At 35.6% G+C, this 72,089-nt stretch overlaps 4 protein-coding genes and 2 non-coding genes across 7 annotated transcripts; 5 read left to right on the forward strand and 1 right to left on the reverse strand.

The window, feature by feature from the left end:
* The first annotated feature begins 5,626 nt into the window (after positions 1 to 5,626).
* LOC122317121 (receptor-like protein 35) lies at positions 5,627 to 7,272 on the forward strand. The gene has a single exon (XM_043134051.1). The coding sequence runs from the start codon at positions 5,926 to 5,928 to the stop codon at positions 7,195 to 7,197; it is 1,272 nt and encodes a 423-aa protein (XP_042989985.1). The 5' UTR covers positions 5,627 to 5,925; the 3' UTR covers positions 7,198 to 7,272.
* A 20,956-nt stretch (positions 7,273 to 28,228) lies between these two features.
* LOC122315361 (protein FAR1-RELATED SEQUENCE 5-like) lies at positions 28,229 to 31,274 on the forward strand. Its single transcript, XM_043131229.1, has 3 exons — positions 28,229 to 30,799; positions 30,891 to 30,952; positions 31,056 to 31,274. The coding sequence occupies exon 1, from the start codon at positions 28,476 to 28,478 to the stop codon at positions 30,060 to 30,062; it is 1,587 nt and encodes a 528-aa protein (XP_042987163.1). The 5' UTR covers positions 28,229 to 28,475; the 3' UTR covers positions 30,063 to 30,799; positions 30,891 to 30,952; positions 31,056 to 31,274.
* A 4,238-nt stretch (positions 31,275 to 35,512) lies between these two features.
* On the forward strand, positions 35,513 to 37,746 carry LOC122316477 (probable leucine-rich repeat receptor-like protein kinase At1g35710). Its single transcript, XM_043133020.1, has one exon. It carries the CDS (start codon positions 35,639 to 35,641, stop codon positions 37,565 to 37,567), a length of 1,929 nt encoding a protein of 642 aa, XP_042988954.1. The 5' UTR covers positions 35,513 to 35,638; the 3' UTR covers positions 37,568 to 37,746.
* Positions 37,747 to 39,075: 1,329 nt separating this feature from the next.
* Positions 39,076 to 39,146, forward strand: TRNAG-GCC. The gene has a single exon. It is a non-coding gene; the product is annotated as a tRNA-Gly (tRNA).
* Positions 39,147 to 39,209: 63 nt separating this feature from the next.
* Positions 39,210 to 39,281, reverse strand: TRNAP-CGG. Its single transcript has one exon. It is a non-coding gene; the product is annotated as a tRNA-Pro (tRNA).
* An 11,212-nt stretch (positions 39,282 to 50,493) lies between these two features.
* Positions 50,494 to 52,327, forward strand: LOC122316479 (GATA transcription factor 5). Of its 2 annotated transcripts, none has more exons than XM_043133021.1 (3): positions 50,494 to 50,804; positions 50,928 to 51,260; positions 51,365 to 52,327. In XM_043133021.1, the coding sequence occupies exons 1-3, from the start codon at positions 50,679 to 50,681 to the stop codon at positions 52,046 to 52,048; spliced, it is 1,143 nt and encodes a 380-aa protein (XP_042988955.1). In that variant the 5' UTR covers positions 50,494 to 50,678; the 3' UTR covers positions 52,049 to 52,327. The 2 variants fall into 2 exon arrangements, with proteins under 2 accessions (XP_042988955.1, XP_042988956.1); XM_043133022.1 differs by having other exon boundaries at positions 50,662 to 50,804; positions 50,932 to 51,260.
* Positions 52,328 to 72,089: the final 19,762 nt, after the last annotated feature.

Below are 72,089 nucleotides of genomic sequence, written 5' to 3' on the forward strand. Positions count from 1 at the left end.
TTTAATCTAGATTTCTATTTTCCTACATATAGACGTTGGTGTTCAATTTCTGTTGTTCATGGATTTGCTAACATTTTTTAGAAAGCTAGGGTTTTTTTCAATGTCGTGTTTTAATTTCGTGGATGTAGATGTCGGTCTTGCATCTGTGTTCTTGGATTCGCAAAAAATCTTCACAAAGCTAGGGTTTCCCCCCCCCCCCCCCCCCCCCCCCTCTCATTGAAGGAACACCATGGCTGTTGGTTAATTCTTCTTCTTCTTTTTTTCTTTTTTTTTTTCACTTTTGTTTGTTGGATTCTTCTCCATTTTTTCTTTGTTGGATGTAAATGTGGTGTTCGATTTGTATTTGTCCAAATGGAGTTTCTTTTTTTGGGTTTTTGAATGTGAAGATGTAGGAGTTTTATTTTCTCCAAACGGGTTTTCTTTTTTGGGTTTCTCGGTTGCATGTCTAAATTGTTGTTCTTCTGAGTGTGTGTGTGTGTGTTTTTTTTTTATGTTCATTATCTTTGTTTTCTGTCGATAGGGTCTAAATGTGAAGAGGAGCCTGTGCAAATTTTGAAAGCATTTTTATCAATTATATGTTGTTTACTGCAATCCATGAGTTGGGCTTGGACTTGGCAACAATATGATGTCTTTTTTTAAAAAATTGGCAGTGTGTTAAATGCAGTTCCATTACATAGGTTTTGTTTTTGTGCTTGAAAAATATATAGTATTGCCTAGATGACTAATATAAGAGGGGGGTGAATTGTGTTGTATTTAAAAATTAATATTTATAAATCAAATACACAATATAAAATATAAACAAAGTACGAAGCAACAATAAATATAAAAAGTAAGGGTAAAAGAAAATCAAACTCAGTATGTTAACGAGATTCGGCTTCATTGCCTACGTCCTCGCCTTAAGTTATTCCTTGAGAATTTCCAAATTCACTATTCAACCTCCTTCAGGTAAAGATAGAAACCTATTAAATCTTTGAACAATACTGTTACAAAGGATCCGTATAGAACACCCTCTATACTTGCAATCACCTTACACATGATGATTCAACTATTCATTGTATAGAATATTTTCTACACGCACAAGGGTTATATACACATTTTTACTGATACAAGAGTTGATAATGAATAGGTTATTAGAGAACCCTCATCAATAAGTGAAATAATAACATTACAACGCAAATTGTATCTTTTTCAAAATGAATAAGGATTAAGGCTCAATGTTTAATGAAGAGAAAATGAAAGTTTTGAATGAATGTTGTATGTTCTTAGTGTTGTGAATATGAAGCTCTCAAATGATCTATTTATAGGCATATGAGATTTCATATTCAAATTTAAAAAGATTCACATGTCAAAAACAACATTATTACATTATTCACTTTTTCAAAATATTGAAATAAAAGTTTATTCTTTTTCATTTGTCAAAGATAATATCATTCACTTTTCAAAAATTTCAAACCTAGTTTTTTTACTTTTCGCATATGATAAAAGGAGTACTATTTATTTTTCGAAAATTTTAAACAAAATCATTTGCTTTTTGCACAAATCAAAAAGAGCATAAATCACTTTTGAAAATTTAGATAAAGCATGCGCATGTGAAAGATGACAATCAATCATTTTTAATATTTTTAAATTTTCAAACAAAATCATATACTTTTTGCATAAGTCAAGAAGAGCATCAATCACTTTTGAAAGTATTCAAATAAAGCATGCATATATGAAATATATATTTTAATGTTTTATGATAAAATATTAATTTTGAGCCTTAATCATAATTTTGAATTTTTTCAAGAGATGTACAAAATTACTCAATGAGTTTTAATGTGAACTTGTTCTATTCTTACTAATGTTTGGTTCCTTGATGTGCTTGACTCCATTGTGTAGGCAACTTGAGCTTGAAATTTCTTTATTTTTTGAATTCATTTATTATCATTAAAATCCATGTGTAGATATATAATTACACGAAACTTAAAATCTTGAGTTCAACATATAGATTTCTAGTTGATAAGCTATAAATGTTGCAATGGTTTTTTGCACATCCTATTGTTCGCTGCTGATCGATGCAAATCCAGATGATCCTCTAGTGCAATCGTTTACTTGAAGAGGAAAATTATGAAGACCACCGATAATTTCTCTACTCTCTCGTCATCGATGACCCATTCCCTGATTTTGATTTTCAAATTATTTTCCTATGCAAAGTTGGGGATGGTCCAAAGTTGCCTTCTGGTATGGCGTGCTCAGGTCTCCTTTAAGTGTTTTGCTGTGTTTGCCATCTAATGCCTAGCCGTGCATAGAGGCTCTGCATTTGTTTTCTTGGTTTGACAACCCAGAGCAAGACTCCGTCTCTTGTGAATTTGGTGTGCATCGTGGTTGGCTGTGGGGCTTCTATGGAGGTGCTATAAAGGTGGTGCAATCAACACTGAAATGAGAGGAAGGAGAGGCACAAACTGAGAGCATAGGAGCAGAGGAAGACGATAGAATTTGAGAGAGCAGATGATGATAGTTATAGAGTAGACATGTGATTTGGACAAAATACGAAGACGGTGGAATTGATAAATCTCCAGAAAGTGAGTGAGGCAGTGAAGCAAAGAGGATTTACACAAAATATAAGGTGGTGGTAGTGTTTTATTAGAAGACATTGAGAAGCAGTGGAAGTATTTGGTCTTCAAGAAAGTGGTAAATGAAAGAGGATTTAGACGAATGACGAAAGTGGTAGAAGTAGGACGTGGAAGCGGTGAAAAAGAAAATGTGAATAAATGAGCAAAAGCGTAAATACACAATAAAAATACAAGATTAACAAGGGAAGCGGCGGACACCTGCCTCCTTATTGCCGCTTATTAGTATATAGATAGGAAAATTCTATGTGCAGTTATTTTTGCGGACTCTTTTGTGCACTTCAGTGATATGATTGGTTGTGTATTAAAAAAAATTAATCTAACCAATCATATCAGTGGAGTGCGCAGGGAGTGCGCAAAAATGTCTGTACGTAGCATTACTCATATAGATATATTCCTAACTGCAACAAACCCTTCGGTATATGCAACTAATTTATTTGAAAGGACATCAAAGGCAACACTAAAGACTTGAAATGCAGAGAAGCCCTCTCCAATTTCACAGAATTCCCTAATTGCTGCAACAATGAGCAAACACTTGCCGCATATGCGACTAAGAAAAGAGGAGCAAAACCAGCAAAAGAGTTTTCCTTACATTGTCATTAGAGTGGTGGTCGTTCGTTAAGTGCTTCTCATTTGGAAAAAGTGAAAGGTCGAGATTTTTGTTGTTGCATGATGCATGTGTGGCCGAAAGGAAGAATAGATTCACTGTGTTGGTAAGGACAGGAGCATGGAATGCGTCAGCCATCAATCTGGTAAAGGCATCTAATTTAGGTCCATGAAAAAGCCGTAATTGGAGTTACTCCTCAGATTCCCCCACAGGAGTCGAAAGGGGGAAAAAAAGTACTAAAAAGAAAAAAAAAAAATCTTTTCCCGAACATCCTTGTATTGAACTCAGTAGAAAATATTCATCTCCTCAGAAGTGAGACCGCACATAGACATGCTTTTGAATGGATTTCATTTTTAATTCAACACTAATGCGAGTTATTTATATTTTACTCTGCAAAAATAATAGCTGGCAGTGGCCATCCATGTGAAAGAGGATAAATGGGCATGCAACCTTGATTTACTCCAACTGTAGCTTTACCATTGAGCCATGCGAAGCTCTGTCAGTGCCATCGGACGATACAACAAAAGAAACAAACAATAACAAAGAAGACAGACAGACGATGAAATTACCTTATTAACGAGATTGAACTTGAAAGGTCATGGCCCATTGCAATTTGATTCATTGTCCTATTATCTGCTTTAGGCCGTATACAATAATTGCAGCATGCTTCTTCTGTTACCCTATCTTGATTTTGATTGGGGGGTCATCCTCCACTTTACCCTCCACCGGAAAATTCTTTACCCTTTGACAGTTTTTATTCATTTATTTATACATTTCTAGCCTTTTTATGTGAGTCTTGTGAAAAATTCATTGATTGCAAGTCTATCTAAAACACTAAATTTTAAAATTCATTGAACATAAATAAATAAAATTCAAGCTAAACTAGGAAAAAAAAAAAAAAAAACAAAAACAAAAACAAAAGGAGATTTCATATCGTAACTCAAGGATGTAAAGGTCAAAACCATTTTGTAACCCAAAAAATATGAGTCGAAATTACAATTAAAACTCTCCTATATCACTTACAGAAACTAATTGAGCCTATTTTAACAAGTAAAAATCTAATTGTAAGTACAATTACGTATTAATATGTGCATCAATCTAATGTGATTGATTAAAAAGTAGATTTTATTAAAAATATTGTTAATTTAAATTTTAAATATGAAGAAATTAATATTAGTACGCATATTAATATGTAACTTTGATTATACGTAACAAAACTCTTTTAACAATCAGAACAATTATACTTTTTGCTAAACTTGTGGGTGATTGTAGAGAGATTATTATAATTTTTTTAAATTTTTATGTAAAATATAATAAATAAATTCATATTTTTTCAAATTTTAAATATTAAAAAATTATATTCTAACAATATTTTATTTAACTTCCAATTTTTATCTTATCTCATTGGAGATCTTACTTTTTATATTTTTTCCCCTACATTTTCTGATGTCAAGATATTGTGAAGACGTAATTTGTTTTAGAAATGCCTTTTTTAATCAAATCATTGTTGGTTATGGTAGTTGGTTGGCTTCAAAGGCTTCAAAATTCAAAGTTCGTTAGCACTAACTAACAGATGTGCATATAGCAACCAACAAACTCTTTTACTTTAGAATGGATATCCATAGTAACCAATGCATCATAGTGCTAATTGAAAAGAAGAATAGTGCTATTCCATTTTAAATAATTTTATATATTGATTATTTAAATAATATTTATACCACTTAAAAATAATACTATTTATTCATCTTAGAGGTATAAACAAGTTGAGTCAAATTCTAAAAGCGTGATACATTGAGTAGAAACTAAAATATCTAAACAATAATCGGAGAAAATCAAAATTATAGTATACTCTAAAGCAATGAATTGACCTAAAAACTCATCATGTATCAGTTCTATGTATCAATAAACTTTTCAAGTGATATAAACTAGAAGATTATTGTTACATATAGTTGTGAAGTGTGTAAATATTATACAGTCGTTTTGAAAAAAAAATGATGTTTACTATTAAAAAATTAATTTTTTTCATATAATTCCTATATTTATTTAATTTTTTAAAATAATTATAAGATATTTACACACTCACAATTCTAAATATAAACAGTTCAACATGCTAGGTGAGATGCATTTTATCAATTCTAATATCCCCTTAAATGATTGATAGATGAGTGAAAAAGAAGGTATAATTTTTTAATGATTAAATATTATATTAAAGAACAACAAATAATACCTTTTAAATAGTAAATAACATTTGTAGGTTAACAATTTAGATCAATAGTTAAAAAAAAAAAAAATTAGATCAATAGTTGCTTTTATTTATTTATTTTAAAGATCAATAGTTAGTTAACATATGTACATACACACCAATTCAGCACACGTCACCATAGATCAAGTAAAGGTGTCGCTACGGAAACAAAGACACTCAGAAACTGGAACACCCCCTCTACCCTCAACACTAACGTCCAAACCCAATTGCCATATAAAAATGCTTAAGACAAAGGGCTCTGACATGTGAGTGCGCCCCTTAAACCACTCACAAACCCAGAACAAATAAAGCAAACATCTTTCATTCCGACCTCCATAACCAACGGCCATGATTAACTGGGTGTCTTCCCTCTCTCCTCTCTCTCTCTGTAATCTCTAGCCCACATCAGATAATCTAAATTCCCACAAATTCCTCCCAGAAGAGTAAAAAACAGTGAAGATTTGCAAATGGGTTTTCCCAAATTCTCTGTTTCTTCCGTGTTTCTGATGGTTGTGGTTATGGGTCTGTCTTCTGGTGCAGAATCAAAGACGTTTTGGGAGGACATTGAGGTTTTGAAGGAGCTGAAGAACGGGCTTGAGCCCCGCTCAGTGAGTCCAGGCTCATGCGTCAGCTCTTGGGACTTCACCGTTGATCCCTGCGATAACCTCTTCAGCGACCGCTTCACCTGCGGCTTCAGGTGCGACCTCGTCGTCTCGGGAACGAGCCGAGTCACGGAGATCGGTCTTGACCAGGCGGGTTACAACGGTTCTCTCTCGTCTACTTCTTGGAATCTCCAGTACTTGGAATCCCTTGACCTCTCCGGAAACTTCTTCTCCGGTCCGATTTCTAGCTCGCTCGCTAACCTGACTAGGCTGCGCCGCTTGGGTCTGTCGAGAAACTCTCTCTCCGGCGAGATACCTACCTCGATTGGCTCACTCTCTGAGCTCGAGGAGCTTTATCTCGATAACAACAATCTCCAGGGAACAATCCCGGCGAGTATGAACAACTTGGTGAACTTGAAACGGCTCGAGCTTCAATCAAACAAGCTCGCTGGAGTGTTTCCCGAGTTGGGTTCTTTGAAAAACCTTTACTTCTTGGACGCCAGCGACAATGCCATCTCCGGCAAAATCGCGGGGGCGTTTCCGGCTTCCTTGATTCAAATATTGATGAGAGACAACGTCTTAGAAGGAACAATGGCCCCTGCCAGTTTCAGAAACTTGGACTATCTGCAAGTACTCGATCTGAGTCACAACCGTCTCAGTGGCTCCGTTCCAGCGCTTCTTTTCGACGCCCTTCCATCTCTGCAGCAACTCGCGCTCTCATTCAACCACTTCTCCTCCATACAAGTCCCAGCGTCCATGGCCACCCAAAGCGAGCTCATAGCCATTGATCTCAGCAACAATGAGCTCCACGGCTTTCTACCCTTGTTCATGTCCTTGATGCCAAGGCTCTCCGCTTTGTCGCTCGAGAACAACAAGCTCACGGGCATGATACCAACTCAGTACGCCTTCAAAGCCGTCATGCCCGGACCCGGAATCTCACCTTTCGAGAGGCTCTTGCTCGGTGGGAACTACTTGTTCGGAGCCATACCGGACCCTCTAATGGGTCTCAAACCGGGTTCTATAAACATGAGGCTGGTGGACAACTGTTTGATAAGGTGTCCGGCCATTTTCTTTTTCTGTCTGGGTGGCCAGAAATCTTTGGCCGAGTGTAAGAGCTTCAGCCCTTTAATTCCTTGAACAGTGTGACTATATGTCTGTGACTCTGTATAATTGATGGTGTTATTAATTTGATCTGTATCTCTTATCTGGTTATGATTGCTTTCCACTTTCGGAACATTCATTTGATCTTGTGATTTACAGCATCCACGTTAGTTTTTTTAAATTATTTTTTATTTTTAAATTTAACTCATTTTATAAAAAATTGGCCCATATTAAATTAATCAATTTTTTTTCATCCCAAATATAAATTATAATAATTTTATCTTTTTCTTTAAAAATGAAAAGTCCTATTATAAGTTTTTATTAATTATTTATTAATTTAATCTTTATCTCTTATGTTATTTTCTTATATTTTAAGATTATTATATTATAAATGTGACATAGATTGTATATATGAAATTTTTATTTATGTATATATGAGATTATTATGTTATATATTGTTAGATTGTAAAAATAAAAATAAATATGATTGTTGGAAATTATTGAAGATTAAGAAAAGAAAATAAAAAAATAATAAAAAAATATAAATTTATTAAAAAATATAAATAATAATATTTAATTATTTTTAAGAATGTGATAGCTAATATAATGTAAATGTTAAGTGTTGAGTGGTTAACTAAAAATTGATATATATTTTTCAAATTTTAAAGTTTAGAATAGTCAATTCAATGCCAATGGCTATAAATATCCTGCCAAGCTTTCTAAAACTAGGAATAGTTACACAATACTAAAAATTTTATTTTATTTTATCTTAATTTATTATTATAAATTTTTTTAAATTTTTATATAAAATATAATAAATAATTTAATTTTTTTAAATTTTAATATAAAATTAATATTAAAAAATTATATTATAATAATATTTTATTTTTTATTATTTAAAACATCTCACTTATAACCAAATAGAGCTTAACATGCATTGCAGCAATGCCTTAAGAAAAATAAATACATGTATACGTTAAAGAGAAATTCTACACATTATCTTACACCACATATTTTATATATTAAAATATTATTTTTTATTTTTTTATTTTTTATTTTATTTTATTCTTATTAAATTAATTAAATTATTCTATTTATTATTTACATACTATATATTTATTATAAAAAAATAAAAAAAATTAAAATAAATATAATATATGAAATGTGAAGATGATAAGAAGATTCTCTTTACGTTAAAATATATCTATAGATGCTGATTGAGTACGTAAAGTAGTGAGTAGTAATCGTGAAGAGGATGGCGACGGATGGCGAAGGTGTGGATAGAAGAAGGCTGGATTTTGGTTGTGTTTCCTCGATCGATCTGACAGATGAACGTTGTAGCCACGTGATTGTTTTTGTTTTTGTATTACAATTTAGAGAGAGTGGTACGCCCCACGAGGTCCCTTGAGTTTTATAATTTTATTTATCCTTTAATTGTACTTTTCAATTTGCAGAGTCTCCCGTGAAATATCATTGTACTATAATGTAATGATGTTCAGTACTGAGAATATCTTCAAGGAGCTCGTAAATAGAAGACAAGACATAGATAAATTATTGTGGTAAAAAAGTTATTGCCATGTCGTAACATGTCACGTCATCCCTGCCACGTGCGCTCGTAAATTGATAAGAAGATGATATTATTCATGTTATATTGATTAAATCATTCCTTATTTCTTTTCTCTGTTTTTTAATGTTTAAATTAATGATAACATAATAATTTTGTTGCGATGGGGGGTTTAAGCTTTAAACCATGACCTTTTAAAGGCTCACGATGAAGGGGAAGAGAAGAAAAAAGCCACTCTCGTAGCGCTGGCCAATGCCGGGGCGGGGGCGGGGTGCCCCCATCACAGCCCTCAACATCCGACAAAGCTCATTTTTGCTGAAGTTATTGCCTCATATAACGTACTTTTAGGCATATGATACAATTCAACACAATGAACATTTGAATGACACTAATATACTTTGTTTTATTGTACGAAATGGAACAATACTAATATACGCATTAATTCTTTAACAAAAAATGAAAACGGCAACCTCGTACTATTTTTTTCCCATACATAATTATTTGTAATGTGTTGCTCTTTTACTTCTAGGCTTGAGTGGCGTTAAATAGGATATTAAAAAAATAAAAAATTAATGTCAGAACTTTATAATTTGATAAGATGAATTTTACATTCGGTGAATTTTCTTACTAAGTAGTAGTATTATATGTAGTTATAATTTTATGCACAATATTATTATACATATTGAGTAAAATTCATTTTATCAGTTTCTTCTTTTTTAATTTAAATTTTAAATTTTATAATTTTTAACATATCAATAATCAATAGATCATGACGTATTCTTATGTGAGTAAAACTTGTAAGTGTAAATAGTATTTTTCTTGCTTATAATTAGGACTCCTTGGTCCCACCTCTGCATGGGCAAGGCCCCAGCCTTGTCATCCATGGACGAGTGCCCCCGTCAAAATGTCAGGGGTGGATTAGTCATCCGTTAAGCTCGACAGCCAAAGTTACAAATTAGAAAAGAAAAACCAACAAAAAAATTATCAAACAAAATTCAATAAAAAAATCACTTATTATATAATATAAAAAATTTGAGCATTTTAAATTACAAAACCATAAATGTATAGACCCATGATCGGTCAGCGGTCATACAGATCTTTAGAGATATGTGGGTAGATCTGTATGGCTCCTGGTCACGACCGTGGGTCATTAAATTCGAAGATCCATCATGACATCACGATGTCATCCACAGTTGTATCCGCTAGCCATTACCCACAACGACGAAGAGAAGTTCTATGCCGGCTCAGAGGTGAAGGAGAAGAATGGAAGAGGGAGAAGAAGAAAAAGGAAATACAAGTCGAGGATGGTAGGCCGTGGCCACTAGCACTGAGACATGAAAGCCTGATTGTTGAAACCAAGATTTTAAATTTTGTATAATTATATATCTACACATGAATTTTGATGATAATAAATGAATTCAAAGAATAAAGGAATTTTAAAGTCAAGTTGTCTACACAATGGAGTCAAGTAGATCAAGAAAACAAGCATGAGCAAGAAGGGAACAAGTTCATATTAAAGTCATAGAGTAATGTTGTAAATCTATTTAAAATTCGAAATTAGGATTAAGACTCAAAATTAATATTTTATCATAAAGCATCAAAATACATTTTCCACATGTGCATGAATATTTTGAAAATTTTGAAAGATGATTGATTATCATCTTTTACATGTGCATGCCTTGATTAAAAGTTTGAACTTTAAAAATATTAAAGATAATTGATTTTCATCTTTCACATGTGCATGTTTTATTTGAATATTTTTAAAAGTGATTGATACTTTTTTTGACTTATGCAAAAGGTAGATGTTTTTGTTTGAAAATTTTGAAAAGTAAAGTGTGCTCCTTTTGTTATATGTAAAAAGTAAAAAGATTATATTTGAATTTTTTGAAAAGTAAAGTGTGCTCCTTTTGCCATATGCAAAAAGTAAAAGATTATGTTTAATTTTTTTGAAAAGTAAAGTGTGCTCGTTTTGTCATATGCCAAAAGTAAAAGATTAGATTTGAAGTATTTGAAAAATGAATGATGTTGTCTCTTGACAATTGAAAAAGAAGAACATTTTATTTAAATTTTTTGAAAAAGTAAATGATATTGTCTTTGACATGTGAATCTTTTTAAATTTGAATATGAAGTCTTATATGCTTATAAATAGATCATTTGAGAGTTTCACATTTATAACATTTAGAGCATACAACTTTCATTCAAAACTTTCATTCTCTCCTCTCTAGGTATTGAATCTTAATCTTTGTTCATTTTGATAGAGATATAGTTTGCACTGTATTGTTCTTATTTCATTCATTGAGGAGTGTTTTCTAATATCCTACCCATTATCAGCTCTTGTATCAGTAAAAGAGTGTGTATAACCCTTGTGCGTGTAGAAAGTATTCTACATAGGGAATAGTTGAATCACCACGTATAAGGTGATTGTAAGTGTTGAGAGTGTTCTACACGGATACTTTGTAGCGGTTTTGTTCAAATGTGTAATAGGTTTCTATCTCCACCTGAAGGAGGTTGAATAGTGAATTTGGGATCCTCAAGGGGTAGCTTGAGGCGAGGACGTAGGCAGTGGGGCCGAACCTCGTTAACATACTGAGTTTGCTTCTCTCTTACTCTTACTCTTTATATTTATTGTTGTTTCGTATTTTATTTATATTTTATATTGTATATTTGATTTATAATTGTTATTTTTTTTCAATACAACTCAATTTATCCCCTCTTGTGTTAGTCATCTGGATAACACTGATGAACTGGGGAGAAAAGAATATGGGAGCAGAGATGAGAAGAGAAGATGATGGGGGTAAAGGAGAATCGTAGCATGAGAGAAATGAGATGAGAGAAAGAAAATGTGACAGTTATAAGTACGAACTTGGGATTTTGTAATCATGTAATAAAACGAAGCCGCTTTGGAGATACCTAAAACGATGTCATTTCATTATCAACCTATTTATGTATATGTGTGTGTGGAGGTTGGACGGGGGATGCGTACGGATGGGTAGTGGGGCCTCGCCACCCACACCTACTTATAATGGGAATAACAATGAGACTATACTCATATTTGAAGAGAATAAAGGTTGATATTGAAAATTCATTCTCAAGGGTTGTTTCGATAACAGATTCTTTTGCAAAAGCCATGTAACAAGACATCTGGATGAATTTATCATGTCGATTGGACTCTAGCTATTTAAAGGTGATAGAATTGCTGTAGTAAATCTCAACTTAATTAAGTTGCTTGTGCGACTTGAAGACTTGTCATTGAACTTCGCCTCAATTTAAGTAATAGCGGACTTTTTCGCCACAATAGTTCTCTCAATTAAAAGATTAAAAAAAAAAAAGCAACTTTATCTTTTACCCAGTTAAAATTTCACTGGATAAATCCTCTTTAAATAATTAATTTACGAGACGGCTTTAAGTAAAAAAATAAGTTGATTTTTTTTATCAATCTTTTAATCTTGTCAATTCACTTTTCATATAGGATGTATCCAGTAAATTTTTAACAGAATGTAAACCACACTCAAAAAGTTCATCTAGTTTTTAAGGTGGTTCTTATTGATTCACATGGAATTACTTGTGAATCATGTTTTTAGGTCCCCTCTCTAGGTAGGTGGGGTTTTCTCTCTATGTATCCTGGTGGTTCATAGGGGCTAGTCTCTTGGATCTTTGATCTAAAGAGTGTCCTGTCTTCTGTTCTTTGCAAGTATGGAGGAAGAGTTGGCAAATCTATGTGAGGGACTTAAACTAACAAAGGATGAACAACAAGAGCTAAACATTTCAGAAGAGGATGCAATCCTTTCTAGGGAGGTCAGCAAGTTTAGTTTGGCTGCCCTGGTGGTCGCTGATAAAGAAGTGAATAAAGGAGCTTTTACAGCTATTATGGAAAAGGTTTGGAAAACAGGAGGTAGTCTGACTTTCAAGATGGTGGGCATGAATAAATTTCTAATTGATTTCCAGTTAACAACAGAGAAGAGTAGAGTGTTGAAGGGTCGACCATGGAACTTCAATAATAACCTGGTGAGCTTATAGGAGTGTGAAGGTAACATAGCTTTAAAAGACATTGACTTCTCTAGTAAGCTGTTCTGGATTCAGTGCCATGACATCCGCTTTGCTGGTCTAAACAAAGAAATGGGAAAGAAGTTGGGCAACTCCATAGGTGAGACAATGCTTGTGGATGTGGATCTAAAGGGAGAGCAAGAGACAGTTTTCTTAGAGTATAGGTGTAACAGCCCGCTAAAAATTTAATTGTGAAATTTCTATTAGCTTTAGGAACCTCGTGAAGACCCCATAAGTTTTCACGAATCGACTAATCGCATAGGTTTTAGCCTGTCAACATAGTTAGTGTTATCACTCACTTTGGTGCCAGAAATGCGATTTTAATTATTTGAGATAGTTAGAAGTGTCAGAATACATTATAGTCTACACCACTAGGCTTAATTGAATATTTAGAATTTTTCAGTACTAAGTTTATTACGTTTATTTTTGGAGTGAATAGTAACCTCGGTAAACGTACTAAGCACAGTGTTTTCAAAATCACAGTGTGTAATGTCCAAATTAGGTTAGCGAAATTTTATTTGGACACTTGGCAAGATCTTAACCACACATAATTAATAGTATTAGATACTTGGCATAAAAAGAAACCATTAGATGAAATTGTGAAGGAAATCAAGGTATGAGATCATGACACCTAAGCAAAATCTTTTTCATCTGATCAACCAAATTGAGGCCCACGAATTTGGCCACCTTGGCAAGGCTTCTTGGAGAAGTTTCCTCCCCCACTTGGCAGATCATTCATTGCTACAAGCTGCACTCAATAGTATGGAGGAACCCACCCCATCAAACACCATGCCCCATAGCTTTTGTCCTTTTCCCCCCACTATCCTTCACTTCATGTCACACCTCCACTCAATGATCATTAAGGTCCAAATAATCCCCCTACAGAAGTCTTGAGTCGTGCAAGACACTTTTACTTCACTTTAATAATTTCTTCATCCCGTTCTTAGAGAGAAACGCAAAAGAGTTCTCGGATACATTTATGGGTCTTTTTGCGTGGAGATTTTCAACCATTTGTAAGTATTTTCACACGATGACTCCTTCATAAAAGTTGTTCCTCTTTGAGTCTAGTTTCTGTAGATATATTTTTTGTATCATTCCATAGTCATTTGGTGAGTCAAAAGTATTTTTAACCATGGAAAGGTCATTCTAGGCGTGAATCTGGAGAGTATGTTATGTTTTGGAGTTTTTGACCAATCTAATGGACATATCTTGGTCCGAAAATTTTATGGAGTGTTCTTAGCATGTGTTTAAGAGTTTTTATTGAGGTTTTTTTACATGACTAAAGCTTTTGATGATAGATTTTCTTAGATCTAGAAACTTGAAAACTGGAAGTGGCAAGACAGTTTTTATTTGGAGAAAGTTTGAATATTTCGAGGTTTGATCTTACTCTAAAGGCTTTGATATTTTTATATGATGATTCTAAGTCTTTTATTTTCATGTTAGAATGTTATTGTGGAGATATTTAGTATTAGTTTCAAATATATGATTTTTCTATGCAAGAGGATTTCGGTTAGGCCTAAGATTTGATGTTTTTGGATTAGATCCATGTTTATTTTTTTTCTAGCTATGTGATTTTAAGTTTGATGGTTGGATCCTATTTATGACACATCATTAAACCATGTGATGCTTTATTTCGAAGATTTCACCTTCTTAAGCCATTGATCAAGAGATTTATCAAAACTAGTTGAGGAAAACGTTTCTGTTTTTAGACTAAGTGTAAAACCAAAAACTTCAAATGTTATTTTGTGATTTTGGTGACTTTAGTTTGATGATTTAAAGCATGGTTGATGTTAAGATGATATTGTGAATATGTTAGAAGTAAGATTTGATTTTTGAAATTCTTGGAGATGTTTTGATTTAAGGTCAAAACTTGTGATTCAAGTGCATGGATTTTTTTACAAAAAAAGTTTGGTGTTCATTATTAGCTTTTTCTAAATGGATGTTTTAAGTATGGTTTTGAACTTAGGATTGGAAGATGTTTGTTGCAAAACTTTGGTTTAAGCATGAGTTTTGAAATTGGAAGGAATTGTAACAAAAATCAAGAGAAATGGCCTATGGATGTTTCGGCCATAGTGTATCTTCCATAGTTGTGATTAGTTTTAAATTTTTCTAAATTGATATATGAATTGAGGATAAAATTTACATGAGGCATGTAAATTTTGGTGACTTTTGGAGTTAGTATGCAAAATCTTTAAGTTATGGGTAAAACGGTCATTTTCCTACATGCAGAGAGTAAAATAGAAATTTTACTCTTTAAGTTAGTATTTTTCATATTTCAATTTATTAGTGATTTAGTGCTAACTTTTAGAATCACTAATTACAGTTTCTCGTGATAGCGCTTAAGGTTTTATAAGAAATGCGGAGATCGAGGTAAGTTAGCTTTTAACTTACTAGCAGTCTACTGTGTATGTGTGCTAAGTAACGGAACTACAGTGTATGTATGTGAGTTATAATATATGTCATGCCATATCAAGTCATCACGTAATTATTTGTTATACAGAATTTATTCTGTCATCAGTTTTTATCTGTTACATAATATATTCTGTCATGTATTGCTGTACATTACAAGTACATCATGCTAAGTATGTCATCTATTACATGTATGTCAAGTCATGTAATATTCACTGTTGCAAGTATGTCATGTTAAATATATTGTCTATTATATGTTATGTCATGTTACGATATATTTATATCTCAAGTTGGTCATGTATTTCAAGTTATGTTCAAGTCACGTTATGTTACGTCAGGGCTTCAGTCCTTTCGTATTCCAGTCATATTTCATCTTGATTACTTATGTATAGGGTCACAGCAATTGTGATGCATACACTACGTGAGACATAGCAATTGTGACACGTAGAATACATGGGGCCACAACAACTGTAGAGTGTGTATTTAAGCAGTTAAAAAATAAGCTTCCGTAGAATACATGGGGCCATAACAACTGTGGAGTATGTATTTACACGTAGAATACATGGGGCCACAACAATTGTGGAGTATGTATTTTTCATGTTAAGTCAAGTTTGTGTAAAATACATGGGGCCACAACAACTGTGGAGTATGTATTTACACGTAGAATACATGGGGCCACAACAATTGTGGAGTATGTATTTTTCATGTTAAGTCAAATTTGTATAGAATATATGGAGCCACAACAACTGTGGAGTATGTATTTACACGTAGAATACATGGGGCCACAACAACTGTGGAGTATGTATTTTTCATGTTAAGTCAAGTTTCAGAACAAGTTCATGATAAATCAAGTTTCATATCACGTTCATGTTAAGTCAAGTTTCAAAACAAGTTCATGATAAGTTAAGTTTCATATCATGTTCATGTTAATTCAAGTTTCAGAGCAAGTTCATGCTAAGTCAAGTTTCAAATCAAGTTCATGTCAAGTCAAGTTCAGTTCATGTTTCAATTTAAGTTATGTCAATTATGCTATGTTGTACGCTAAGTTATGCTTTAATTACTTATGAATTTGATTATGCATTTATGCTTTTACTATCATCCATGCATCATTAGCTTGTGTGGAAGTTTTTTGTTAATTTACTGAGATTTGTAATCAAATCTCACTTTGGTAGTCCCAACTACCATTCCCCCCGAATGGTAGATCTTGTTATAGGACCTGAAGGAGAATCAGGAGCTGATCAACTAGACACAGTTGACTAAGCGACGGTGCGACATCAATGTTAATATAGTAATTAACGTAAATTACTACTTGTACGATTGAGTTGCATTTCTAGTACTTTTTGGATCATAACCATTTTGGACTAGTGTTGTGATCTTAGTTGTTCAATGGGTTTTTATGTATGAAGTATGTTTTAAGCATTTGAGATATTTTCAATTTGGTGCATAGTATTGCTAAAGAAAAAAATTTATCCGCTGCGAACATTGCATCTTATATGTCATGAACGGGGGCAGGTAACCTTGTGTTGTATGTCTCGACGCTTCAAATGTTCGTCTAATCCCAAACGGAATTTGAGGGCGTCACAATAGGTCCAAGTAGACATCTCAAAGCCTCTGGCAATGGGCATAGTTCTTAATGTGGGGAGTATGCGGCATTGGATCTCATTCAAATATGAGCACCTGCCCAACCTCTGCTTCCATTGTGGTGCAATCCTGCATGGAAAGGCTTTTTGTCCCAAGTCTAATTCCGATGGCAGAACCAGAGGGGAGCACCAACTCCAATATGGCCCATGGCTTAGAGCTGGCCCTCCATCCAAAAGTGGAGCATGGACACATCCAACCTAGAACTAGAGTTGGGGTGACGGAGGTGAAAGGGGTTTGGCACGGCAACTCAGGTGACATGAGTCCGGGGAAGGGAGGGAAGCATACCTTTCAAAAAGCAAACCAAGGGTCGAGCTCTACACCTACTGACTTTCCAAACAAAGTAGGTAATCATGGTTTCGACACTAAAGATGATGGCTTTCACCATGCAGGCAACTCAAAAGATTGCTTTATGTCAAATGAGGAATTCTCAATGTGCCATGAAGTCCCTTTCAAGGCTGCTGAAAAGAGGCTCGGGGACACCACTGCATAGTATCTCTGCCAACTTCCAAGTTGTAGCAGCCAATGTGGACCTTGAGATGCCCCCTACAGACAGCAGAAATCAGGTTAGTCTATCTCAATCTTCAACACCCCAAAAGCAAGTCAAACATGTTAGAAAGCCCCCTCTCTCTAGCTGGAAGAGAAGGGCTAGGGGCAAGCTAGTCAGTTTCCCAAAAGACATTTTGGGTAGCCCCCTCAAGCTATAAACAGAAAGGGGTACAAGAGGAGAACTAGTAGCCCTGCTGGTAACTCCCCAAAGAGCTCCAAAAGAGCAAAGAAGTTGATATTGGCAGAGGCTATTCAACAGCCCTGCCATTCATCATGAAAACCTTATGCTGGAATTGTTGAGAGTTTGGGAACTCTCGGATAGTTCGTGAACTCCACCAATTGGTGAGAGAAAAGTCCCTAAACTTAGAGTTCTTGATAGAAACTAAGCGCAATAGATCTAAATTGGAACACAATCGAAACAAGTTGGGGTTTAAGTCCAGTTTCATTATCGATTGTGTGGGAAGAAGTGGAGGTTTAGCTGCCTTTTGGACAAACAATATCTCTGCTGAATTAATGTCTTACTCATTAAGTCACATATCTCTACAAGTTAAGATGGATGATAGTGACCAAAAAGAAATCATAACAGGATTCTATGGCCAACCAATAACCGCTAAAAGAAAGGAGAGCTAGAGTCTTTTGAGGCTCTTAAACGCTGGCCCAAATACCCATTGGATGTGTGTGAGTGATTTCAATGAAATCATATCCCAAGGGGAAAAAATTGGCTCTGCCTTTAGACCCCCAAAACAGATGGAAGATTTCAGACAGGCTCTCATGGACAGTGACTTAGGTGACCTCGGCTATGATGGGTCAAAGTTCACATGGTGTAACAACCGAGAGGGGTATGATTTTAGAAAAGAAAGACTTAATAGGGCCTTAGTTAATTGTGCTTGGCAGAACCTCTATGCCTTCAACTCAGTCTTGGTTATGCCTGTCCAATGCTCTAATCATAATCCCTTAATTATATCAAGCCTAGAATCCGAGCCCAATTTCTGTCCCACCAGAAGGATCTTCAGGTTGGAGGATGTATAGTCCAAACAATAGGAGTGCGTTGCTGTTATTACAAGAGCCTGGAAGGGCTCCCTACAGGAAGGTTCTGTAACTGAGATCACAAGGAGAGGTCTTGATAGGTGTAGATTTCAAATTAGAGCGTGGCATAGACTCTCAAGTAGAATTAAAAAGTAGTAGGCGAAACAGAAAAGGGAAGAGTTGAGATTATTGCAAGCATCCAACACAGGTCTGGACACAGTACAGATAAAAAGGCTACAGAAAGAACTGGATGCCTTTTTAGAAGAAGAGGACCTGATTTGGAGGCACAGAGCCAAACTGAAATGGTTACAAGAGGGGGATAGAAACACCAAGTACTTCCACAAGTGTGCCACTCAGAGGAGAAAAAAGAACCAAATTAGTGAAGTTCTTGATGTTGATGGAAATGTGCTATCTACCAGTGAGATGATTGGTGAGGAATTCTAGAAATTCTACCAACAACTGCTCTCCTCCTCGAACCCCACTAGCACAACTGAAATGCTATAAAAAATGTTACCCACTGTCATACTCGAGATGAATCAGTAATTGACTCAGAATTACACCAGAGAGGAAGTGGAAAATGCAATCTTTGAGATGAACCCCATTGGTTCACCTGGTTCTGATGGTTTCCCAGCCTTATTTTACCAAGATCATTAGTCCATAATAGGAGACAATGTGGTAGTTACTATGATTGAATTTCTCAATTCAAGGTCTGGCTTCCACTCTATAAACCAGACCTTCATTACCCTTATCCCTAAAAAAAGTAACCCTTAGTTAGTCCCAGTTTACAGGCCAATTGGCCTTTGCAATGTTCTTTACAAGATCATTGCAAAGGTAGTAGCCAACAGACTCAAAGGCATCTTGCCTAAGATGATTGCACCAACCCAAAGTGCATTTGTCCCGGGTAGGTTGATTTATGACAATACCATAGTGGCCTATGAAATCCTTCATTCAATGCAAAATAGGTTAATAAAGCAAAATGAAGGTTTCATGGCCTTGAAACTCAACATGAGTAAGGCCTATGATAGGGTGGAGTGGTCCTTCCTTCAAGCTGGGTTGAGTAGAATGGGTTTTGCTGGAGAATGGATTGAGGTAATCATGCAATGTGTTGGTACCGTCTCCTATTCTATTCTTCTAAATGGTTCCCCTCAAGCCTCATTCAAACCTTCTAGAGGTATTAGGCAGGGAGATCGCCTCTCTCCCTACCTATTCATTCTCTGCTCTGTAATCCTTAGTCAAGCTCCAAACTAAGTAGAAAAAGAGTGCCAAATTACAAGTTTTCCTATTGCTAAGGGTTTCTTGTCTTTAAACCATTTATTTTTTGTTGATGACAGTTTTGTTTTCTGTAATGCTCTTCCCACTGCATGGAACATATTGCATAGTATCCTTAAGGCCTTTAAGCTAGCCTCGGGTCAGAGGTTAAACCTAGAGAAGACCTCTATTTTTTTTAGTAAGAATACCAAGCTGGAGATCCAACAAGCAATTCTAGCTACATCAGGCATACGTGCCTCAAGCCCTTTTTACAGATACCTTGGCTTACCTTCCTTTGTTGGCAGGCATAGATCCAGAGCTTTCAATCACATCTTGGACAGGATCAAGACTAAGTTGTGTAGCTGGAAAACTAACCTACTCTCTTAGGCAGGCAAGGAGGTTCTTCTCAAGTCAGTCATTCAAGCTCTCCCCACATACAGTATGGGAATTTTCAAGATCCCAAAGGCTATCCTCAGAAGCATCAATAAGCTTATGCAGTCATATTGGTGGGCAAACTGAACAAAAAGATAAATTGCATTGGATGAGTTGGAAGGCTCTAGGGGTGGCAAAAAAGTTTGGGGGTCTTGGCTTCAGAGAATTTGAGGCTTTCAACCTAGCTTTACTTGCAAAGCAAGTGTGGAGGCTAGTTCAATTCCCTTCATCCTTGGCTGTATATACACTACAACAAAATCGTCTTCATGGTTTGGAAGCCATCTTAAATACTCCAATAAATTTTCTATAAAATCTGCTTAAAATTTAATTAGAAGTCCATATGATATTTTCCTCTTTTTGCTTGTATATGAACCATATCATAATGCAGTCTCAGTTGATGTAGCAATACAAAGATGTAGAATTCCCATCGCATCTAAATGTGTCTACTGCCCCAATTCATCTAAGATAGAATCTGTGGATTATTTGTTTGAAAAGTGGGAGATTAGCTATTGAAGGATGGGAAAACTTTGCACTTCTTTTTGGTTACTCCTCTATGTTAAGCTCTCCATGGAAGAGACTTATCTTACAATGATGGAAGCTCTTAGAAAAGAAAGATCAAGTTAGCATGTTAGCTAGGAGTTATGGTACCGATGATCATTATTTGGGAATTGAGGTTGTCAATAAATAATTCATGTGCATCTAATGGCACACTGCCATCAACTCCAGAAGTAATAAAATAGACCTTGTTAGTGCACTAAGACTTTCCCCCAGTTGGAAAAATGAAGTTTAATATTGATGGCTCATCTCTTTAGAACCCAAACCATATTGGTTGTGGAGCCTCCAAAGATTTTGCCCGCTAAATAGCTTGTTTTGACCCGCTTTTAATTTTAACTCGACTTCATCATGTGTGTCGGGTCAGGTTATGGGCTTTCCTGCACAGGCCTATGGGGAGGTGTCTTCAAAGATGATGGTAGAGGTTTTGTTTTTAGTTTTTCTCTTCATTTAGGGGAGGGATCGAATATCTTTGATAAAATAATGGCATTGAAGCAAGGTTTTCTATATTGTTTATAGCTTGGGTTAGTGATTGTTGAGTACTGTGAAGTCTGGTCCACACCGCTCGAGCGGAGGCATTGGCTGCTCGAGCGAATTCAGACAGATCGAAACGCTTGATGTTAGATCGATAATGAGCTCGAGCAGGAAGTTTTCGCTTGAGCGGAGGCATTGGCCGCTCGAGCGAAGTCAGGCAGAGTTGAACGCTCGATGTCAGCTCGACAGTGAGCTCGAGTAGATGCGGGAAGGAAGTTCGCTCGACGCGCGCTCGACACGCCGCTCGAGCGAATATGCATTTTTAGGATTTTTCTGCCATTTAACTATATATATGATGTTTACATCATATGGCTGTACGAGTGAACATAGTGGACGTACTGTGTTGAGATCCATCATTGTAGTGTGATATTCCTCAATAATAAAATCCTCTGCAGCTCCCGTGGATGTAGGCAATTTGCTGAACCACGTAAATCTTGTGTCGTGTGTGTGATTGATTGTTTTCTCAATCCATATTTTATTTTTCTTTTTCAATTGATTGTCATCATTTTTTTCACAACAATTGGTATCAAGAGCCAAAGTTCGGGTCTGAAGAAAAACGATGGCTGGAGATGAATTGAAGGCATCGGGGATCGAGAAGTTTGATGGCATGGATTTTGGATACTGGAGGATGCAGATAGAGGACTACCTCTATGGGAAGAAACTTCATCTTCCACTATTGGGAAAGCAACCGGAAAAGATGGATGATGCTAATTGGAACCTGTTGGATCGATAGGTTTTGAGGGTTATTCGATTAACCCTGTCGAGATCCGTTGCACACAACGTCATCAAGGAGAAGACGACTGCGGATCTCATGGCGGCTTTGTCAGGTATGTATGAAGAGCCGTCAGCTAATAACAAGGTACATTTGATGAAAAAGTTATTCAATTTGAAGATGGCAGATGGTACGTCTGTTGCACAACATCTGAATGATTTTAATACTATCACAAATCAATTATCATCTGTTAAAATTGAATTTGATGATGAGATACATGCACTGATACTATTGGGTTCACTGCCAAATAGTTGGGAAGCCATGAGAATGGCTGTTAGTAATTCTGCTGGTAAATCTAAATTAAAATATGATGATGTTCGTGATTTGATTTTGGCTGAGGAGGTGCGCAGGAAAGATTCAGGCAAGACCTCAGATTTGAGTTCAGTTCTAAATGTTGATTCTCGAGGGAGATCACACGACAGAAACTCAAACAGAGGAAGATTAAAATCAAAGTACAGGGGCAAGAGCAAGTCGAGGCCTGATCAGCAGGCAACTTGCTGGAATTGTGGCAAAGCTGGCCACATAAAGAAGAACTGCAAAAACCCTAAGAAGACCGAGAATGATAGTGCTAATGTGGTAACTGAAGAAGTACAGGATGCACTATTGCTTGCAGTTCATAGTCCAGTTGATGACTGGATACTGGATTCAGGAGCTTCCTTCCATACATCTTCCCATCGAGAGCTAATGCGGAACTATGTTGTAGGTGATTTTGGGAAGGTGTATTTGGCTGATAGAGAGGCTTTGAACGTAGTGGGGATGTGAGACATTAACATTGCACTCCCTGGCAAGAACAAATGGACCTTGCAAAAGGTCAGGTATATTCCTGAGTTGAAGAAGAACCTCATTTCTGTTGGGCAGCTTGATGAGTATGGTCATTCAGTGGCGTTCTCAGATAGCACCTGGAAGGTCACAAAATGGGCATTGGTACTAGCTCGGGGTAAGAAAATTGGTACACTATATATGACTATTGGTTTAATTGACACTATTGCTACTACTATTGCAGAGAGCACAACAGATTTGTGGCATTACAGGCTTGGCCATATGAGTTAAAAGGGTATGAAAGAACTTCTGTCTAGAGGCAAACTACCAGAACTGAAGTCAGTTGATCTCAATATGTGTGAGAGTTGTGTTATGGGGAAACAAAAGAAGGTCAGCTTCTTAAAAAGTGGCAGGATGCCTAAGACAGGAAGACTGGATCTTGTGCACACAGATGTGTGGGGTCCTCCCCCAGTGGCATCTCTTAGAGGTTCTCGCTACTATGTCACGTTCATTGATAACCATAGTAGGAAGGTATGGGTTTATTTTTTGAAGCAAAAATCTGATGTATTTAATGTGTTCAAAATTTGGAAAGCTATGATTGAGACAGAGACATGCTTGAAACTGAAATGTTTGAGGTCTGACAATGGTGGTGAGTATGTTGATGGTGGGTTCAAAGAGTATTGTGCAGCTCTGGGTATCAGAATGGAGAAGACCATTCCTGGGACACCACAACAAAATGGAGTTACTGAGCGTATGAACAGAACCATTAATGAGCGTTCTAGAAGCATGAGGTTGCACGCTGGACTACCACCCACTTTCTGGGCAGATGCAGTTAGCACTGTCGTTTAATTGATAAACAAAGGGCCATCAGTTCCACTGGATTGTGGATTGCCTGAGGAGCTTTGAAGCGGGAAAGAGGTCAAATTTTCTCACCTTAAAACTTTTGGTTGTTTTTCTTATGTGCTTATTGATTCTAATACTCGTAGTAAACTTGAGGCTAAGTCAAAGAAATGCTATTTCATTGGCTATGGAGACGAGGCATTTGGCTATCGTTTCTAGGATGATCAGGGTCGGAAAATCATAAGAAGTAGGAATGTGATCTTCAATGAGAAAATTATGTACAAGGATAAGTCTAGTACAGTTTCTGTAGTAGCTCCTCAGGAGTCCGAATTTGTAAGATTGGATGACCTACCAGAGGTCACAGTGCAGTGTAGAGATGTGAGTGACGGGGAGAGTGAGTCCAGTGCACCCATTCCTATTATTTCGCAGACAGTTTCAGAACTGTCCACTCCTACAGTTGCAGTTCGCAGGTCAGTCAGGACTATACGTCCTCCAAAGCGTTTCTCACCTACTTTGAATTACATTCTGTTGACAGATGGTGGAGAACCGCAGAGTTATGAAGAAACCTTGCAAGATGAAAATTCTAGCAAGTGGGAGCTGGCCATGAAAGATGAGATGGATTCCCTGTTAGGGAATCAGACATGGGAGTTGACAGAACTTCCATCAGGGAAGAAGACATTACACAACGAGTGGGTGTACCGGGTGAAAACTGAGCATGATGGTAGTAAGAGGTATAAGGCTAGACTTGTTGTAAAAGGCTTTCAGCAGAAGTAGGGTATTAATTACTCTGAGATCTTTTCTCCTGTGGTGAAGATCACAACCATCAGGATGGTACTGGTTATGGTTGCTACTGAAGATTTATTTCTTGAGCAGTTAGATGTGAAGACAGCTTTTCTTCATGGAGACCTTGAAGAAGACATCTACATGCACCAGCCTGAGGGGTTTGTGGTACAGGGAAGGGAAGGTTCAGTTTGCAGACTGAAAAAGAGCTTGTATGGCTTGAAGCAAGCTCCTAGACAGTGGTACAAGAAATTTGATAACTTCATGTATAGTGCAGGGTACATTAGATATCAGGTAGATCACTGTTGCTATGTCAGGCACTTTGACAATTCTTATATTATTCTGTTGTTGTATGTGGATGACATGCTTATTGCAGGGGCTAGTATTGATGAGATCAATAATCTGAAAAAGCAGATGCCAGACCACTTTGCAATGAAGGATTTGGGAGCTGTAAAGCAAATCCTTGGCATGAGAATTGTTAGAGATAGAGTCAGAGGTACGTTGAGACTCTCACAGGCTGCGTATGTGAAAAAGGTACTCAGTAGATTCAATATGGACAAGGCCAAACTAGTTGGCACAGCCTTGGGCAGTCACTTTAGACTCAGCAAGAATCAGTCACCTGAGTCAGAGGAGGAACAAGATTACATGAGTAAGGTTCCTTATACCTCAGCTATTGGTTCACTTATGTATGCTATGGTTTGCACAAGACCGAATATTGCCCATGCAGTGGGAGTTGTGAGTAGATACATGAGTAACCCAGGAAAGCAACATTGGGAAGCAGTGAAATGGATTTTGAGGTACCTAAATGGTTCCTCAGAAACCTGTTTGTGTTTCTTTGGAGAGAGCTTGGAGGTGCAGGGCTATGTTGATGCTGATCTAGCTGGAGATATTGATAGCAGAAAGAGTACCACGTGCTTTGTTTATACAATTGGTGGTATTGCAGTGTCATGGGGTTCTAATCTATAGAAAACAATTTATTTGTCCACTATAGAAACTGAGTATATTGCAGTGTCAGAGGCTGCAAAGGAGATGGTATGGCTACAGGGCTTCTTGGAGGAATTGGGTAAGAAGAATCAGAAAGGCACTCTCTACAGTGATAGTCAGAGTGCCATATTCCTTGCCAAGAATCCAGCATTTCATTCCAGGACCAAGCACATTCAGATCATGTATCACTTCATACGATCATTGTTAGATGACGGACAGTTGTTACTTGAGAAGATTTGTGGAAGCAAGAACTCTGCTGATATGTTGACAAAGGGTGTTACACTTAAGAAACTGAAGTTGTGCGCAACTTCAGTTGGTCTTCTAGCATGAAGACAGGGGCAGTGAGTTGCAGAGGTGGAGGATATCTTATTTGAGGAAGACGACGATGCAGCGAGTGTATCAGTCTCCAAGTGGGAGAATTGTTGAGTACTGTGGAGTCTGGTCCACACCGCTCGAGCGGAAGCATTGGCTGCTCGAGCGAATTCAGACAAATTCAAACGCTCGATATTAGCTCGAGCAAGAAGTTTTCACTCGAGCGGAGGCATTGGCCACTCGAGCGAAGTCAGGCAGAGTTGAACGCTCGATGTCAGCTCGACAGTGAGCTCGAGCAGATGTGGGAAGGAAGTTCGCTCGACGCGCGCTCGACACGCCGCTCGAGCGAACATGCATTTTTAGGGTTTTTCTGCCGTTTAACTATATGTATGATGTTTATATCATATGGCCGTACGAGTGAACATAGTGGACGTACTGTGTTGAGATCCATCATTGTAATGTGATATTTCTCAATAATAAAATCTTCTGCAGCTCCCATGGACATAGGTAATTTGCCGAATCACGTAAATCTTGTATGGTGTGTGTGATTGATTGTTTTCTCATTCCATATTTTATTTTTCTTTTTCAATTCATTGTCATCGTTTTTTTCACAACAATGATATTATATTTGAATATGATTATGTAGAATTGGTACATTGGTTCAATCAGTCTCTTTTCCACCGTGGAAGTTTCTAGAGATTTGGGTTGACACAATTGTTTTTGGTCAGTCTTTATCTTTCTCAGTGTAGCGCATATATAGGGAAGGTAACTCAATTGCAGACCAGCTAGCAAAAGCTGGTGCGAAATGTTTGTCTGAAACTTTTTCTTATCATTCTTTTTTCCCTAGATTAGCATGAGGTGAATTAAAGTTGGCAGCTGTTACTATTGTTTCATGTGCATTGCTTCTGGAACCTAAATCTAGAGTAAATAATTGTACAAAAAATCTTGGTATATATGTTTGATTTTTTTTCATCCTTTCTAAAAAAACAATACAGTCAAAGCAACTTTTTTGACATGCTAATCACTTGGTCAATCGTTCTCACGTTGTTGGTAGGTAACATTGAAGATGGAAAGGCATTTGAACGTGACTTAAAGTTGGATGGTAACAAAGACAATGGCGATGGAAAAGTGATTATAGAGAAAAATGAAGATGTGGAAGAACTAAAGATCATAATGATGTTTAGGTCCTTAAAAGAGTTGTAGATATAGAGGCCATGATCATGGAGCTCATTGCTTATGATTTGTGAGAATAGGGTTTTTTATAAAACCGAGGATGCATTATATTAAAATAGAGATACAAGAGGAGTGGGGGGAGTGCCCCATACAAAACAGAACCGCTTCTAAGCGGTCGGGCTGGTAAAGGGCTGTTAACAGCCAGCCAATAGAAAGATGACACGTCAGTTAGTAACACCAAAAGTGAAGTAGAACCGGTTACACAGGATGGAAGCAAGAAGCTGAAACCGAGCTTGTAGAGAACACGGCCAGCTCTGAAACCGAGTGAAAAGAGCAGCAACCCCCTCTCTAAACTCGAACGAAGCCGAACCTCACCCCAACATTTTTCCACCTGAGCGCCGTCCACCTCGCCGACGCCACCTCCACCAGTCCACCACCTCGATTCCGAGGCTGAGTCGTGCTTGGTTTGCCCACGATTTTAGTCGGCCACGAAGCCGATATTCACGTCCAAGCCTGAGCGCCGACCACCTCCCGACGCCACCTCCACCAGTCCAGCACGATTCCGAGGCTGCCACCTCCACCACAATGCCTGAAAGTCGACCGATTGTTGAAGCCCAGGTAAAACCGATTTTCCACACACTTTGTGTTTCTTTATTTTTTTTGAATCGGTTTATTTATTTTTTGAATCGGTTTAAAGCTTTGTTAAATTGAAGAGAATTCCTTTTATGTTTATGGTTCGGATTTATCTTTATGTTTCTGCACAAATCATAGAGAAGTCAGTTGCTAGGTTAGAGAGCGTCAATTTTTTTGAACCCTTCAGTCATGCTGTTAGTTTGCTGATTAGGTGAATTTCTTTAGATGAATTTCTGAGTCTTTCTGCTACTCCTCTGGCACCAACTAGAACTAAAAAGATGCACATTCCCGTCCAAGCACTAAAAAGGGTAGTGTTTCTTTGGTGCCTCCACATCCGGCTGTGGCACTTGGGAGGTTGGAACTAAAACATACTTGCCTGTCCAAAACTTGGCTCTAGGACAAATAATCTCAAATGAAATTCAATTTACTTGACTCTGTCATGGCTTGAGCTTGAGAATTGGACCAATTAAATTTTGATGGGTTCTTGGTCTAAGAAGATGAAATTTCGTAATACATTTGCAACCCAATGAATTTGAATATTGTAAGCTAATGTAGCGTATTTTAAGTAACTTTTTAATTAAATTATGCTATGAATAATGTATGCTGTAAAAGTGTCTAATGATTCAAGAATTCACAAGGATATTTTACAAGCAGCTGTGGATATATAGAACATGCATATTTAAGGAGAAACCAAAACTGAGATGCTGTGTTTGAATTCAAAGTCGATTTCACCACTTTTAAGGGCAAACCGTGCAGTGAACTGCAGTGGTGGATATGTCATATGTCTGCTTCTTAGAGTTTTGGAAACTTTGTAAAAACAGAAGATTTTTTTTTGCTCTTGGTTGCTGGAATTAGAACTAGTATGCCAACAATACTCGCAATTGTTGTCATACTAGTTCTATATTTCATTCTCGTTCTTAAATTTTTAACTTGAGTAATTCCAATAATATGCAGTTTGTATTACAAATATTAAGATGAAATATATATTTTTTTAATGTAAATATAACCATAGAAATAGCCCATGTACTGACTTGTATTTCTTACTTTGACACAAAGGACAAAACAATGAGTTTTGATAGTGATGAAGTTGAGATATTGATGAGTAACACAAGTGTACAAGGTGGTGTGAATTTAGAAGATGTGAATTTAGAAGATGTGAATTTGGAAGATGTGGATTTAGAAAATATTGTTAATTTGGAAGATGGAGTCCAAGTGGAAGATGGAGCGAATGTTGATGGAGGAGCCAATGTCATTTCCTCGTCGAGTAGTGGTCCTTCGGAACCATTCATTGGTATGTTATTTGAGGATGTGGAAGACGCCCAAGCCTTTTACAAGGCATATGCAAGACGAAAAGGTTTTGCAATTAGAACGAATCATACTCGGTTGTCGAAAGATGATAAAAGTCTTTGTGCAGTAGACTATGTATGCACAAGAGAAGGATTTCGGCGGGCAAGTCGGAAAGAACAAGATCGAACAATCCCTGAACCAGCTGAGACGAAAATTGGATGTAAAGCAATAATGGGAATAAAAAAGGATGGTGAAAAATGGATAGTCAACAAGTTTGTGGTTGGACATAACCATATTTTACTTACACCGAGAAGTACTAGTTTTCTTCGTGGACACAGAGGAGTTAGTAAAGTCCAGAAAAAGCTTATTATGACTTTGAATGAGTCCGGTGTACCGACAAGAAAGATTATGTCGGTCTTGAGTAAAGAATCTGGTGGTGACTTTAATGTTGGCTGTATTGGCAAGGATGTTGAAAATTACGTGGGAAACAAAAGGAGAAAAGTTTTTGAAGAGGGAGATGCACAAAGGTTATATTGTTATTTTGTTGATCGACAACAAAAAGAACCTGGGTTTGTTTTCTCCATGCAAGTTGACAAAAATGGGTGTATGGGAAGTTGTTTTTGGGCTGATGCGCGATCAAGGGCTGCATACCAGTATTTTGGGGATGTTGTTACATTTGATGCCACGTACTTGACTAATATTTATAAGATGCCATTTGTGCCGTTTTCTGGAGTTAATCACCATCATCAAACCATTATGTTTGGTTGTGCTCTGTTAGTCAGTGAAACTGCCGAATCATATACATGGTTATTACGAACATGGCAAGAGGCAATGTTAGGTCGTGCTCCTTCAACTATAATTACCGATGATGACAAGGCAATGGCAAAGGCCATTGGAGAGGTGCTCCCGAATACAATTCATAGACTATGCTTGTGGCATATTTTACAAAAGTTTCCCGAACACTTGGCGCATGCATATAACAAATATCCGGACTTTCAAAAAGATTTCCGCCATTGCATCCATGAGACAATTACAACTGAGGAGTTTGAGCAGGAATGGGCTTTGATACTAGTGAAGTATGAGTTAGCAGAAAATGCTTGGCTGCAAAATCTTTATGCCCGACGGGATAAGTGGGTTCCGGCTTACTTACGTTCAACATTCTGCGCTGGTATGTCAACAACTCAAAGGAGTGAAAGTATGAATAAATTTTTCAAAGACTATGTCAAATCAAGCACTATGGTTAGTGACTTTGTGCATCAATATGAAAAAGCTATAGATGCACGTTATTTCAAAGAGAAAGAGAAGGATGTGCGGACAAAATCTACACGGGCGATAATGAAGACACCTCTTAAAATTGAAGAGTAGGAGGCAATGGTTTATACAAGAAAGTCCTTCATGATCTTCCAAAATGAACTTTTCGATAGTCTTCGATACCAAGCAAGAAAATTATCAAAAGAGGGTGACTCCAAGACATATGGAGTCAATGCTTACGGTAAAGAAACACCTCTTTACCATGTGACGCTTGAGGGTGATGAAGAACATGCAACATGTACTTGCCATAAGTGGGAGTTTATGGGAATTCTTTGTAGGCATATCTTGTGTGTTCTTGGGAAGAAAATGAAGTTAGATAGATTGCCACAACATTATGTGCTAGAAAGATGGACTATTAATGCTAAGAGCCGACCCATTCCTGACATACCATCTCCTGAAGGGCATATTCGGGAAGGACTAGATGAGCCTACGATGAGAAAAACCAAAACGATGTTACAACTTTACGACATTGTCGAACTAGGCTCACAGTCAGTAGCGAAACATAATCACCTCACAGTTGCATTGGAGAAGGTTCACAAAGAGTTACTTGAGATGGAGGATAATGTAGAATGTTCACGAGCATGCGAACCAACGAAAGATGATCACAACATGGGAAGTCAAGTTATATCGAACTTCTCACAAACGGTCCAGGATCCTCCAAGGGTGCCAACAAAAGGACGTCCAAAATCTTTGAGAGCGAAGAACCCAAAAGAAACACATGCGACGAAGAAGAGACACTGTAGCATTTGCAAGAATGAAGGGCATGCTAAAAACAATTGTCCGTCGGTGAGGTAATGAAGATTTATGATTATTTTGTCTTTTTTTAGTTTTTAATTGAAGAACTTAATAAATTTGGCAACATGAATTGGGTTATTTATGTAGGGATATTGGGCCAACAATTGACAACATATCGCAACACGTTGATCCATAGTGCTATATTTATGGTATGTGACTTTATTTGTCTTTTAACTTCATGTATTGGTCGGTATTGTTAATTTATTCCGCCTTTATTGTTAATCTAATCCAATTTTATTGTTAATGTGACAGGGAGTGGGCATGTTCATTCCGAGCTAGTAGTAGAGTTCTTGGGATCAAACATGTTTATTGGAAGCTTTGTTAAATTTTATTTGGGCGGAAGCTTTGTACAATTTTATTTTTTGGTAACTTGGTTGTAAAATTTTGTTAAAAACGAATCTAAGTACAATTTTATTTGGGCGGAAGCTTTGTTAAATGGAAACTTTGATTATTTTGTTTTTGGAAGATGCATTTTGTGTTGGTATATTTTTTGGAAGCTTTGTATGTATGGAGAAAATTGAGCTATGGACAACTTGAATTTAGTCGGGTTGCTACAAAAACATGCAGGTTGCTAAAAACATGCAGGTTGTTCCGAGTTTGGTTGCTAAAAACATGCAGGTTGTTATATTTTTTCACCCCTATGATTATAAGGGTAGAGAGAACATGCTTGATTTCATAGTTCAAATGTTTGCCGTATTAATGGATGGGCAAAAATGTAACGTGCAGGTATAACATAGCAGGGTATTAATCAGCATTGATACATTGCAATTTATTCCAAAAAATTCCACTCAAAGAGGCAAGATGGACTTAGAGAATAAACTAACCAAAACATCCAGTTACATATGCTAACCATCCAGTTACATAAAGGGCCAACAAGTTACATGCAGTTACATAAACTAACCATCCAGTTACATCTGTTCAAGTTACACTAACTAACCAAAACATGTCTTAAATTACACTAACCAAGACGTCTTAAATTACAGCACAAACCAAAAAAAATAAAACCATGACAAAATTAACACAATCAAGACTCTATTGTACTTCTTCTCCATTGATTTGAATCTAGTTTGTTCGATGCGTAGACGCTCATGAAGTACCCTCTCGTTCCTTCATTCCGCTAACTCCAATGTCAGCTTACAACAGTTGTTTTGGTCACTTTGAAGATCAATCCACTCAAAAAATTCACATTGTTGCTTCATTTTATAATTTGGACAATTGTAAAATCTTCTACCAAAACTATTGGATTTTCTTGAAATCCGTAACGATGCTTGGCATCCACAATAGCAAAATGGTCGCTCAACACACGCTTTGTCTTCCCCTTTTCCAGTACACTCACTTGAAGCAGAAGAGGAGGCCATTCTCTATGGTATGTGCTGTAAAAAAGAGGCATGAAAATCTGCTTGCTAAAAAAGAACCAAGCAGCTAATAAATTTCACAAAATGTTAACACAAGCTAACCAAGCAGAGCAAAAAATCCTGAGAATGTTAACACAATATTCCAACTTGAAAATTAAGACATGCATATGTTTGCTTGTTTTTCTTGCCTACAAACCAAAGTACAACATATCACAACTGCAAGTATCATTATTTTAGTACATACATTTTTAATTTCATGTAATGTTTGCTCATTTTTTATTACAAAAAAAACTGGAAAGAAAAAGAGTCAACCATATACCTAAGACTCTGGGTGTCTTAGGCGTTGGGATGGTCCCATGATGGTGCAATTGTTCTTGCACTTAAATTAAGGTTGTCACATTGCTCGGGAGTCGGCAATTACCAGTCTACGCAAACCATATGAAGAATCTGAAACAAAATTCTTCTCCATGAAAGGAGTTACCAATATTGAAGACAGGAGAATTCCTACAGTTTATGTTAATGTATATATTCAAGCCGCAATCCTACAGCGCAGCTCGAGTCCTCTGCTAATCGTAGATAAATTAAAGACTCAAACAGGTCAGAGCAGAGCAGGAGCAGATATAACACCCATACCTAACTTAAATCTAACGGAATGAATTAAAGACGATAGACGAAAGAAGGAGCTCCAATTAAAGTATTGGCAATTAAAACACAATCAATGAGCAAAATCCTAGATTAGATTAGAGAGTGTAGGTCAGTGGTCACCACTCTTTGCTGTACGCAATCAAGCAATTGTTTATGTTTTCACACTAAACTTTTTTGTTTGGTTAATTTCGTGGGTGTTTGGAAGTCTCCTTGGACCAAGTTTTCTGACCCAATTCTCAGATCCAATTTCAGAAATTTGGGGCTAAATTTCAAATTTTAGATCGACACTACAAACCCTAAAAATTTCATGACTATTCACGAAATTGAAGTGTGTGTGCGTGAGTGGTGGTGACAATCTGAGTGTGAAATCAGTGGCTGCAAAAATGCTTACCGGCGTCGAAATCGCAGAGAAGAAGACACGAGCACGATTCGCGGCCAAGTATTTCCCGATTCGCTCCTTCACCTGCGACGGCACGAGCACGAATCGCTCAGTCGGCGAAGTATTTCCCGACTCGCTCCTTCACCTGCGACGGCACGAGCACGAGCACGGGTTGGGCACGAGCAGGGAAGGGGTTCGGACTATTGTCCTTCTAGGTCTCGTTGGGCACGAGCACGGGTGAAAGTGATGATTTCGGTGAGGATGATTCGGTGTATCACAAGTCCACAGGAGTTGAGGTGGAAGACTTATGTGTCAACATATTATTGGGTGGCTGTTAAATTGGGAAAGGCAGCCCGACCGGCTAGCAGGATTTCTCCATACAAAAACCCCATTACATAAGCTGCAGTGCTTGGTGGGAGAGAGGGTTAAAAAAAAAAAAAAAAAATTGGCAATGGACCGTGGGTTCTGGCCGTGCTCCTTGGCTCAGGGAGATCACCAAAGGTGGTTTACATCAATCTAACAAGTGGATCGAGTGGTTGTTGCTCCAAATCACAATAGTTAGAAAGATGTTGCAATTGATTGTTTTGGTGTATTTCGTATAACTTTAATTTTATTAAAACTCCATGTTCACATTTAGAGAAATCAAAGACAGTTAGAAAAACACGATCGTCGCACGTAGCAATTGGGCACCGGCCATTGTACAGACACATGAGGCTTAAGCGTCGGTGGGAATGAAGTGGGGCCGGCCGTATTTTGTAGTTTTGAGGCCGAGGAATTCACTAGTGCTGCATGTGTAGGCGTTGGAGGTTCGGATTTACGATGGCACGTGAGCTATATGTGCTAGTTGGTGAAAACAAATATAACAAGTTGTTTGTTGTAATTCCTCTTCAACCGTGAGTCTTCGAGAGTCTATTTTATTTATATACTTCGCATATTGTATCAATACATGAGAGTTTGTACTGATTGGAGACCTAGAATACATACGGTAACGTTATAGAAATGGAAAGTAATTACATTACAATAAAGGTGTTAGCCGTTGCATGATTTGGAAGATGGGCTGGCTGTTCCATAATTTATGAATGTAATCTTGCTTGTAGCCGTTGGTTCTTTGTATGGAAGGTAACCGTTTGGTTCTTCACAAGGTGAGTTTTCTTCTTACTTGTCTTTTGTGTTAATAGTTGGGCGGTAGAGATTCTTGGCCCATCTTGTAGATTGGTCATTGGTACCTGGAGAGTGCAGTGGTACGACACGGGTATGGATTTGGTTGTCAAAAGGCAATAATTGAACATTTTTCAACTTGAAAAAAAAAAAAAAAAAACTCTTTGAACATGAAGAGTAGAAATGGAGATGAAAAGTAGAGGGGTAAGGAGGGAGGAGTCTCGCCCCGAAGCCGGATGGAGAGGTTTTGGGTTTCTAGAGAGGAGGAGAAAAATATTTGAGAGAGAGAGAGAGGAGGTTTTAACTTTTGTGTATTGGAGAAATGACCGGAGATTTGTGTTCGTTCTCCAAGTTTAAGAAAACAACATCAACTTCTCGCATCAGCCCTTCCATTCTTCAAGAATCCATACATCTTTTATTAATACATGAAGGGCGGCAACGTTTCGAACAGTAGTCTAGATTTGGCATGGAGCACCCTTTCTACCATTGTTATTTTTCTGAGCCTAGAGGTTTTACTGCTTATCATATTTGCACGTGAAAACAAAAAGAAACCGATGATAATGAATTCGATTGCTACTTTTCTAGTTAGCTCCATACAATGTGTGGAAGTGCTCCACGAAATTCGACTTGCCTTCTCACAAACCAAAACGTAAGTACCCCAATGAAGCAACATCGAAAAAAAAATGAACCCACCAACGTTCGGCCTCATTTTCCAACCCTACCTACTTCATACTCAACCAAAGATTGTCAAACAAAACCAGATCAACAAAATTACCGTTATCAACGTGGAAATAAAACACATCATGAACAAAATGAGACCGCTCATATCTCGTGAATAAAAAAAAAATAGTAATACTAAGTACAATTTCTAAATGTACAATCTTTATATAAGTTTTTTTGTAAAAATATGCATCCCATCAAGAAAAAGTGAGTTTTTCATATTTTTTTCATAATTGTCCATTTTTTTTATAAAAGATTTGTTCAAAACTTATACATATAAGACTTGTATAAATCATCTATCCAAAAATTAATAGGATCCAATACAGTACTCTCTCTCTCTCTCTCTCTGTCTCTCTCTCTCTCTCTCTCTATATATATATATATATTTATATATAGTTATATTTGTAGCTTGTTGATGGGCTCCACTTAACGAAGGAGCGTGGATTAGCTATTCCTCTCAACGGTCAAGTCAAAAGTGAAAAATCCCAACAAGTGAAAGAGCTCATCATGATTCTTTTTCCCCTACAAAACACAACTCGAGACATATTTTCCAACACAAAAATCTGTTGTGGCCAAATATGGAAGTTTGTATTCACCGCAACACCCTGTCATTCGTCCTCCTTTTCTTCCTCCCAGCAGCCCTGCTTCTGGTCGCTGAAGCCTGCAACGTTGTAGACAAAGAAGCATTACTTCAGTTCAAGCACAAGATCACCTCGGACCCTTCAAGACTCTTGCATTCCTGGAAATCATCCTCCGATTGCTGCACAGCTTGGGAAGGTGTGGGATGCGATTCTTCCGGTAGAGTTGTCAACATCTCTCGTCCAGGACTCGTTTCAGTCAACGACTTCATCGTTGACACGTACTTGACTGGAACTCTTTCTCCTTTTCTGGGGAACTTATCCTTTCTGCAAATTCTCGACCTGAGCAATCTCAAGGACTTGAAGGGTCCCATTCCATCAGAATTTGGCAAATTATTGCGGCTTACTCATCTCTTCCTCGATTCAAACAAGCTAACAGGTTCTGTGCCAATCACATTTCAGCACCTTTTTCGGTTACAGAAACTCTATCTTAGTGATAATTACATATCTGGTGTTGTTCATTCCTCTGTTATTGGGCCGTTGAGGTCACTTTCAGAACTGGGTCTGTCAGGAAATCAAATTTCTGGTTCGATTCCAGCTTCAATTGGCAACTTGGCATTGCTAACTAAGCTTGATCTTCATGAAAATCGTTTCTCTGGTAGAATTCCTACAGGTATTGGCAAGCTTAAGAATCTCAGATATCTAGATTTGTCTGAAAATCAGATAACTGGAAGAATTCCACGATCAATTGGTAGACTTTCGGAATTAGTACTGTTATATCTCAATCACAACAGGATTAATGGAAGCATTCCTTCTTCGATTTCCGGGCTGAGATCTTTAGTATTCTGCCGGTTATCAGAAAACAAGCTGACAGGAAATATACCACCATCCATTGGGAAGCTCTCCAGAATCGAAAGGCTAATTCTTGAGAACAACAAGCTAAGTGGAAAATTGCCAGCAACTATCGGGCATCTAACCACTCTCACTGACATGTTCTTCTCAAACAACCGTTTTACAGCAAAGATCCCTTCAAGTTTTGGGAATTTAATCAACCTTCAAACATTGGACTTATCAAGAAACCTACTCACCGGTCAACTTCCTCCTCAGCTAGTTAAATTACAGGGGTTACAGACCTTAGATCTTTCCTTCAATCCTCTGGGGCTAGCCAGTATACCAAAGTGGTTATCGAAATTGAAACTTTTCCGGCTTTTGTTGGCAAAAACTGGGGTTGAGGGTCGGCTTCCAAGATGGCTGTCTTCATCATCTATATCTGTCCTTGATTTGTCATGCAATGGATTAAACGGGAAATTGCCCCATTGGATTGGAAACATGACCAGCCTTTCCTTTCTCAACTTATCATACAATGGCTTTCATTCATCAATCCCGGTTGAGTTCAAAAGCCTTTCGCTTCTGATGGACCTAGATCTTCATTCCAACATGTTTAGTGGCAACCTGAATCCAATATTTTCGAAAGAAGTTGTAGACCCACTTGGGCATTTTAACTCCATTGATCTTTCCAACAATATGTTTGCTGGACCCATTGATGAGAACCTTGGAGACTGGCCTGCATTGGCTTCTATCACATCCCTAGTTCTATCACACAACCAGTTGGAAGGATCAATACCTAAGTCAATTGGAAAACTGAAAGAACTGAAGGTGCTGGAGCTTGTGGGTAATGGACTTTCGGGAAGAATACCGGAAGAGCTTGGCGATGCCATGGAACTAAATACGATTCTGCTGTCAAGAAACAAGCTGAGGGGGACTATTCCAGCAAAGGTGCTGAATTTGAAGGAGCTTACAGAATTTGACGTATCAGAAAACCGATTAAGTGGGACGATTCCTCCTCACAAAGCCATCATCTCTGCATCTGCATTCTCCGGTAATCCAGGCTTGTGTGGAGCTCCACTTCGTCCCTGCAAGCACTCTTAATTAATACTGCCCCCTAGAATTCTCTTTTTCTTATAAAAGTTCATTCAAACTTCACAGCGAGGAAGTAGGTTCATTTACGTTCATGTCTTTTTCCTTTTTCTCATGATGAAAAGTGTGTACTTATTCTGCAAAGTTTGTAGACGTGAATGAAAGTGAGTTTCTTTAGGAACTTTTTGTGATTTCCTTTCTTGGATCGATATTCAAAGTTGGAAGGACAAAAGTCATTTGAAATATCCCTATATACGGATAATTTCCAGACGAATTTATTGAAAGGTAGTGATAAGGTTACTACTTATCTATAATTCGTGTATTTTAAATTTTTTTAATTTTCTTTTAAGGATTTTTTTAATATCTTTAATTATTAAGAAAAAAATTTAAAAAATATATAATTTTACTACTATCTATTTTCTTAATTATTAAGTAAAATAAAAAAAATAATAAATAAGTAATAATAGAGTAGTAATGCTGTCATTTTGAAAACGCAGCTTCAACGGCTATGTACTTAGCTCCACGCCTGAGAGTGGGGCACCATTTAATTTGGTTTTAATGCGAGCTACGAATTGTGATAGCCATACAAAAACACAAAATGCTTTGTCATAAAAGCATGGCTCATACCTATTTTGAGACAGATGAACAGAGAAAATTATATAAAATAAAATCCCATCATGTGACCTCTCTCTCTCTCTCTCTCTCTCTCTCTCTCTCTAATGTCTTTTTGTACCTCTTTCCCCTCCAGATAATGTTGCCAGTAATCACCATGGTTCATAGGCTGAGACCACTGCCAAGATTTAAATTATACACCAAACCAACTTAAATGTTATCCTCCATTAAGTGATGTCTTTAAAGATGTTCTGTTTTTGATATTCTGTTTCTCTGGTTTCTTCTATTGTTTTCTACCATAACGGTTTCAGAAGCCGACAACATAACGGCTATCGTCATTCATCCCCCTTGAGGAATTAAATACTCCTCTTAGGATAGAATTACTTTGAGATGATGATTCAACGGTAACTATAATCATACATTACCCACAAAAGAAACAACAGTGACTTTGTCCATAAGAGTGGTTGGATCCTAGAAATACATCAAAATACAGGAGGTACGTCAAAAGGTGGCTAAAATGTCTTGAGCAGACACGAGGTGAAGAGGCCTCAACTTCGCAGATGAATTTGTTTAGATTATGAAGATCCGAATTTGTTTTTCATGAGAAAAGGTCCGCAACTTTACAAGGTGTCACAAAAATTACTAGATTGCAAAGTTCGATATCCCCATTGTTTTTGTGGACTGTCTTTTTTGGGCTTTGGCTTTTAAGTTCACTGAGAACTGAGAAGTGTTTGAACTTTGTCGCAACCCAGACATCTAAATCCTTTTCACTATCAAATCTTGCATTTATTGATTGCTGGATGATTCAAATGGTGGTGTCTTCAGCTATTATTAAACAAGGAATTGCAACCCAATAGGTCAAAAAGGCAGAAGAATAAGAAAATAGAATAAATTCTTTCAGACATCAGGCACCAGTGGTCTAGTGGTAGAATAGTACCCTGCCACGGTACAGACCCGGGTTCGATTCCCGGCTGGTGCACGTTTTGTATTTTTGCTTCTAAGTTGAATCAGTGTACAAGAAAAAAAAATTATATTCAGAAAAGGGGTGTTGCGAGAATCGAACTCGCGACCTCTCGCACCCGAAGCGAGAATCATACCACTAGACCAAACACCCATTGCAAGGATTTTTTGAATAAAAACACATATATCATTAATAATTTGACAGAGGAAAGAAAAGACGTATGTCTTTTAGTCTGAGAACAAGCAGATTAGAATCCCTCTACATATGCATGTTTCTTAATAGCAAGCAGCAAAGACGGCACTACTTAATATGGTATATATTCATGTAAATTGCATGTAGTTTTGCAGACAAACTAGCGCAGTGCAGAACAGTAAATTCTTTGGAGTACGTACGTACCCCACCGGCCTTTAGTTCACTGCATATGGGCCATTTTTCATGCCATATATGTTCATAAAATACACTGTAGATTGCCCCTCAACAAGTTTGAGTGCGTAGGCTAATCAGTTACAACTTAGGCTTTTGATTTCAAAGATGAATTATTATTGCTGAAGCAAAAGCTCTGTAGGAGTAAATTAAATTGGCCAATGGCCGGTAGACGTACTCACGATTGAGCAACAACCTACGAGGGAGGGATGGATGGAGGTGGGATACTGTGGATTGTTGAAAATGATGCGCGCTTAGTAATAATTAGTGGTCTTTGTCATTATATCACTAGCTGTTGTTCAATTATCACGAAAATAACTTTGGGACATGTCATCATGATCCGGCGCATGTAGAATTTCTTGTCATTATTAACCCTTTGTTTTCAACATATGTCCTCTCCAATTACTTGGTTGAATTTCGACGATTCGAATATTGTAAAGAGATAAGGTACTAGATCATGATCACGTACGTAGATTCTATAGTATTTAATGTTATTAAAAGTTTTTAGATATGGTATGAATCCCACGCGTGCATTTTAATGAAATATCAATTTTTTTTTATTATTTTATATTAGGTCAAATTAAAAAGATAGGATCTTTTAAAATATTTTCGTTTCATCTCATCTCGTTATTATATTTTTTTTAAATTTTTATATAAAATATAATAAACAATTCAACATTTTTAAATTTTTAAATAATAAAAATATTAAAAATAATATTTTATTCAATTTTCATCTCAAACATCTCATCTTATTTTTTAATCTAAACCAATCCTATATTTTTTTTTAATATTTTTAAAAGCATATATAATAAAATGAAAAGTGGAAGAATTTAACATTTACCTGTGAGGATAATTATTATAAAAATAAAGATAAATAATATTTATAATCATAAAATAAGTTGCATGTTTTTTTTAAAAATAAATAAATATGAGAATAATTATATAAAAAAAATTAATTTTTTAATAATAAATTATTCTACTTTTTAAAAAAACAGTTACGTGACACATGTACAACACATATTATATACACAACACATATTATATCTAATATTACTCTCCATTTATGAATGCGTCATGTTCAAGGTCCCTTTAATCTGGAGCTGAAAACAAAAAGGGGTCGTGTTGAGTGTTTCCAAGGCATAAAATACGGAGAGAAAATAATGTCCATGTGTGCATTAACAACGCCATGCACGTGAGCGCACCGAAACTGAAGATGTCCGTTTCTTGCCACCCATGTTCTCTTCTCCTCGCCCATCACGTACGTATGACACAACCCCTCCAAGAAATGAACTTGAGCAGTTACAAATTAATTTTTTTAATAAGGCTAGATTTAAGTTTAAGTTACGTAACTCTCGTGAAAATCTTTATAAGAAAATGGGACTTATTTTATATATAAATTGAATTTATTTGAATGAATGTCACTTTTTTTTTTTCATAAGATTAATACATAATTTGCACAAATTATTTTTCTTTTTCTTTACATACAATAAATTTAGGCTGGAATATATAAATATCGAAGATAATTTAAGAGTTTTAGAAAGAAACATATATATCTAAAAAATAAATAACTTCGAATAATAAATGATGCATGATTGCAAACGTACTTATAATTTTTTTATTGAAGAAGCCCACAGAAAGCCCATGTTTAGTGGGCTCAATACCGGGAACCGAATGAAAAACAATTCAAATATTAAACGGTAATGTTAGGCAGAGAATTTTTTTTTAAAAAAAAAAAATACCATTACTTAAATGCTTTAAACCAATTCATTGCCAGGCTTCCCGCTCATAGAATTTAAAAGTCACAGAATTTTTTTTTTAAAAGAAATTAAAAAAAAATGGACATCATCATCATCATTGTCACCTAACCGGTTGACTTTCTAAATAAATCGACTTCAACTCTAATAACAAGTAGCAACCCACCGAGATAAAATCAAATAAGAACAAAGAATTTTGAAAAAATAAAAACAGAAGACTTCCGTAGTTAACAGTATAATCCCGTGTAATGTTTTAGTTTATCATCATAACTATAAAGAACATCTATAATTGATATGCAACTGTATTATGTGTAATATTTTATATTTAGCACTTTTTTTTTTAATTAAGTAATTGAGATGTTAAATATCCTTTTAGGGTTATGACCGATCGAACTTAATTGTCGAGCATGACGTCCTATTGAGCATTATTTTAGACAAGTATCGTGCGTATAGCTTTATTTTATCTAACTTTATTTTATCTTTTAGTCGTCAATTATTACGTGAATCTTTCGTGACTTCATTTTTCTCATTGACAAATTATTTCTCGCTAGTCGTATAAATTCATGCCCAACAATTATTATCCCAGTATATTAAATTATTAATCATTTTCTCTCTTACAAGTTACAAATCAATGTATTATAAATGATGAGCTATCAAAGGGAAACTGAAACTTCTTCCAATTTGTTGGCAAAGATCAAGTTGGAGATCGAAGAGAAAATGTGAAGCATGACATCACATAATGAATTGGCTATTGCTGCTAAAAGAAATCTCACTATTCCTTAACATGAAGATCCTATTGGATATGGGAAAAGTTGAAAATTTCTCTTCCACTCTTAGAGTTAGAGACATCTTTCGAAGATGCAGAAGGTATGGGATCATATAGATATTGTGTTGTAATATATAGTAAATATGACACAATATTAATAAAGCATGTTACCTTTTCTACTACACGTGAGCTAAACGCTTAATCCATGTTTAGGAAAGTGTGTACTTTAAACATAGTGAGTCTAGTGGCATCCAATTCCCAAAAAGCAGATGCATGAATGGAGTCCAAATCAAGTAGCTCAATGAGTTACCCATGGTTGGGACCACTCACCCCATTTGGCATGGAATTTATTATGGATATTATATGGTCTCACTGACGCCCACAATTATAACTCTATTTAATGTCCCCCATTTGCAGCAATTAAAATAAAAAGAAGAAGAAGAAGAATCCAGAGTGTTTGGCATGCAGAACTTAAAGAGATTGGGTTCTTCAAGCAATTGAATTTCGAGTTTGCATCTTTGAAATGTATGCTTGATCGTGCCGCGCAAGACTTAGGAATATTGCGTCTGCTATGAGCTATCCAAGCAGTATATAAGAGAAGAATGAAAAAGAAAGGAAATCTAAAAATGCATTTCACAATTCCTTTTAGACTAAAAGGTTAAATCAAGCTTACTAATCAACCAACCAACATTAATTTGTTATAATTAGAATCCTTTTCAAGAAATGTTTTAGATACAAATAAATTTTACAAAAGTCAATCTATAAATTGAGAGTTTGATGTTGTATATTAAATTATAACTTATTTTTATTATAAAGGAGATATAACGTATTATATTAATTCACGTTAATTTATAATTTCTTTATTATTTATTTATCTCCAAAACATCTTATTAAAGTATTAAGAATTCAACTTTAAAATTTTCTGATAAACAAATTAATTGATCCCAAATTCCCAATCCAATATTTCTATCCAATAGTTATCCATTCAACTGTCTTTTATGAAAGTAGTCATTGAGACATCAAGGAACACAGAATTATTTAATAAAAGTTAGAGCCACCCATCTTTTCAGTGGCCAAGAGCTGTCGATCTCACAATTTGAATATCTCCATTTGGACATTTTCGAAAATTCTTTCCCTCCATGTTCTTGTCAATACGATTTTAATTATCTGACTATGTATTTTCTGAATATAGATCTAGAAATATAATTGAAACAGTTAAAAATATAATGTCATTTTATCGATTGTGGTTCTTAATCATCTTAATTAACTTAAGAAAAATGAGTAATTACATTCTTTTTTGGCACTTTGATTGAGTATAAATATATATTTATTTTTAAAAATTTTTTACATAATTATGTTTTAAATGAATAATATTTTTATAAAAAATAATCGTGTGAATATCATTACTTTGGTACCTTTTGCTTTAATGCATTTATGGTTTTTATTTCTTTCCTTGCATTTAAAGGAAGAAAAAAGAAATAAATCCAAAATAGTTATTGGGACCCCTAGCTTGTTTTTCTACATTATTGGTTTCGGAGAGCTTCGTACAGAATTTCTGATGCTCCAACCACATCCAACGTAACAATAATTACTTTTCTTTCATTGGAAATTTCACAAAGCCTCCGTACGTACACTTGTTTGCATGCACAGATATTCCATTCACGCCGAATAAGACCGTAAATAAGAATGATTATTCGTTAATTTATTCAAGATCTCAATTTCAATATTATTTATTAAATAAGTTATTTATAACTAAAATTTTTCAATTGATATAAAAGATATAATTCGTAGAAAACTCATTATATATTGATCATGATGAGGGGCTAGTGGTTTTTTATTTGAGTTTTGCTATATACAAGCATAATCGTGTATTAATCTGTATACCAATACTGATTCATTCATACTTAAAATTTAAATTAACACTGTTTTCAATAAAATCTACTTTTTGATCAATTATATCACATTGATATACAGATTAGTACATAATTATACTTGCAACTGTATTTTTCTTTTTTATTTTGATATCAAATCATAAAACATGGCCGTCAGCCATTACTGTAGTTTTGATACAATCAGTAACAGTCAACATCAATTAGTTTGTGTTCTTTATTCACATGCCAATTGGTGAGCAGCATCATTTAGTTTTAGTTTCCTCTTGACATGATGAATTTTCCATGTAGTGTTAGCCAATATTAGCTGCATATCAGACACAAAACATTGAAGTTTCCTTGCATGGTATTCCCTTAAGCCAGTTATTTTATGCTCCACTTGACTTGAATCCCCTTTAAAAAGCACATAATCCAATCCAAGCTCTTTACAAAAATTAGCAGCAGAAAGTAATCCCTTAGCTTGTACAATGGTTGGATCAACACAATAGAACTTGGGCTGCATTAAGCTAGCAAGGCCAGAACCCATATAATCATCTCTAACAATGACTCCAAGACCGATCTTGTGATATTCATTTCTAATTGATGGAGGAGGTTCCCAATGAAGTGTAGTAGGCTGATAAGGAAATCTGATCACTGTTTGTAGCTGCAATGCAGTTTGGAAATCTTTGAAAGCTTTAACAGCAAGCTTGTAAACTAGGGCTAGTGCTTGAAAAGAACCATCATGTATGAGAGCATCTCTTCTAAACCAAATAAACTTGGCCAAGAGAGTAAAAAACATCAAATCCTGTATTGACAGCCGATCTGACAGCTGCTAAAAGATACTGAAAAAATCAGTTGCTATTGTTGAGACATTTTGCATTGCTCTTGAACCTAGCAACCACATGTCTCTTACTGATGAGCATGTCCATATGATGAAGGGCAAGTTGATGAATAATTCTAGATTTATTATTTCTTTAATGTATAATATTTAACTCGAAAAATATAGGAAGCATTAATCGTGCTGATAATACAATATGACTTGTTTGAATTATTGTTATTTTTATATTGTTTGAATTATTTGATTGCCTAATACTCAGTCAAATTTAGATAACTTGTTTACACCTTTGACACTAAAATAAAATCAAAGATTCGTGGCAACTTTGTAAATTCATATTCCTTTTACATGAGAACAACAACAACATATATTTTGATTATTCATTTCGTACTGAAAATGATTTATATATTTATGAAATGTGCAAATTTGTTTTAAAATTTACAAATTTTAAAATTATATCTGACATTACCGTTTAATGTTAATAACTCTGCTTTCTAATTATTTTTTAAACAGTGATATTTAAGGTTTAAAATTTAACGCACGGAAATGTCAACTGATTCAAAATATTAGAAAAAATAAAAAGTAAATCAATATCTTCAAAGACGTGAAGATGTGGACAAAAGTCAAACCAACGTCACGTGCCGGAGCGAGACAAATGAGAACGCCACACGTGAAAAAAGGGACTGGGGCGGCTGAAAACGACCTGAGAGCCGGCTTTCACTACGTTTAGTTAGCCGGTCTAATAATATATGAGTAAAAACATACCACTCAAATATTGAAATTCCCAAAAACCCAAACAATGAAACATACCTATCTATTGGATTAGAAAAAATCTAGTTGTAAATAACTACACATCAATATATGCATCAATTTAATATGATTCGTTAAAAAGTAAATTTTATTAAAAATAATATTAATTTAAATTTTAAATATGAAAAAATTAATATTAATATGCAGATTAATACACGACTTTGCTTGTATATACGTAGCAAAACTCATTTGACTATCATTCTCTTTCCTTTCCTCCTGTTTTTATTATCTCTCTTTATTATGAAAGTTATGTTACATGTAATTACTTTTATATATTTTTTGTACACTCCACTACTAATATAATTAATTAAACATTATTTTATATTAAAAAAATGACGCAACCAATTATATTAATAAAGTGAGCAAATAATATATAATTGTTGCTGCACATAAAATTTTTCTTATTATTAATGACTCATAGATATTACATGTTCTTCTAACAGAGGAGAAACTCGATATGCATCTTGAAAGACATTCTTACATGCTAGTTAAACTGTCAGTAATTAATGGATCTTGCATTCATTAACAATAATTTCAAACTCAATAACATTAACGTTAAAGTTCTAAGTGACAAGTCGATTCTTGTTCACTATCAAGAGTGCCTACCACCTCCTTGGTGAGATGGAGATGTGCTCAAAGGGTCAACCTTCTAAAAACTCCAGGAATAATGAAATCTGGTCCAAGTTATGGAAGCTAAATGTGCCTAATGCAACTAGAATTCTGTTGTGGAGAGCCTGTCACGAGTCCCTACCCACAAACCCAAACTTGAGCAGAAGGAAGCTAAGGAATTCTCCCCTATGCCCTGTGTGTAAAAGAGAGCCAGAAACGTGTACACATGCTTTGTGGTCCTGCTCATCTGCTCAAGATATACGGGGGAGTCAGCTTAAGGAAACTACAGAAGGAGAGGGTGTCGGAATCCAACTTCAAAGAGCTAATATGCCACCTGTTCTCTTTCCTTGTTGAGGATGACTTGGTTATTTTTGCTTCCATACTGTATCAAATTTAGAAGAGAAGAAACTAGTATGTTTTTGAAGGGAAGTTCGAAGCACCAGAGAGTCTAGTGCAATATGCTACCCAGTTGGCACTTGATTTTAAGGAAGTTAACAGTAAGCAGGGTAGTGAGGTGAGACTAGAAGGGCCTGTGGATCAATAATGTACAGCTCCTCCTTTGAATATGTACAAAGTTAATTGGGATGCAGCGATGGATAGACTTCACTGCAGAGTGGCCATAGGGGTGATAGTAAGATATTGGACTGGCCAAGTGATAGCTACCCTCAGATCTCGAAGAGATTTGTTTCCTGATGCAATGCTAGCTGAAATAGTTACTGCTCTAAAGGCTGTCATCCTGTACAACCAGTTGAACCTGTAGGATATGATTCTCGAGGGAAATGTGATGAATGTGGTTATTCAAGAGATAAAGGGTGAAGCCGTGAATTGGAGCATTGCAGGGATGATTATTCAGGACATCAAGACAATGCTCAAGAAAGTCAAGAATTGGTCTGTGATGCATGTTTCTAGGAAATTCAATAGTTTTGCTCATTGTTTAGCAAAGGATGCACTTAAACTCTCTAAGGAGACCATTAGTTTGGAGGGAGTCGCTTCTTGTATCTGTCATTTGCTAAGCTAAATGAATACAGTTTTATTTAAAAAAAAAAAAAAGAAGCCGAATCTTAATAAACGTGTATGAAGCTAATTTGTACAGTAATTAATTTTTTCGAAAATATTATGGAGCTTGACTTGATTTGATAATAATCTAGGATATTACCCTTAGTACAAAAAAAGAAAAAGAAAAAAAGAAAACCCTACTTAGAACAGGTGATTTGCATGTGCTTTGATGACAAAAGTGGTACTTTAATTCAGAGTAGATTAGGAGCCATATCTCTTCATAAATAGACCTTTACAAAAACTAGATAATCAAGGTTTTTCGAATTGGAGAGAGGAATCATTTGAATTGGGTGACTTGGAGACAAAAGCTGGCCCGATGTCATGGATCCGTATGACTTTTACCTCCCTTTACTTCTAAGCCATGTCGTGTCTCCAAACTTTATTCATCATGATTGCATGAACATTATCGAAAGAATTTTCTTTTTTTGTTTTCTTGAAAGAAAACATTCTTGAATTTGGTTGGTAGGGGATGGCTAACTTGTTTCTTCAATAATTCAATTTTGCATATGAACGCAATTGTCTTAAATGGCCTTGAAGTGTCATGAAAGGAAAGTTAAAAACAATAGGAAGCAAAGGAAATGAAAAGGCAGATCAAAAGCAGCACTTCATGATCACCTATACAAGAAAATGAAGGGTTTAAAGCATATTGATGCATTTTGTTTAGCAAGATAAAAAGAGAAGGTGACTTTGGTAAGGATTTAGAGAGATCTTATGAGTAATGATAGGTACAATTCTAAATAGACAAGTTCCATACAAGCATTTTATTAAAAAGTGGGTTTCATTAATAAAGAATAGTTTCTTTTACACCTTTTTTTTTTTTTTTTTTATTTTTTTTTTTATTTTTTATTTTAATATAGTCCACTTTTTTACAGAAGTTTATATAAGATTTTTCTGTTTGAGATTTATACAAATCATTTTTCTTTAGGTAGAGTGATTGTTTATTCTTAAAGAATCTCATACACATGTACCATTGGATTGGCATATCCTTGACAGTAGTAACCGTTTGCTTTGTCCTCTAATTAAATATTTGTTTTTATCGAATGCGTTCATGTTTAGGCTTAAGTGGGTGCCCCAGACATGAACGTGCCAAGTGAGTAAAAGCTAAGTTATCTTGTATCTTCTCAAAAAGATCTTGGTATTCTAGTTTAGTTTTGCCTTGCAAATTATATTGATCTTACACCTTGGAATGGGATATAAAATCAAGTTACAATTATATAGTGATAAATTCTTCTGATCATCGCAAACTATTGAAGGAATTTCTCAAATGTGAGTCAACTAGAATCGCGAATTGAACTGATCGAGCACTACTTCGTTGGTTTAGCTGTCTCAGGCAAGAGTTGCTTAAAATGAGTGTTCTATAAGCTCTAGTTTCATTTGTAGCGTGCAAGTCATAGTAACCTACTTGAAAAGGCCGAGACAATACCTCTTGTTGCAACAAATCGAGTTTCAAAAACTCATTTATCAATCACATTTTCAGGCACACCAGTGCATTTGAACAATACCTCTTGGTTATACTTCGAAACAAAATCCCGCTCTGCTCTCCTTTCCCTTTTTGCTCTTTCGAGTTTCCTCTTGTCTCCCTGGCTTTATTTACCCTCTTTACTTTGTAGGTTAATGAATATAAGAAATATATCGTTTTTGGAGCACCATCATCACATTAGTCCATACTAACCATGATCCATATGAACTAACATGTGGTCGTCACCAGCCATTGTCAATATTGGTGTGTAATCGGGTTAAACTCCTTTATTAGTTTCAAGCAAATCGTCGATTTCAAAGTTCAAACCAAAAAGCAAGCACAGAGCTAGCTAGCTGGTTAGAATCCTTAATTCAAATCTCTGTTACCTTAATAATTAATTTGCATTAAGTACTATAGATTTCTTTATGCAATCACGATAAAAGCAACTCTTAACAGTGTAGATTTACTGAATCTTGAAAATTAATGTTCCAAAAATACAACCAAATTGTTCATGATCTATTCTAGAATATGTTTTTTAGGTGTAAAAAAGTTGATCTTAATGGGTTGTTTGAACATATAAATTACGTATATGGTTGATATCATGTTTACATAATGACCCATATATCTTTTCCAAAAGCAGATTTGAACCCCTTTTGAAACGTTTATATAACTTAAAAAGAGAAAAATGACTAAATGCAATCCCCTTAGAACATTCAAGGCTTGAATATATTAATTAACAGAGACAATATTAAAATAACAATCTTAATATATTAACAAACCGAATTCTGTGAAATAAAACTGATAAGACAAAAACTTAAACAAGAAAATTCTGGTGAAAATTGAGATGCGTGCTGAAGGAATTAGCAATGTTGCAGCAAGGCAAGGATAGCTTGATGTGATGCTGAAACTAAAATCCATAGTCAATATAATGTTCATGTGAATGTTGGTTGATATTAAGGATTGACACAAAGAGGGAGAAGAAAGATCAGTGCATGGGTTGTTGGCCCAAAAAACAGCGGCGACGGAGGAGCTGGACATGGTGGAGCTGCTCGATGGCACGCTGTCTTCAAAGGTGGAGGGAACAATACAGACAAGTAAAGAAAGGGCAACGAAATATTGCACAAAAAAACTAAAAAAAGGAAAAGAATGTATCCAAGATAACTACTAATTAAAGAGGTGTGAATATTGGGGGAGGAGAAGCCGGAAAATGAAAAGGGTGGGGAGTGGAAATCAGGGGGAGCGGGAGAGAGCGAGAGGAAGAAAGAAAGTGTATGATAATGTATTACCATTTTTGCACTATATAAAGGAAGTTAGTAAATCCAAAAATACCAATGATAAAGAGAGAGAGATAGAGATACTATTTCTGCAACTTTTGCTTTGCCTTTTTAGTATTAATTACGCAAAGAAAAGAAAAAGGAAAAGGAAAAAAAAAGGAAAAGCGTGAGCAGGGGAAATAAAGGAAATCATGAAAGTGGTGAACAGCCAGAGCGAGCGGCGATCAAGGCGGTAGGCAAGTCACGTAAATTTTTATATATTTGAGTTAGTCAAGAGAAACGGGCAAAAATCACTTACACTCATAAGAAAAGTACCAAAGAAAAAAATAAAAAAGTAGATAAGGAGGCAGTTTCCTAGGTGGTCACTGGCATTGTTTTTTGGTAGGACGGACAACACCATATCCAAGAAAGTAAAACTCTTTATTTATTTCTTTATTTTTTATTTTTTTAAATGGAAGGGAAGATTCATAAATTTGGTGGCAAGCTGCGGATATATCATATATGGTCCGAGTTGGCCTTCCATTTTGTACAGAAACAGAGCCTGCAGAAACCGCCCATGTTAAATACGTTTATTATCTGAGTATAAATTATACACAGTAGAGAGGAAAAAAATGCAGTAAACTTCGAGATAGAGAGAGAGAGAGATTGAAGCGGGCACTTTTTGTAAGGTCTACGGACGCTTTCAGCCCTCATTCAATGCTTTCCCGAACACCCCACCCCCTTTTCTCCCAACTCCACCATACATTCAGTTGTTCCATCCCTCCCACCTCTGCAACTAGTACCATCATCCCTGTACCTTTCTCAGCGTATCCTTGTATTCAGGTATGGTTTTGGGATGTGAAACTGGAAGAAAGTTTTGGGGGTCTTTTCTTTTTATCTCATGAAGTCGTTTCTTTTTTGGTTTTCATAAATGATTTGGATTTTCTCTGTGTGTGTGGTTTGTAGGCAGAAACGGAAATGGAATGCGTGGAAGCGGCGTTAAAGAACAGTTTTAGGAAGGAAATGACGGTGAAATCAACCCCACAGTTGGTTTTCGAGGATTTGTCATCTGGAAATGGGCAAAATGGCGTGGGTTGCGACGACTTTTTTGTGGACGAATTCCTGGACTTGTCTAATGAAGATGGGTTTGTGAAGGAAGAGCCGGCAGAAGAAGAAGAGGAACAAGAGGAAGAAGATAAGGGCTTTGTCTCTGTTTCCCATCAGCAGGACCACCAAAATTCCAACACTAAAATCACTTTCTCTGCCAAAGAAGAGTTTGGCTCCGAACTCAGCGTTCCGGTACTTTCTTTTCTTTTAACCCTTCTCTTAAAATACAAACGGACGGTTTTTTATGAAGGAGTTTCATGGTAGTTATTGACCCAAGGTATCGTCTTTCTGAACAGACCGATGATTTAGCGAACCTGGAATGGCTGTTTGTTGAGGATTCTTTTCCCGAATTCTGCACACCGTACCCAGCCGGAAGTTTAACGGAAAAGCCTAAGAACGAAGGGCCGGAACCGGAACCGGAACCGGTAAAGCCTTATTTCAAGACACCTGTTCCAGCTAAGGCTAGAAGCAAGCGCACCAGAACCGGAGGCCGAGTTTGGTCCCTTAGGTCCCCTTCGCTGACCGAGTCGTCCTCTAGTTCAACCTCCTCGACCTCTTCCTCGTCCCCTTCAAGTACTTGGCTCATACACCCCACGGCGGCCCAGAACGCTGGACCGGTCGAGACAGTTTATTCGGTGGAAAAACCACCAGCGAAGAAGCAGAAGAAAAAGCTGACGCCGTGGGAGCCGGTGTCAGTCTCTGGTGGGGCCCAGCCACCGAGGCGGTGCAGCCATTGCGGTGTCCAGAAGACACCACAGTGGAGAACAGGTCCGCTCGGAGCGAAGACGCTGTGCAACGCTTGTGGGGTCCGGTTTAAGTCCGGTCGGCTCCTACCCGAATATAGGCCCGCTTGTAGCCCGACTTTCTCGAGCGAACTGCATTCCAACCATCACCGGAAAGTGCTGGAGATGCGGCGGAAGAAGGAGTCACCGGGGGTGACCCAGTCCGATTTGGCCGCTCCTGCGGTGTCCAATTTTTGAGAAAAACTCTTAAAAAAAAAAAATCTCGTTAAAAAACTAAAATTTAGGGAAAGAGAGAAGATTAGGAGAAGAACCGGAGATACTGAGGGAACCGGGTTCGAACGGGCCATAGTTAGTGTATATTCTTTTCATGGTGGGTGAGTTAGGTTGTTTTACTTGTAGGAATGTAACTTAATTAGGGAGACTTCAATATGTAACTTTCTCTATTTATTTTCTTTTTCTTCTGATATTATCCATTCCTATTTTAGTAATTTGAGAGACAAATCGTTACCCCTTTTATCTAAATGTTTTGTTTTTGTTGAGAATTTTTAAAAATTTTATTTTTAAGTCGGTGTAGAGTTTATTTAGTAAAGTAATTAATTTAAAAGATAAATTTTAAAATTTAAACATTACCAATAAAAAATTATCATTAAAGGAACATGGATATTATAGCTCTAAGACTATAATTAATTGATAATCATATTAAGAAGTAGTACTAGCTTTTAGGGAATTATGATAAAAAGATTAAGAATGCATATAAAATATCAGTCTAAATATATAAAGTAAATCTAAAATATTTATACATGATATTTAAAGTTTAATCAAAAGAAAAAATTGATGGTATAGGAGAGAGATATTGAGGGAGATGTAAAGAGTTCAATCTTTAGTTGGTATGGCCGTTGGAAAGCAAAGACATCGTGGGTGAAGATGTGTATGCATGAATGTGGCTTAGGTAATTGGTGTACCTAGAAACCCCACCACTGGAAGCTGTTTGTGCTTCGTTATTTCCGAACTCCTAAAAAGTGAGAGAGGCTTGTGCACTTGTGATTATGTCCGGTTGTTCAGCCACTGGCCCCCTTTCTTCGATTCCAACGTAATATGGGTTTTTAATGCTGTTTTGGACCATCCAATTTCCCTTTTGACGAAATTCTAAAGGCACTCTATATATATATGTGTGTGTATATATATATATATATCTGTGTGGTTACTGTCAAATAATTAATATGTATATCATATAAAAAAAATGGGGGAAAAAAAAAAAAAAAGATAAGAGAGAAGCTCATGGACTCGAATATTTACCATGAGTTCAAAAATTTGACTCGTCCATTTCCATGTCAGCTTAGGGCGGGTGTGTGTGTGGTTTTTTTTTTTTTTTTTTTTTTTTTTTTTTTTTTTTTTTTTTTTAAATTTAAGAGGATTGCCACACACTTCAAAATTAAGAGGATTGCCACTCACTCCAGCTGTCCGGCTACTTTAAGATGGCCAACCACGCTTATGAGATGGGTCCAATTACTATGACGGGTTGTTTGAGAGCCAACCATGTGGCTGATTGTATCTATCTCAAGAAATGGGGATATATGATTCTCAAAGACATCCTTGCCGGTGTCTCAATCGTTGGTCGGTTTTCACTCTAATGACTGATTTGAACAGAGTAAGATAAAATCAGATGTAAGTTTAATAAAATATTATAAGAATATTATATTTTAAGATTATTTATATTTTAAAATTTGAAAAAATTGAATTATTTATTATATTTTATTTAAAAAATTAAAAAATTTATAATAATTAAATAAAATAAAATAAATTAAGATGGTTTCACTATATAGATCAAGTCCAAATGAATGAGAAATGGGTTAATTGGGATAGGGAGGTTTTAAAATAGCAGAGTACTCGATGTGATCGTGTGAGGCGATAACGATGAGAAATGGGTTTCCAATCAATGCCCCATTTAATGGTAAGACAGGAAGGTCACCATTTGATCCATCTCTCTGCTTTCATATTTGTATTTTTATTCCGAACTGTCGACAAGTTCACTCCTCAATATTGTCTATGCCATTGACAATTCACTTATGCAGATGTAATAGATTTTTATTTATTTTTTGATATTCAAACTTCAAACTTCATTATACCAAAGAGAAGATTACAGACATAAATCAAACTATAAAGTTTGAGATAAAAAGTCCAGAATACAATCCCACCACGTGGTGATACTATCAATCTGTCTATCATATCTAGCTAATGAATAAGCAGCCATATTAGCTTCTCTATAAACATGTGTAAACAAGCATTCTCCAAATAAAGAAGACAACCGTTTAATTTCATGATAAAGACCACCATATATTAAATTTGACATACTATCTTGGTTCAACGCTTCAATCACCATGAGGCAGTTACTTTTCACTTGGATATGATGAATTCCCACACCTGCACATAGTTGCATTCCACGGAAAATAGCTAATAATTCAATGTGCTCAACATCTTCAACATCCGGTTCTGGTATAGATACTGCCATCAATGTTCTGCCCGTGCTATCTCGCAATATGGCTCCAGCTCTTGCTTTTCCAACTTCTACACATAGAGATCCAACCACATTCAGCTTTAGAAAGTCTTCTTGAGGTACCTTCCATTGATAGAAGCCTTGTACTTGCCGCCTATGCTTCTTATACACAGCTTTATAATTCTTCAGCAAAGATAAAGCATGTTCAGCTGCATTGTGAGGAGAAACAACAATTTGATAATGGAAAAATTTATTTCTCCTATACCAAAATCCCCAAGCCACAATGAAGAAGATAGATAAATTATCCCACATTTTGGTCATGCAAAGCTTAAGAGCCATATGAATAACATTTGAAGAAGGTCCAATATCCAGCCTAGGTAAAACTCTCAGCCAAATTGCTACCAATAACTTACAGCCCACCAATGCATGATAAGTTCATTCTTCTTTTTCTTTACAGAAGCTACAAATCCCATCAATAGGAACATGTTTTGATAGCAAATTTGTCTTAGAAGGCAATCCGTCTTTACAAGCACGCCAAACAAATATTTTAATCTTATTAGGAATCGGCATCTTCTACAAATGTTTCCAAATCCTTCTGTGGTTGCTAGCATTTGATGATTCAGTTTCATAAGGGCCTTACTTATCCATGATGAAACGGTAACAGCTTCGGACACTAAATAAACCACTTCTTTCAAATTCTCAAACCCTTTTATCTCCACTATTCACAGCTCCAAAATGCATTTTCAGAATATCCAGTACTGTGCTTAGATTAAAGAGAGCTCTAAGTTTTTCCATATCCCATGATCTACAGTTTTCAGAACAAGGTATTCACACAATCCCATTCAGTTCCTTCTCTTATCGCAACCCCTTCCTTCACTAAAGAATTATGCCCTGGAATCCATTTACAGAATTTCCATCTCCAATCCTCCACCTGCATCCATCCACTACCCACTTCCTAGCCTCCCAAATCCCTCTCCAAGAATAAGAAGGAGATCTACTCAAACCAGCTATCAAAAAATTCGATGAAGGAAAATACTTAGCCTTGAGCAGCCTATGAAGTAAAGAATTCTCATCTTGAAGCAACCTCCATTCCTGTTTTGTTAACATAGCCAAGTTATGAATTCTAAGTTTCTTAAAACTCAAACCTTCCCATGATTTAGTAGCACACATTTTATTCCAACTCAACCAATGTATTTTCCTTTCATTCTCTTTTTGGCCCCACAAAAAACGAGCTATCATGGCCTCCAAATCAGCACACAAGCTAGATGGAAGAAGAAAACAACTCATAGAGTAACAAGGAATAGAGAGCGCCACAACTTTTAGTAAAATTTCCTTACCCCTTGAGAAAGTAGCTTTTCTTTCCAAGTTTGCAACTTTTGCCATACTCTTTGTTTAATAGCTTGAAAAGCTCGGTTTCTAGATCTTCCAACCAATGGTGGTAATCCAAGATATTTCTCATACTGCTGAACTTCAGAATTACCCCATAGGTTTTTAATCTCTTCTCGGGTTCTACTTGACACATTTCCACTGAAAACCATTGATGTTTTCTCTCGATTTATCCACTGACCAGAAACTGCATCATACTCTTTCAGAATTGATTGTATTCTTCTGTTTTCATCTAAAGCAGCCTTACAAAATATCAAGCTATCATCTGCAAACAGTAAATAGGTGATATTCAGGGCCCCTCTACAAATCTTAACCCCTGAAAGATGCTTCCTCAGACCAGCTTCTTTTAGTAACATAGTTAACCCCTCAGAGCATAAAAGAAAAAGATAGGGGGACAATGGATCCCCCTATCTAAGTCCTCTAGAAGGGATAATAGGCCCCTTAGGATCACCATTAATAAGCACAGAAAAAGAAACTGAACTGACACACACCATAATCAGCTTTACAAAGTCCTCATTGAAACCCAAAACCTCCATAATAGATTTCAAAAAGCCCCACTCCACCTGATCGTACGCTTTACTCATATCCAATTACAAAGACATAAAGCCCTTCTTCCTTGTTCTCATAAGTCTCAAATACTGAATTAATTCATAAGCTATGAGAACATTATCAGTTATTAAACGCCCCAGCACAAATGCATTTTGACATTCCCCAATGATACTTTTCAAAACCAATTTCAGCCTATTTGCAATGACCTTAGCAATCAGTTTATAGATCACATTATATAGACTGATCGGCCAAAAATCCTTAACTCTAGTTGGAGACTTTATCTTTGGAATCAAAGAGATAAAGGTATGATTAAGAGAAGATGTAAAAGAACTTGAATTGAGAGCATCCAATATTGCTGCAGTCACCGAGTTGCCCACCATATGCCAGTACTTTTGGAAAAAGATTGGCGACATGCCATCCGGACCTGGGGCCTTGGAAGGATTCATTTGCTGCAGTGCTTCCTTTACCTCCTCTTCAGTGTATACTCTATTAGATCTTCGTTCATATTAGGAGTAACTCTTCCCCTTAAGCCATTCAAAAATCTAGAGAACCATTCGGACTTAGGAAGTGAACAAATCTGTAAAGTAGTCCAGAATTACGTTTTCCATATTTGTCCGCTCATGCCACTGCCCCCACTCATCCTGAATTCTTGTCAATCAGTTCTTTTTCCTCCTTTGAGATGCTTTCATATGGAAGTAGTGTGAATTATGATCCCCTTCTTTTAACCATAAAGCCTTCTAACGTTGTCTCCACATCACTTCATCTCTTTCCAGCCAGATCTGAACCTCCTTTCTAGCAACATTTAAAGCTGAAACATCAAGCCCACGAGCATCCTTATAAACATGTTTCAATTGTAGATTAGCTTGTTGAAGCTTCTTCTATACATTTCCAAAGCAATTTCTATTCCATAGCTGTAACTTCACTCCACTCTCCCTAATCATTCCCTCTACATCCTCCATTCTTGATTGAGCATTACCCATCCTCCATTGGTCTTTAATAATGGCTTCACATTGAATATTTCCAATCCACATTTCCTCGAACCTGAAGAGTTTTTTCTTTTTATAAGGAATTTCAGCGTCACCCTCTAGTTTTATCCATATTGGTAAATGATCTGAGTAAGCCACAAGGCCATGAACAACCTTTGCATTCGGATAGAAATTCCACCAAGATGAGTTGGCAAGAAATCTGTCAAGTCGTTCACTAACATAGGAATGACCTTCTCTTCTATTAGACCACGTAAATTTGTAACCACTATATCCCAAGTCATGTAATTCACACTCCTCAACAACATCTCGAAAAACTGCAATTTGACTTTCCGATTTCGGATTCCCCCCTGTTTCTCATGGTGGAACATTGTTTCATTCAGGTCTCCCATAACTAACCAAGCCTCCCCATTTAACCGTCTAAGGCTCCTAAGAAGGGACCAAGTCCTATTTCGTAGATGAGTTTCAGGAACCCTATAAATTGCCGTTAAAAACCAATGTCCCCCAACTACCGTATCATAACTAACAACAGTATCAATATGAAATGAAGAGTAATTAACAATTGATAGAACAACATCCATTCCCTAATATAACGCAATACCCCCTTTCCTACCATTAGCCGAAACTGCTAAAACAATTATGAAAACCAAATTTATACTTACAAATTTCTGCATCTCAAACACTGAGTCTAGTTTCTTGAAGAAACATTACATCGGGTGCTTCCCTCTTCAATAAATCGCAGAGCTGCCGAATGCCCCGTGGGTTCCCAAGCCCATGGGCATTCCAAACTAAGATTTTCATGGCTACCGGCGGTGTTGTTCAACAGCCACCGCCGATAGCTCAGGATGTTATGCCTACCTTGCCGTAGGAGAACCGAGAGCATCCTCACTTCTCTCTGGTGCATGCTTCGTTCGTACCTTCTGAAGGCCTTCTGCCTTAACATTTCTTTGTTTTCTCTTCTTACTGCCTTCCGAAATCACGACTTCACTCAAAAATTTAGGGCTGGTCGTTTTAGAGTTAAACGACACCTTGCGACTCCATCTACATGAATGTGGTGGATTAGGCTTCCTCAGCAATGCATGGGTCGTGATGGTCTTCAACCCTAATTTAATTAGGACCTCAAAAAGCCCAGCCTCAAATGACTCTCCAGAAAGCCCATTCACATCCTTTACTCTCTCGTTAATTCCATCTTGGCTAACTCCCTCTCTTACCGGGGGTAACGTAGTCGTTTCGCTCTCATGAGTTACGTTAACAGGTAAAGTATATTTATTGAACTCAAGGTTTCAAGTTTTGTGTAATTATATATCTACACATGAATTTTGATGATAACAAATGAATTCAAAGAATAAAGAAGTCTCAAGCTCAAGTTGTCTACACAATGGAGTCAAACACATCAAGAAAACAAGCATGAGCAAGAAGGGAACAAGTTCACATTAAAGTTATAGAGTAATGTTGTAAATCTCTTCAAAATTCGAAATTAGGATTAATGCTCAAAATTAATATTTTATCATAAAGCATTAATATACATTTTCCACATGTGCATAAATATTTTTGAAAATTAAATTTAAAAATTTTGAAAGATGATTGATTGTCATCTTTTACATGTGCATACTTTGATTAAATGGTTGAATTTTGAAAATATTAAAGATGATTGATTGTCATTTTTCACATGTGCATGTTTTATTTGAATATTTTCAAAAGTGATTGATACTTTTTTAGACTTATACAAAAAGTAAAAGATTAGGTTTGAATTTTTTGAAAAGGAAAGTGTGCTCCTTTTGTCATATGCAAAAAGTAAAATATTAGGTTTGAATTTTTTGAAAAGGAAAATGTGCTCCTTTTGTCATATGCCAAAAGTAAAAGATTAGGTTTGATTTTTTTGAAAAAGTGAATGATGTTGTCTTTGACATGTGAATCTTTTTAAATTTGAATATGAAGTCTTATATGCCTATAAATAGATCATTTGAGAGCTTCATATTTACAACACCAAGAGCATACAACATTCATTCAAAACTTTCATTCTCTCTTCTCTAAGCATTGAGCCTTAATCCTTGTTCATTTTGAGAGATATAGTTTGCGCTGTATTGTTCTTATTTCACTCATTGAGGAGAGTTTTCTGATAACCTACCCACTATCAGCTTTTGTATCAGAAAAAGGGTGTGTATAACCTTTGTGCTTGTAGAAAGTATTCTACACGGGGAATAGTTAAATCACCACGTGTAAGGTGATTGCAAGTGTAGAGGGTGTTCTACACGGATCCTTTGTAGCGGTGTTGTTCAAAGGTGTAATAGGTTTCTATCTCCACCTGAAGGAGGTTGAATAGTGAATTTGGAAATCCTTAAGCGGTAGCTTGAGGCGAAGACGTAGGCAGTGGGGCCGAACCTCGTTAACATACTGAGTTTGCTTCTCTCTTACCCTTTATATTTATTGTTATTTCATATTTTGTTTATATTTTATATTATATATTTGATTTATAATTGTTATTTTTTAATACAACTCAATTCACCCCCCTCTTGTGTTATTCATCTGGGCAACAATTGGTATCAGAGCTAAGAGCTCTATTATAAGATTAACTATCTTTTGAGTTAAGATCTTATGGCCAACATTTCAGTTTCATTTGGTGAAGGTCAATCTAGCAGTCGGCCTCCACTCTTTTGTGGAGATAATTACTCATTTTGGAAAGTTAGAATGAGAATATTCCTTCAGGCTCAAGGTCAAGAAATGTGGAAATGTATTGTAAATGGACCTTATATTCTAACAAAAGTGGTTGATGAAGTAAAGGTCAAAAAGGAAGAAGAAGAGTTTGATCGTGAAGACGATAGACTTTATACTTTGAATTTAACTGTTATGAATTTATTATTTAATACACTCAATGGAAATGAGTTTAATAGAATAATGACTTGTGCTACGGCAAAAGAAATTTGGGATAACTTGGAAGTTACTTATGAAGGAACTTCGCAAGTCAAGGAATCAAAAATTTATATTCTTACTCATGAATATGAAATGTTTAATGATGATGAATCTATTTCTAGTATGCACACTCGTTTTACTAACATCATAAATAGTTTGACAGCTCTTGGCAAAGTTTATTCCAAGGTGGAGATAGTAAGAAAAATTCTCAACTCTCTACCAAAACGCTGGAAATAAAAAGTGACAGTGATTCTTGAAGCTAGAGACCTCAAGAAGCTCAAAGTGAATGAACTCATCGAGTCACTTATCACCCATGGGTACACATTGAAAAGAGGAGAAGAAGAAGGAAAGCCAAAAAAGAGCTTGGCACTTAAAGTCATTCCTCATGAAAGTGAAAGTGATGAAGATGAGTAAAATGAAGATAAAGATGAAGAAGTCACGATGATAACAAGAAGAATTCAGAGGTTCTTAAAGAAAAATAAAACTCCTTCGAGGAAATCCTTCAAAAAGTTTTCCAAGAAAGATTCAGGTAAAAATGATACTTTAATTTGTTATAAATGCAATAAGCCTGGTCATATCAAGTCAGATTGTCTTCTACTAAAGAAAGATCGAAACAAAGGCAAGAAAGCAATGAAAGCTATATGGGATGATGATTCAAGTAGCTCAGATAGTGAAGCAAGCAATGGAGAATCAGTAAATCTTTATTTTATGGCTAAAGATGACATTAAGGTAATAAATCTTGATAATATTAAAGATCCTTCATATGAAGAATTGCAAAATATTTTAGAAGAGGTTTATGAGGAATTTGAAAAATTGGGTATCAAATATACTGTTTTGAAAAAGAAAAATTCTTCTTTAACAAATGAAATTGATATTTTAAAAAAAGAAAGTATCATTTTGAAAGATGAAAATCTTGAATTGAATAAGAAGAAAACTGATTTAGAAAATTTTGTTGAAAACTTTACGAATGGAAAAAGAAATTTTGAAAAACTTCTTGGTAGTCAAAGATGTGTTTTTGATAAGGCAGGTTTGGGATATATGCCAAAACAAAAATACAAACCTTATAAAAAAAATTTTAATAATCCTTCTACATCAAAGATCAATAATTAAAATTATTTTCATAAAAATAATTTTGTCAAAAAAAGATATTATTATAATCATTCAAGTTCTTCATATATGTCACATGCTATTTGCAATTTCTGTAATAGAAATGGTCATAATTATCATACTTGTCCTATTAGAAGAAATCATACAATGACTATTAGGGCCATATGGGTACCTAAAAATCTTGTTTATTCTAATACTAATAAATAAAGGACCGAAAGAACTTGGATACCAAGAAAAATAATTTTAATTGTTTTTATAGGTATGCATGAAGTCATCCACAAGCAAAAATAAGTTATTTTTAGATAGTGAATGTTCAAGACACATGACGGGAGACAAGAATAAGTTCTTTGATCTTAGATCTAAAGAAGAAGGACACGTGACATTTGGAGACAACTCGAAAGGGAAGATCATGGGAATAGGTAAAATTGGTAATGAATCTTCTCTCATAATTGAAGATGTTCTACTTGTTGAATGTCTAAAACATAATCTTTTGAGTATAAGTTAATTATGTGATAAAGGATTTACAGTTACTTTCAAAATGGATAAGTGCATTATTTTGAATGATCATGATTGTAATATTTGTTTTATTGCTTTTAGAAACAATAATGTTTATACAATCGATTTTGAAGAAATTACCTCACAAGATGCTATTTGCTTTTCAGTTCAAAATGAAACTAGTTGGCTATGGCATAGAAGATTAGGTCATGCCAACATGGAACTTATTTCCAAACTTTCAAAAAATGATCTTGTGAGAGGTTTACCAAAAACAAATTTTCTTAAAGACAAAATTTATGATGCATGCCAATTTGGTAAACAAACAAAAACTTCTTTTAAAACTAAGAAACATATTTCCACTACTAGACCATTGCAACTGATACACATGGATCTTTTTGGACCAAATAGAATTGCAAGTCTATAAGGAAAATATTATGCATTTGTTATTGTTGATGATTTCTCTAGATATACTTGGGTCATCTTTCTTGCTCATAAAGATGAGGCACATAATGCCTTGACCAAGTTATGCAAGAGAATTTAAAATGAAAAGGGCTATACTATTTCAAGTGTCCGAAGTGATAGGGAAAAAGAGTTGGTTAATAAAAATATTGAAATATTTTGTGATGAAAATAGTTTTGTGCATAATTTTTCTGCTCCTCGAACTCCTCAACAAAATGGGGTAGTAGAGAGGAAAAATAGATTTCTTCAAGAGATGGCAAGAACAATGCTCAATGAGAACAACTTGCCTAGTTATTTTTGGGCCGAAGCGGTAAGTACTGCATGTTATGTTATAAATAGAGTTATGCTAAGGTCTAAATTAGATAAAACCCCCTATGAGCTTTGGAATGAGAAAAAGTCTAACATTGGTTACTTTCATGTATTTGGATGCAAATGTTTTATTTTGAATGACAGTGATAATTTAGACAAGTTTGATGCAAAATCTGATGAAGGTATCTTTTTCGGGTATTCTACTAATAGTAACGCTTATAGAGTATTCAATAAAAAGACTTTGACTGTACAAGAATCTATACATATAGTATTTGATAAATCTAATTCTCCACTCTCCAAAAAATCTATTGATGAAAAAACAGGATGTATAAATAATACGGAAAGTCTCAATCTCAACAAATAGAAAACAATAGAGGAAGTTCAACATGGAGCTATCAAGAAAAATCATCAAAATTTAATACAAGATGCAACCAAACAGTGGAAATTTGTGAAAGATCATCCAGTGGAACAAATTTTGGGAGAACCTTCACGAGGTGTAAGTACTCGATCATCTCTTAGAAATATTTGCAATCATACTGCTTTTCTATCTCAAATTGAACCCAAAAATATTGATGATGCACTTCTTGATGAATCTTGGATTCTAGCTATGCAAGAAGAGTTGAATCAATTTGAAAGAAATGATGTTTGGACACTTGTTCCTAGACCCAAAAATCATACTATTATTGGAACAAAATGGGTTTTTAGAAACAAGAAAGATGAGTCCAGAGTCATTACTAGAAATAAAGCTCGACTTGTAGCCCAAGGTTTTAATCAAGAAGAAGGAATCGATTATGATGAGACATATGCACCTGTCGCAAGATTAGAAGCTATTCGAATGCTACTTGCACATGCTTGTTATAAAGATTTCAAACTTTTTCAAATGGATATTAAAAGTGTTTTCTTAAGTAGTTTTATAAATGAAGAGGTATATGTTAAGCAACCGCCAGGTTTTGAAAATCATATTTCCCCAAATCATGTTTTCAAACTCACAAAAGCACTATATGGACTTAAACAAGCTCCTAGACCTTGGTACGAGAGACTCAGTGGTTTCTTGATTGAAAAAGATTTTTCAAGAGGAAAAATCGGCACAACTCTTTTCATTAAATATGAAAATGATGATATTCTTTTGATTCAAATTTATGTTGATGATATAATATTCGGTGCTACTAATAAAAATATGTGTCAAGTTTTTGCTAAAACTATGCAGGAAGAATTTGAGATGAGCATGATGGGAGAACTTACATTCTTTCTCGGATTGCAAATTAAGCAAGCAAAAAGTGGGACATTCATCAATCAATCAAAATATATTAAGGAATTACTGAAAAAGTTTGGGATGGAAAATACTAAGGAAATTGGAACACTAATGAGCCCATCAACTAAACTTTATAAAGATGAATTCGGTAAGCCAGTTGACTCGAAAATATATCGAGGTATGATTGGTAGCTTATTATATTTAACAACCAGTAGACCAGATATTATGTTTAGTGTGTGCTTATGTGCACGCTTTCAATCATCTCCAAAAGAATCACATTTAATTACAGTTAAGCGCATTCTTAGATATCTTAGTGGTACAATTAACCTAGGGTTATGGTACCCTAAGCACACATATTTCGATCTAATCAGTTACACAGATGCAGATTATGCTGGCTGTAAAATAGATTGAAAAAGCACTAGTGGAGCATGCCATTTCTTAGGTCATGCACTAGTTTCCTGGTTTAGTAAAAAATAAAATTCTGTTGCACTATCTACTGCTGAGGCAGAATATGTTGCTGCAGGTAGTTGTTGTGCTCAAGTTCTATACATGAAGCAACAACTTGAAGATTTTAAACTCATGTATAATCACATTCCAATCAAATGTGATAATACAAGTGCTATAAATCTTTCAAAGAACCCAATACAACATTCTAGAACTAAGCATATTGAAATAAGATATCATTTTCTTCGAGATCATGTGCAGAAAGGCGATATAGTACTAGAATTCACAAACACACACGATCAGTTAGCAGATATTTTCAAAAAGCCTTTACCAGAAGATAGATTATGTATGATCAGAAGAGAAACAGGTATGATGCATGCTATGAATATCTCTTAAAAGATAGACCAGAGTCAATAAAAATAGAGACAAATTTTTTAAATACTTTTATATAAACTTGAGATTCTTAGCCTCATGTTTGAGACGCTCATTCTCTTCATACAATATCATGTCATTCTTATCCATGGGAACCAAGCGGAATGAAAAATCTAATAAAGATTTCAACTGTTTATTCTTCTGCCGAATGATTCCTTCCCTTGTGTGAGACTCTTGAACAATTCGTTGAAGTACAACAATTTGTTCTTTAAGCTTTTCAATTTCATGATTTTTGGCTTGTAGCTGCTGGGAAAAAGCAACAATAGAGGAAGAGTAGCGAGTCTCAAGACTCACCAAGTCATAAATAACATCAGAATCTGACTTATTAGTCAGATTATTATTTTCTTGCTACAACATGGCACCAATGGCAGCTGCAGAAAGGACAGGAGGTTGAGTTGCAGAATGCCTCATGGATGGATTTAGAGAAATATTAGAAGAATGAGCCGTTGAGAAAAGAATAGAATGCTTAAAACGAGAATGTTGAATGAATGCAGATGAGTTATAGAGATGAGAAGAAAACTTAATGCGGATTGGATGAACTTTAAGACTGATTTTATAGAGATAGCATAAAGAACCAGATGAGCTATCATCCAAGTCAAAGAGCAACGTGATTTTTTTTCCCGATCGGTGAAAATGACATTTTTTAGAAACTTGAAACCTTCAATCTCGTTTGTCAACAACATCAGGCGATTTTTTCAAATCTCCAGCCACATTTGTCGGGTCACGGACGAATCCAATTTTTTTTCAACTATCTACAATGTCTACTAACACACCGTTTTCTTCAGTCCATTTACTTGTTGCAGATCCTTTTTAATGATGCCAAAAGGGGGAGAAGTGTTAGATTAGAATATTAACATTGTTTGAATTGCTAAACTTATTATATATGTTTGGAATTATATTTATACTTTTGCTTGAAAAACTAACGCAAATTCTCAGGGGGAGCTTAAGTATCAATACAGGGTTCAGGTTCTATCAAGTATTTGTCATCATCAAAAAGGGGGAGATTGTTGAACCCAAGGTTTCAAGTTTTGTGTAATTATATATCTACACATGAATTTTGATGAGAACAAATGAATTCAAAGAATAAAGAAGTCTCAAGCTCAAATTGTCTATACAATGGAGTCAAGCACATCAAGGAAACAAGCATGAGCAAGAAGGGAACAAATTCACATTAAAGTTATAGAGTAATGTTATAAATCTCTTCAAAATTTGAAATTAGAATTAATGCTCAAAATTAATATTTTATCATAAAGCATTAAAATACATTTTCCACATGTGCATGAATATTTTTTAAAATTAAATTTGAAAATTTTGAAAGATAATTGATTGTCATCTTTTACATGTGCATGCCTTGATTAAAGGGTTGAACTTTGAAAATATTAAAGATGATTGATTGTCATATTTCACATGTGCATATTTTATTTGAATATTTTTAAAAGTAATTGATACTTTTTTAGACTTAGACAAAAAGTAAAAGATTAGGTTTGAATTTTTTGAAAAGGAAAGTGTGCTCCTTTTGTCATATGCAAAAAATAAAAGATTAGGTTTGAATTTTTTGAAAAGGAAAATGTGCTCCTTTTGTCATATGCCAAAAGTAAAAGATTCGGTTTGATTTTTTTGAAAAAGTTAATGATGTTCTTTTTGACATGTGAATCTTTTTAAATTTGAATATGAAATCTCATATGACTATAAATAGATCATTTGAAAGTTTCACATTTACAACACCAAGAGCATACAACATTCATTCAAAGCTTTCATTCTCTCTTCTCTAAGCATTAAGCCTTAATATTTGTTCATTTTGAGAGATATAGTTTGCGTTGTATTATTCTTATTTCACTCATTGAGGAGTATTTTCTGATAACCTACCCACTATCAGCTTTTGTATCAAAAAAAAGGGTGTGTATAACCTTTGTGCGTGTAGAAAGTATTCTACACGGGGAGTAGTTGAATCACCACGTGTAAGGTGATTGCAATTGTAGAGGGTGTTCTACACGGATCCTTTGTAGCGGTGTTGTTCAGAGGTGTAATAGCTTTCTATCTCTACCTGAAGGAGGTTGAATAGTGAATTTGGGAATCCTCAAGGGGTAGCTTGGGGCGAGGACGTAGGCAGTGGGGTCGAACCTCATTAACATACTGAGTTTGTTTCTCTCTTACCCTTACTCTTTATATTTATTATTATTTCATATTTTGTTTATATTTTATATTATATATTTGATTTATAATTGTTATTTTTTAATACAACTCAATTCACCCCCTCTCTTGTGTTAGTCGTCTGGGCAACAACATTCCTGAAGATCAGCCATCTTTTCCGCTTCACTACCTTCCATGAAAACTGAAACCGTTTCGTTTTCCCCGTCGCCTGAACCACCATCCAAACATTGACCAACTGCCATTGTTTCTCCAGTGTTAGACCAGACTCGTTCAATGTACTAGACGGGACAAAAGTTTTTGTTGCAGTATCCAGCTTTGGAGCCCTTGAAAATCGGCCTCGCACTGAAGGCTTCTTTTCGCTGAAACTTCCCGCATGTAACCACACTCCATATGGTTGAGAATCCTCCATAGTTGCCATTTCAAAAATACCCGCTCGATGCTTACAATCTTTGTCAATGTGGCCCATTCTCCCGCACCAGTAGCAAAAGTTTGGCAAACGCTTATAAGAGAAGCGAATCCAAACAGACTTACCCCTTTCTACCGATAACTTAGAACCACGCAGAAGAGACTCATGGATGTTAAGCTTTACCCTGACTCTCAAAAACTCTCCCCATTCCACTTCACTATTCTCCAAATCCACTTCCTCAACAAGCCCAATCTTCTCCCCAAGTTTCTGACCAACATGCACATTTCGAGCCATAATAGGAAGGTCATGAAGTCTGACCCAGAATGAAGCAGTCTCCAGATTAATCTGTTGTACTTGAAGTCATCCATCCGCCTCTACGAGCAACACCAGATTTTTATCAAATGTCCATGGCCCCTCCTGCAGAACCTTCTCTTTATCTCTGATATCCTCAAACTCAGCAAAAACCAATGTTGTCGAAAGATCCCGGAAACGAACACCCATAAGTGGCCGCCATACTTTCTGCATCGTACCCTTAAAAGCTTCCCGTTGAAATATTTTTCCATGAACAACTTCATAAACAAACACTCCCCCCCCCCCCCCCCCCCCCCCAAACCCCGAGGCAACACATCCTCCAATTTATCTGATTCTATTACCACTTTCTCACTTTCCTTTTAGTTAAAGAAAGCTTAGTATAAAGAACTGGAAGATCATCTTCCGTAATCATTCTCTCAGACGAAAATAGAACAAACTGCACCAGGGCAATAAGGGAACCTCTACGAAGGAAACCTAGGAGAGGAAAAGTGAATTCAGATGTAATAGATTTGATAGTAATCAAATATGTAAAATCATAGGTTGTCTGGATCCGGTTTTTTAAAATTAGGGATATCCATCGTAAACGAGATTAAAAACTCGGATGTGTATTGGATTTGGTTTTGGATATTCGAATGGAAACTAGATATTCGGATTGAGTAAAGTCTTAAGATATATAAGTCTCGTGTACTCTTTTTAAAAAAAAAAATAGAGTTCACAATTTAAAAAATAATTTTTTTAATGTGAATTTCATATTTATTTTTTTTAAAGAATACGTAAAATTTACACATTCTAAAACTACAAATATTATTTCTCAGTCGAGTTTAATACCATTTTTTTTCTTTTCTTTAAAAATTATACTTTTAACACTTTCTAAAAGCTTTTTTTTTTTTAAAATCCTTTTTCACTTTCTAAAAAAATTCTTTTAGCACCTTGTTAAAGTTTTTATTTTTATTTTTATTTTTTTATATAAAAAAGATATATTTGAAACACTTTTTAAAAGGCTTTATTTAAAAAAACATTTATTTTAACACTTTTTAAAAGGCTTTTTTAATAGGCCATTATATTTATAGGCATTTTTTATATATAAATATCTTTATAGGCATTTTAAACCTTTTATTGCCCATTCAAATTTTTATAAAACAAACTAAATAATAACATACATCAACACATACACACAAAACACTGCATACTACATTGTTGTTTACATATTATGTAATGTCCAAATTAAAAAATAAACAAAATTATACCCTCTTTTCTCTTGATCAAAGCATATATATATATATACACACACATATATATATATTTAGTTTATTCACAAGCACAAAAACCCATATTCACATTTAGAACTCAAAAAGATTATCGAGAAATAGAGAAGAAAAAAGAAACAACCAAGAACATATTCAAATCGTTCGCTATCTGAACGAGTCCCATATGCAAGAGATTTGCAAGAACTTCAAAATGACAGAAACCCACACAAAGCATACATCCAACTGGATTTCCCTAAACTACACTTAATCTATAATATGAAATTTTAATACCCCTTAAGATTTGAAATGAAATTTTAAAACCCCGTAAAATGTTCAAATCTAGAACGGCAACAAAGATTCACAAACCAAATGAATATGGACTCAAAACAAAAACCTAAACCCAGATTTAATCTATCCATATCTACATTTGAGAGATGCTCACATGGCTAATACATGAAGCCAATTTGGGTAGATTCGGGAGAAGTTACCCTTGAGAGAGAGACATGGTGTGAGAGTTTTGCTTTTGTCTAAGGGGGGATAGCAATGATGGGTTTCATTGTGGGATGCTTGGGTTTTTTGGAAAGAGTGAGAAAGAAAGAGATAGGGATGAGAAGATAGCTCTATGAAGTTAACCAATGAAGACCTCTCACTAGGGGTGATGCTAGGGTTTCTAGTACTTGAGAGAGAGAGATGCGTTGCTAAGATTTCGGTGACATGAGAGAGAGAGAGAGAGAGAGAGAGAGAGAGAGAGAGAGAGAGAGAGAGAGAGAGAGAGAGATGTGTTGCTTGGGTTTCGACTTTCGAGGACTTGAGAAAAAGAGATGGCTTGCTAGGGTTTTGGCCTTCGGAGACTTGAGAGAGACTCAGAGGGCAAAATCAGATTGGAGAGAGAGAGGTTGAGAGGAGTGGGGAATATAAAACATTTTTCTTTTTTCAAATCAAAGTGTCGGGCTGGGGAGTGGAAGCCATGTGAATACAAAAGTTTTTATTTTTTATTTTTATTTTTATATATATTAAATAAATCAATTAAGGACACTACCCGGATCCAAGCAGTTCGGGTTCTCGACCGGACGGGAAAAAAAGGGGATCCAGATGTACAAACTAAAATGAAACTTGTATTGATGTTGGGGTTTGTGAAGCATTTGTTCATTGAAGTCGGTGTGTTGCTGGGAATATGTTCATGAGGAAAATCTAGCATGAAGATCCTTGCATCTGGACAGTACAATGACACAGAAACTCGGTTTCAAAAGCTAAGTCACTCTTTCTACTTTACATTAGCCAAGAATGCATAATGATATTCATGAAGATCAAGTTAGCTAGTTTTCTTTGAAGTCACTAATAAGTGAACATTTCTTGGGAAAACTAGAGAAGTTTTACCTAGATGTTGGTGGTATTGTTGTCCAGATGACTAACATAAGAGGGGGGTGAATTGAGTTGTATTTAAAAATTAATAATTATAAATCAAATACACAATATAAGATATAAACGAAATATGAAACAACAATAAATATAAAGAGTAAGGGTAAGAGAGAAACAAATTCAGCATGTTAACGAGATTCAGCCTCATTGCCTACGTCCTCGCCTCAAGCTACCATTTGAAGATTTCCAAATTTACTATTCAACCTATTTCAGGTGGAGATAGAAACATATTATACCTTTGAACAACACCACTATAAAGGATCCGTGTAGAGTACCCTCTACACTTGCAATCACTTTACACGTGGTGATTCAACTATTCTCTATGTAGAACACTTTCTACACGCACAAAGGTTATACACACTCTTTTACTGATACAAGAGCTGATAGTGAGTAAGTTATCAGAGAAAATTTCTCAATGAGTGAAATAAGAACAATACAATGCTCATTATATATCTCTCAAAATGAATAAGGGTTAAGGCTTAATGCTTAGAAAAGAGAGATTGAAAACTTTGAATGAATGTTATAAAACTTACAATGATATTGCGTATGTTCTTAGTGTTGTGAATTTGAAACTCTCAAATGATCTATTTATAGGCATACAGAACTTCATATTCAAATTACACATGTCAAAGATAAAATCATTCATTTTTAAAAAAATTCAAATAAAATTTTCTTCTTTTTCAATTATCAAAGACAACATCATTTACTTTTTCAAAAAATTCAAATAAAAGTTTCTTCTTTTTCAATTGTCATAAATAATATCATTCACTTTTCAAAAGTTTCAAATCTAATATTTTTACTTTTCAGATATAACAAAAGGAATATTATTTACTTTTCAAAAATTTCAAACAAAATATCTACCGTTTGCATAAATTAAAAAGAGTATCAATCATTTTTGAAAATATTTAAATAAAATATTCACATGTGAAAGATGACCATCACTCATCTTTAATATTTTCAAAATTTAAACTTTTAATTATGTCATGCACATTTGAAGGATGACAATTAATCATATTTCAAATTTTTAAATTTAATTTTCAAAATATTCATGCACATGTGGAAAATGTATTTTAATATTTTATGATAAAATATTAATTTTATACCTTAATCTTAATTTTGAATTTTTCAAGAGATGTACAACATTTCTCTATGAGTTTTAATGTGAGATTGTACCCTTCTTACTCATACTTGGTTTCTTGATATGTTTGACTCCATTATATGGACAACTTGAGTTTTAGATTAATTTATTTTTTGAATTTGTTTGTTATCATCAAAATCCATATGTAGATATATAATTATACGAAACTTGAAACCTTGGATTCAACAATATTTTCAATTTTTATGATGATAAATACTTAGTAGAACCTGAAATCTGTATTAATACCTAAGCTCCTATTGAGAATGTGCGTTAGCTTTTCAAGCAAAAGTATAAATATAATTTCAAGCATATATAAAAAGTTTAGCAATTCAAACAATATTAATGTTCTAATCTAAAACTTTTCTCCTTTTTGGCATCATTAAAAATAATCCACAGCAAATAAATAAACTGAAAGAAAATAGCATATTAGTAAAAACTGCAGATAATAAAAAAGTTAGAGCCGTCAATGACCCGACAAGTGCTGCATAGCTTTGAGGCCTAACTCTATAAATTTAGTGTGGTTGGAGATTTAAAAAATCGTCTGGTGTTGTTGACAAACGGGATTGAAGGCTTTGAGTTTCTATAAAAAAATGATTATTTTCATCCACCATATATCCAAAAAAAAGCACATTGCTCCTTGACCTGGGTTTTGTTTTTCCATAATGATAGTATAGTTGAGTAATTCACTTCCATCAATGTTCCAAACTTGAATCAGGAACCCTTTACACATCAACCACCAATCTTCTCTCCTGAGACCGTCAATACTATGATAGGAGCAGAGATCC

The sequence above is a fragment of the Carya illinoinensis genome, chromosome 7 (genome assembly GCF_018687715.1).
Source record: "Carya illinoinensis cultivar Pawnee chromosome 7, C.illinoinensisPawnee_v1, whole genome shotgun sequence".
Lineage (NCBI taxonomy): Eukaryota > Viridiplantae > Streptophyta > Magnoliopsida > Fagales > Juglandaceae > Carya > Carya illinoinensis.

Bases quoted from the DNA above. Each gene is read 5' to 3' on its own strand.
- LOC122317121 (XM_043134051.1), top strand. From the start codon at position 5,926: ATGGGTTTTCCCAAATTCTCTGTTTCTTCCGTGTTTCTGATGGTTGTG.
- LOC122316477 (XM_043133020.1), top strand. From the start codon at position 35,639: ATGGAAGTTTGTATTCACCGCAACACCCTGTCATTCGTCCTCCTTTTC.
- LOC122315361 (XM_043131229.1), top strand. From the start codon at position 28,476: ATGAGTTTTGATAGTGATGAAGTTGAGATATTGATGAGTAACACAAGT.
- LOC122316479 (XM_043133021.1), top strand. From the start codon at position 50,679: ATGCTTTCCCGAACACCCCACCCCCTTTTCTCCCAACTCCACCATACA. The intron at 50,805-50,927 runs GTATGGTTTTGG...TGTGGTTTGTAG, and splicing joins CAGCGTATCCTTGTATTCAG to GCAGAAACGGAAATGGAATG. The intron at 51,261-51,364 runs GTACTTTCTTTT...CTTTCTGAACAG, and splicing joins GCTCCGAACTCAGCGTTCCG to ACCGATGATTTAGCGAACCT.